The sequence below is a fragment of the Symsagittifera roscoffensis genome, chromosome 7, assembly GCF_963678635.1.
Source record: "Symsagittifera roscoffensis chromosome 7, txSymRosc1.1, whole genome shotgun sequence".
In the NCBI taxonomy this organism is placed as follows: domain Eukaryota; kingdom Metazoa; phylum Xenacoelomorpha; order Acoela; family Convolutidae; genus Symsagittifera; species Symsagittifera roscoffensis.
In genome coordinates this window covers 29,827,548-29,888,495 of record NC_087068.1, presented here as the reverse complement: position 1 = coordinate 29,888,495, position 60,948 = coordinate 29,827,548, and the positions used below count along the sequence as shown (strand labels likewise).

General features: G+C 35.2%; 3 protein-coding genes across 4 annotated transcripts; all 3 read left to right on the top strand.

The window, feature by feature from the left end:
- The first annotated feature begins 900 nt into the window (after positions 1 to 900).
- Positions 901 to 17,701, top strand: LOC134851429 (DNA polymerase alpha subunit B-like). The gene is made up of 2 exons (XM_063867505.1): positions 901 to 1,062; positions 15,959 to 17,701. Exons 1-2 carry the CDS (start codon positions 903 to 905, stop codon positions 17,608 to 17,610), a joined length of 1,812 nt encoding a protein of 603 aa, XP_063723575.1. The 5' UTR covers positions 901 to 902; the 3' UTR covers positions 17,611 to 17,701.
- A 6,601-nt stretch (positions 17,702 to 24,302) lies between these two features.
- Positions 24,303 to 29,461, top strand: LOC134851983 (chymotrypsin-2-like). Its single transcript, XM_063868258.1, has 5 exons — positions 24,303 to 24,626; positions 24,700 to 24,790; positions 26,865 to 27,026; positions 28,782 to 28,847; positions 29,200 to 29,461. The coding sequence occupies exons 1-5, from the start codon at positions 24,332 to 24,334 to the stop codon at positions 29,459 to 29,461; spliced, it is 876 nt and encodes a 291-aa protein (XP_063724328.1). The 5' UTR covers positions 24,303 to 24,331.
- A 3,226-nt stretch (positions 29,462 to 32,687) lies between these two features.
- LOC134851300 (neuronal acetylcholine receptor subunit beta-3-like) lies at positions 32,688 to 46,739 on the top strand. 2 transcript variants are annotated; one of them, XM_063867318.1, is made up of 10 exons: positions 32,688 to 32,956; positions 33,156 to 33,283; positions 37,481 to 37,638; positions 37,881 to 38,078; positions 39,114 to 39,208; positions 41,820 to 42,017; positions 42,306 to 42,449; positions 42,960 to 43,076; positions 44,109 to 44,168; positions 46,453 to 46,739. In XM_063867318.1, exons 1-10 carry the CDS (start codon positions 32,920 to 32,922, stop codon positions 46,713 to 46,715), a joined length of 1,398 nt encoding a protein of 465 aa, XP_063723388.1. In that variant the 5' UTR covers positions 32,688 to 32,919; the 3' UTR covers positions 46,716 to 46,739. The 2 variants fall into 2 exon arrangements, with proteins under 2 accessions (XP_063723388.1, XP_063723389.1); XM_063867319.1 differs by lacking the exon at positions 44,109 to 44,168.
- Positions 46,740 to 60,948: the final 14,209 nt, after the last annotated feature.

Below are 60,948 nucleotides of genomic sequence, written 5' to 3'. Positions count from 1 at the left end.
TAACATTTTAAAACATTTTGTCACAAATTTCTGAGAGTTTTCTTCATTTTTATTTTCACATTTTCGTTTTGTGACTAATTTTTATGGTAACATGAAAGTTGTTTCAAAATTTTGTTGTTTTAGCCAGAATTTTTCGATTCTGGAACTATAGCCTTAGTCGTTTGATATATTTGGTCCTTGAAGTCCCGATAACTAGTTTCGGTGAGAACTCAGTGATGCGTCTTGCGTGGTGTCGCGGCATCAACCTGAAACACAGACAACTGGGGCGAGAAAGGAAGCTCTTTGGGGGTGATTTATGAATACTTTCACTGAGGGTTTAAAATTGCTGAGGCAAAGGCGATATAAAAAAAGAAAGGAGTGGTACAACCTGACGTCGATTTGGAGGTCGATTCACCAGATCACTCCTTCTTGCGTCTAGTTACGTCAGGGAAACTTCACTCGCCTACGGCTGGGACGGCGAGATTTGGTCAGATAACCAGAAGAGGAAAGCACAGCGCGCATATGATATGAAAACACACAAGCGGTAAATTTGAACAAACAACTATTTAATAAGTTTATCACAACAATTAGGCTAAGAAAATTTGTAAAGAAATCATTACCGTAGAACGAGAAATGGAATTAGGCTGAGAGGCTTCGCGCTGCTCAGGAGCGCTATCCTTTGTATATGGGGTGCAAATCACTGCGTAAGAGGCAATTTAAAGACACTATTATAGAGAAGAGACGGTTGAAGTAAATACTTTTCTTGACAACGCATTAATTATTCTTAATTCCTGCAATATTGCTGCAACAACTTAATTCCTGCAATATTGATTATTGATGCATTTATAAAATGCTGGTGTGGGCCCTATCTAGTTTCTGTCATATTTTGATGTTTTGTAGCTCGTGATTTCTTCCAGAAAGACATGGTTTTTGTAACATCTGATCAATTGGTGGAGGAGTTAGACATTTTCGGTCTGGAAGCTTCGGATGAAATATTAAGTGAATTGCGACGAGTTTGTGATAGTTTTTCTTGCAACGCAGAGGCCGTAGTAACTAAATGGGTCGCCTTTTCTCACTCATCGGGTAAGAATAATTTAAAATAACAGAATATGGAAAAGAACAAAATCCTCCCTAGTTGCTATATTATTTGAATCCGCTTATGTCTTCTTAGAGCCAGTCATGAGAAGTTTTTTTTACCTCTGCTTTCTGTATAATACCGGATTAATATATCATAGCAACTTAATAGCACTGTTTGCTTTGACACGTGAGCAGGTGTCTTGCAGACATCTAGTTGATTTTTATTTTCGTAAACACTTACTTTAGAGACTTGCAAATAATTAGAAACAGACAAAGTCAGTTAAAAAGAGAAAATGGCCTGTTGCACACAGTTTTTGCATGCAGAAGCTAATTTTTCCTTTTATAGACTGATGATGATTGTAATCAATCGAAAACGTTCTCTTAACTAACATTGATTGTTTTTCCTGAGCAGAAGCTAATTGTTCAGACAGAAAGCAAGTTCAGACAAGTCTGTATCAAGGTCAGTTATAAATTAAAATTGAAATTTGATTCAAAATTTCAGTCCGTTCCAACTTATCATTCAAATCTGCCAGAAATTCAACTTGGTTTTTGAATATTACGGACTTACAGGCTCCTTCCCATTGGTCCAGAGGTAATCTGTTAGCTTTTGCACCCTAGGGTCTAAGCTTCGAGGCCGGACCGTGCCTTGGTTTTTTCAGTATGTATGAAATTCTTTTTTTTAACCTGGAATCTTAGTTTTTCTGCTCTTTATTCAGCTTAATTACCAGATCATGAGTTTTGATCTTTCTTGTGCTATAAAGGTTTTCGTTGCAGTTGTTAACTTACTCCTGTGTTGCCGAAGCAACTACATTTTCCCAATCTTTATAAATCAAAAGTCACTGATCAAACATTTGTAATCTCTGTGATATAAACACTCTCGAAACAAACCAGAACTAAGAAAGTTGACTCTTGGAGTCATGTTTTGACCTAAAGTGACAAGTCAACTACATGTTTTGGCGCTCCTGGGTGTTAGAAAAAAGGAAAATTAAACAAACTCAGGAATCGATTATGATTTAGAAAACGTTTTTTTAATTTTTGATTGAGTTTAATTGCGCATGCCTTGATTGTAAAACATAATAAAAAAAGAATATAAAACCCTTAGACAGACATTTCAAAAAAAAAACGTTTTCTAAATCATAATCGATTCCTGGGTTTTTTTAACTTTCCTTTTTTCTAACTATTTTGCGCATCGCCTCGGTTTTTTAGAGCCGTTCTTATGACAGGATCTTCGACGATCAGCTTCAATAGCAACAAAAGAAACGATGTCAGCGTGGAACAGATTTCGTGTTTGCCAAATGCAGCTCAATGGATCTCTCGACTTCTTGGAGAAAAAACTCTGCTCAGTAAAATCAACTTGTTCTTTGAGTTCGTTAGTGGCAGCAGCAGAATCAAGACTGCAGGAACTGAATCAATTGTCAGCGGAAATCATGGATACCGGATCGCCCGAACAAACTAGGTTTGTCACGGCAACAGCTACAGACATTGCAGTACGCCTCTTACAACTACAGAGTGACATCAACGATAACGGTTCACTAACTCAATACAACGCGCAACTTATCCACGACTTCGAGAGAAGAAACACGGAATCAGCAGACAACGCGCATGCCGACATGCCCCCATCATCAATTACAGACAATTATCGAGCAGAAACAAGCTATTCACTTCCAGACGATCGGCGAGCAGAAACAAGCCAACAGTTACAATTTTACAACCCAAACTGCGGATACAACATTTTACATCATCGTCCAAGACATTCTCAACCTAATATGAGCTCGGCAATAACCCACAACTATTCCGAAAGCAAAGAACATCCGACAAACAGACAAGATGTTGTCACAGAGACAAGAATTTATGACAGCAGCCCTCATCCCCCGTCGTTTGCAAACAACAACGCTTTTTCTCAGTGCCAGCAATACAAACCAATGATTGTCAATAACTTTGGAGATGAAGGTGCTCAGCTGGGTACGGATACAACAATCGAGATCGATGACGATGTAAGTTCGGAAACTGTAGTCTACAACCAATAGCAACCCAATACAGCAAACAGCAGGGTTGCAAAGCCCATCGTTTGCATTTACTATTCCGCAACCTCATCACCTAATGCAACCGGGACTACACGAGCAGTCTAGCGACAATATCGATCTCAGAACCCATTTCACAACAAGCACCTACAGTTTTCCACGAGAACAAATTTTCCAATCTCATCAGCAGATACGTTCAACTGAACAATCTTCACACCATAAGTTACCGAGCCAGAAACAGCAAACTGGAGAACAAACAAACTCTTACACAGATCAAGGTTTCTACAGGCCTTACAACCCCAACAACCAAACTATAAAAGATTTTCATTCAGAAAAACATAAAGCGGCATCCTCTTGTATAGTGCAAACCTTCATGGCTACCAATGGTTCATATTAATCCGTTTTTTTTTAGTACCGGAGGCATCAACTTTCCCACAACCCAAACTGCATCCTTATATGCAACCAACATACAGCATGCATCAACACACAAGGATCAACGCCGCGTCGATAGCTTCTGGACCAAGTTGTAATAACGCTTTTCTACCAGATAATAGAGAGCAAAGAAGCAACCCTCACCAATCTTCAAACTATTTTCTCCTAACATCTTTGATTCGAACCATTTCGCCACAAACAACATTACCAGAGTTTAAAGGGCAAGTCAGCAATTTTCCTCAACTGACCACCTATTTTGACATAAATCGAGATAACAGAGACAAAATTGACTTCAAAACCACAGTCAAGTTACCACCAATTCAAATTCCATCATTTGATGGTAATCCTCTGGCTTTCCATGACTGGTTGAACATGTTCATTGCCACTGTTGATAGCAACACAACCATCAGTGATACACACAGAATTACCTGCCTACAAAACGCCGTGACTGGTAAGGCGAAAGAGCTAATCAAAGGCTACTCATGCAACCCAGTCTTCTATAAACCAGCATTAGAGGATCTTAAATCACGTTTTGGCGATACATTTATTGTCGTCAACGCGTATATAAAACAATTAGAAAACTGGCCAGCAGCCACCAAAAGCAGACTTTTTTTTGTTTCTTTTGTCTCCTTCCTGAAACAAATGGTGCAAACCTTCAAAAATCTCAATTTTAATGCAGATTTGAATTCTTCTACTTTGACAAAGCTTGTCAAAAGTAAAGTCCCACAAGATTTGTTTCCTAAATGGACGGAATACACCGTGCGAAATGACATACAGGACACAGATGTTCAACACTTGAAAAATTGGCTAGAAGTGCATGCGAAAACCTACGACAAACTTCACAATCAATTTCCATCCTTCAACAATGCAGAACTGTCAACATTTAGCAGCAATTCCTTAGCGCCCTGTTCCTCAAACGTTATATCAAGCAATCCACAGGCTTCCAAAACACAGGACCTGAGAATTTCAACCAATACAGAACAAAGCGCAAGCAATGCCCTTCTTGTAAGAACGAACATAACATCATGCAATGCCCACAGTACAGTTCTTCTACGCCACCTCAACGCTACAATATGGTAAAACAACTAGAACTTTGTGTCAACTGCTTAAGCCCTCATCACCTCCGAACTACTTGTCTCAAACAACCGTTGTCAAGAGTGCAGCGGATTTCATCACACAAGCCTTCACGACCCAAACAAATTTAAAAAATCAACTTTCGTTGTCAACGCCCATCATGAATTGTTTCACAATACTATGCACCCAACCGTACAAGAACCAGTTTGGGGTTCCGACAATTTTTGTAAACCCGCCCCCCAGGAAATCCGAAACTTTAATCACCAGTCTGCAGATTTTAACCAAAAAAGCAAAGAGTACAAACCTAAAAAGAGAAGGTTTCCAAACCAACCAGACCTAAGCCGCTATGGTGCCCAGCACTCTAACAAATCAGAACATCAGCTATCAAAAACAGAGATGTCATCGCAACAAAGCAAAGACGCAGCATGCGCAGAAAATCAGGGAGGGTTCACTGCCTGTGAGTTTTCGAGTTTTTGTTCAGAACAACCTCAATGGTTTGAACAGCTACAACTAAAGCCGGTCTCATTCTGCCATGGTGAAACAAGCACAACTACTTATGCATTAATTGACCACGGGAGCCAATTTAGCTTCATTGTTAATGAAATAGCAGATAAACTACAAATTTCATCTATGGAACACACATCAATGTCTCTTCGTTATATCGACATTGATCATGAAATGCCAGTTGCAAAGGTTGATAATGCTGTTCACGTCTCACCGCATGACAAACCGGATGTTAAGTTCTCAATGAATAATTTGTGCCAAACTCCTTGCTTAAACATACCGGCGGCAGATGTGTTTAATTTGAACGAGATTTGCAGCTCTACCGACACATTTCGGCATATTCATTTTCCACACCTCGATCATGGGAAGATTGGAGCTTTGCTTGGTGTAAAGTCATTCTTGTTTTCATATCCTCCACACCTTATTGAAGGAAACAACTTTATACCTTCAGCTATACAGACAAAACTTGGATGGACATTAGCCGGCGAATACCAATTGAACAACAATAGACAACAGCGACACTCATCCAAAACAAAACATCGGCCCTTTGTCTTCCACGTTTCTCGCAACAAAACAACAGAGCAACCTCTGGACTATCTTGTACACCAATTTTGTAAAATCGAGGAAAACGGAATCACTACACTCAACAAAAAATACAGCAGCGACGATAACACGACAAGACTTGTAAATGGACGATACGAAATTGGTCTTCCCTGGAAACCCAACTCAAGTCTCAGCAACAACTACTGTGTAGCTCTGAAGCAATTGCAATCATTGCAGAAAAGACTCGGAAAAAACACCGATCTACAAAATTTATACGAAAAGACGCTAGTTACGGACCTGGAAAAGTCTTACGCGCAGCCAGCAGTTTTTACCAAAGAAGTACCTTCTAGATTGTGGTATCTGCCTCACCACGAAGTCGTAAACCCTAACAAGCCGGGAAAGGTAAGGCGTGTCTCAAATGCTGCCTCCAAATTCAAAGGCCAATCTCTAAATTCTAATCTCTAAGCTCGCAAATCTTACTGGAGTCCTTCTGCGGTTTCGTAAGTTTGGTATTGGGACCCTAGCTGACATTGAAGGAATGTTTATGCAAATCAGCATAAAAGCAGAAGACCGTTCCTCGCTGCGTTTTCTCTGGGATCACAAAAATGTTATAAGACATTACCAGTTTTCAAGACTCATCTTTGGAGCAACTTGCTCTCCATTTTGTGCTATCTACATTCTACAGAAATGTGCCTAAGACAACATCGTGAGTTTTCCGCTTGCCTTCGAATCCGTCAAAACAAATTTTTACATGGACGGCTACATTCACTCAGCGTGTTCACCCAACGAGGCATTGAGTCCGCTTTCCAGACAAAAGCAGCTCTACAACAAGGCGGATTCAGACTAACCAAATTTGAATCGAACAGCACTAAGGTACTTAACGGTTTACCAGCCTCGGAAAAAAAACACCTAAGCCAACAACTAGAGTTCTAGGACAAAAATTTAATTTGACAAATGACAAACCATACATGGAGCCTCCAAAGGCATTTAGTTGGGATGTCCACGAATACAGACAATGGAAACTTTTCAGCCTAGTGTCCTCAATTTTTGATCCTCTGGGAATATTAGCACCAGTAACCATTTTGTTCAAAGCAATTTTGCAATCAACTTGGAAATTAGGCAATTCTTGGGGCTCATTACTGCCCGCTAACAGTCAGAAAGAACTACAAAAGCTGCTAAACCTCTTTGTGTCAATAATCAGTCTTCCCCGAACACTTTTCAAAAAGCAATTAACAACACGGGATAATGTTCAACTTCATACGTTCACGGATGCGTCCTTGATAGGAATGTCAGCAGTCGTATACGTGAGAGTCGAATATCAACCAGAAAACCAATTGGCAACTCACTATGTAATAGGTAAGAGCAAAATAGCTCCGATCAAGCAGCTGAGTGTTCCAAAATTAGAGCTTGAAGCAGCAATTATTGGATTTCGACTAGTTGCATTTGCTAAAGTACAACTTCAGCTTAACGTCGATCCTGACGTACATATGTGGACAGACAGTCAAGTTGTAATTGATTGGATCAACTCGAAGAAAAAACAAAAAAGTTTTGTGTCAAATCGTCTAGCGGAAATAAACGCTACTCAAGAAAACAATAACTGGCATCACATACCGATTCATCTGAACCCTGCTGATCACGGCACTAGAGGATTAAAAACCTATAGATATCGAATCAAAATGGTTAGCAGCCCCATCACAATCATCTGAATGGCCACAGAAGTCTTCCGTAATAGAAACTAAAAGCATCTCAATATTCGCCTCAGTGTGTGCATCACAAAAACCGTTTTCAGGTCCTCCAGACTTTGACATCAGTCGTTTTTCCTCGTGAAATAAACTTTTGTTGACTATCGCCGCAGTTTTCAGTTTTTTTCACAAAACTCAGCTCATCATCTGCAAAAGACCAAGACGGAAAACATCGAAAAGAACGACAGCATTCAACTAGTAACGACATGGAACTAGCGAGAAATTATATCATCATATCAGCATAGCTAGAATCGTTCAGTGAAACGATCGAACATCTACAACAGAAGCGGCGCCTGGAAGTGAAGAACAAACTGATTAAATTCAATCCATACCTTGACCACAAGCATATGCTTCGTTCGCGCAGCAGGCTCGAATTTGCACCAACAATGGAGCTTGAATCACGTCACCCGCTGATTCTATTAGCAACTCATCCAACAGTTAAACTCTACCTACAGCATGCACACCAAATTTGCATGCATCAAGGACAAGAGTTCGTCAAATCTTTCGTGCAGCAGCGCTACCACATCATTGGGATACGACAAGCTCTTCGTTCAATCGCTCATCATTGTTTCTTGTGTCGTCGATACAAAGCAGACAACCTCCAGCCAATCATGGCACCATTACCACTGAAGCGATATCCCGACGAAAATCATCTTTTCCCGTTCACTAATGCTGGAGTAGACTTTTTTGGCCCCTTCTATATTGAAAACAAAACAGATATTGAGAAACATTACGGAATAATTTTTACTTGTTTTGCAACTAGAGCTGTTCATTTCGAAAACTGTCCAAATCTGAACACTGATTCACTTATGAATGCAATAGGTCGGTTTACAGCCAGACGGGGAACTCCAAAAACGCTCACCAGTGATAACGGAAAAACGTTTGAAGAGCCTCTAAAGAACTAAAAGACGCCATAAAGTTGGTTGACAATAGAGCCTGCTCTTTCAAGCTACAACGGCAAAACATCCAGTGGTTCTTCAACCCGCCATTTGGCCCTCATTTCGGTGGCGCTTGGGAACGCTTGATTCAGATTGCCAAGAGAACAATCCTCGTCATTCTTGGATCGCGAAAACTCACACTTGATGTTTTTCAGACAATTTTAACCAAAACCGAAATGATACTGAATTCGAGACCCTTGACAATTGTAACTGATTACCCAGAAAATGACGAGCCACTGACACCAAATCACTTTCTCATTCAACGACTTTTCAGCAGCCTTTCACCAGGAGTATTCGACGACAGCATGCCATTAACCTAAACTAAATGGACCCACGTTCAACAGAAGATGAACCACCTGTGGAAGCGGTTGAAGAAGGAGTACTTACCTTCACTAATGAAACGCCCCAAGTGGAACGAAATGCAACCACCATTGAAGGTTGGAGACATAGTGTGGGTACTCAAAGACCTCACGCCGCGAGGTATTTGGCCGATTGGACGTGTGGTAGAGGAACATCCAGGAAAAAATGGCACAACACGAGTGGTGACCGTGAGAATGGCTTACGGCACTCTCAACCGCCCCGCTACCGCTCTTGTTAAGGTTTTTTGATTTTTTTTGCAACGTCTTTTGCGCCGTTCGGGGCCCCGGGAGTATGTTGCCGAAGCAACTACATTTTCCCAATCTTTATAAATCAAAAGTCACTGTGATCAAACATTTGTAATCTCTGTGATATAAACACTCTCGAAACAAACCAGAACTAAGAAAGTTGACTCTTGGAGCCATGTTTTGACCTAAAGTGACAAGTCAATTACATCCTGTTTTTACCCGTGTGATAAAAAGGGTATTGCAATCGGGTATTAGAATTCTTGTTCCATAAATAACTTTGTTCACAGGACTCATCTCCTGGACTCATTCATTTCTCTGTTGGAAATACTGCTACAGATGTGTTTTGATCATGTTAGCATTTTAAATCTCCGTCCTATTTACACAAGCGAAGCGTAGTGTAATATTTCCAAGAATTTTTTTTTCAACCTAAATGGCAAATAAAAGTGCTCATTTGGTGGTAATTCAATTTAATTTATACTATTTTTAATTGCGCGTGACATGTATCTTGCCATGTTTCAGCGTTTTTTGCAACAATTAAGTGCATAACGTATCTATGCGTTGTTAAGCTTTATTGTATATTGCAATGCTCAAGTTTTTTTTTGATTTTTCCTTTTGAATTTAAGGTTTGTTCCATCGAGTTAAAAGTTAGCAAAACAATAGTGGGGTGCTGTCAGAGTTGTGCCTTTTATTGTACGCAATATTTTTCAGAATACTCAATTTACAAAAGTTTTTTCAAAACTTGAAAATCCCAACCCTGTTATTGGGTGGTGTCAGACTACTCTCAAGGATTGCGATTCTCGCTTCCACGTATGACTGCTCAAGTCCTTATAATTTCTGAGATGTGACGTTTCTGTGGTTTTACATTTTTCCCCGTTTTTCGAAACTTAATTTAAAAATTTCTCAAAATTTGAAGTTTCTAACCCTGTAGTTGAGTGCTGTGATAGTACTCTCAGGAGTTGCAATTTTTGCGTCTAAATGCGACTGTTCCAAGGCTGTTTTGATTTCCAGGGTGTGACGTTTTTATGTCATTTCAAATTTTTTCAAAGAACATAGATAAAAACCACTTCACAAATTTTTATGGGTTTCACAAATTTTGAATTAAAACAACTTATGAAAAAATTCTTGACATAATTTAAGTTACGAACACTGTTATTGGGTGCTGTCAGAGTGCAATCAAAGGTTGCGAAGTTCTCAAAAACAAAGTTCTTACCGCAGAAATTTCAATAATTCTCAAAAACGACTACTGATTTTCAAAAAAATGGTACCGATGGGAAATCGGCTGCTCTTCTATGTGCTTGTTTTTTTTTCGCTAGTCTTTTCTTTTTATCTCACGTTCTACGACCTTCGGAATTTTCAGTAGGCGGTTTTTGTCCTAATTGTTAAATATTAAAAGCACAAATCTGAGATGAAATTTTCAACCAAAAAACAAATCATGGGGATCTTTCCAATTGGCTATTACTTAAATTCGGTAGAAATCATACCCATTTTTTGACATTTTGGTGATTTTTTTGAAATTTTTCTTCTCAAAAACAACCTTGCGAAATTGGAGCTTAAAAGAACTTAAACCAAAAAAACTGCTATGCGACCCTCCTCTGCGCAAGCGTCTATGCCTTACGTTTTGCAAAAAAAAGTATGGCATTAGAAAATGTCCAATTTTTGAAATTTTGCCTGTTTTTTTTGTTATTTCCTTCCAAAAGCCAACATGCAGATTCTGAGTTGATAGTTTATCAAACTAACATTGTGCTTAGATTTTGCCTGCGTTATATCGTACACCCTACTGGTTTGTAAGAAAGCCATTTGTTTTTGCATGTTAAACGAAAAAGTTGTTGCACCTCTAAGCTGTATCGTATATTACAATGCTTGAAAATTATCTCTTGGCTTATATTTAAAAGGATTGTATGTTGATCTGATAAAATACCGTTTAAACATTGCAAGGGTTGAAATAATGTTAATTCAAGTCTGCTGGAGCACGAATCTCTTAAATCTAGGTTTTTCTAATATTCGCGGCGCTAATTTTCAAGATTTTCCTTTAGTTCAGTTCACCAAGTTCGAAAGTGTCAACCCTATGGTGGGATGCTGTCGAGGTAACCTCAAAGGGATTGCAAGTTGACAGCTCATTCATTTTGGGTTTCCTGATACGGCGTTTTTTATGATTTTTTTTTTAAAATGTTATAAAAATTTGAAATAAACAAAACTAAAGGAACTGAAAATTCTCAATCAAGTGGTGGGTCGCTATCAGCGTAAATTCAGGAACTGCAAATGTCTTCTCTCAATAGTTGTGCTCAAATCCTTGTGGCTTTCGAGGCGTGGCGATCACTATGATTTTTTCATTTTTTTAAACAAAACTTGGAAAAACTAACCGAATTTGAGATTCTTAATCCTGTGATTTGCTGCTGTCGGGAAGTTTCGGGCGAATTGTCAAGTTAAATTTTGGCGTTCAATTTTAACTGCTGAAAACTGGCTGGTTTTGGTGATAAGGCGTTTCTCATGATTTTTCATTGTTTTTTTAAAATTTTATTAAAAAAATTAACAGAACTTGAAAGTGTCAACCCTATCGTGGGGTGCTGTCATTGTACGCAGTGAAAGCAAAATATGGTTCTCGGGATATGGGGATTTTGTTTTTGAGTTTTACATTTTGTTTAAAAAAGTTAATAAAATAAAACTAGCCGAACTTGAACTTCTCAGCCCTGTGTTGGGATGCTGTCTAGATACACAACGGATTTGCAATTCTTTCCTCTAAAAAGTTTGCTAAATCCTATTGGTTTCCGAGATATGACAATTTTATGTTTTTTTTTTCATCTTTCAAAAAAATCTATCTATTTGTTATATTTTGGCGTCTCTAATGATTTGTTTTTTGATTTCTTTTAAGTTTTTCCAGAAAACTTAGATTTGAAAAATTCAAGAATTGGATTTCCCAACCTTGTAGTTGGGTATTGTATTAGTAGCTCCAAATTGCAACATCTCAGGTGTTCCAAATTGCAATATCTTGCATCCAAATGGGCAAAGTTTAGTTTCCGAGATATGAGGTTTGGTAAGTCTATTTAAATTGTTTAAATTATAAATTTCACAAATGTTGAAATTCCCATCTCTATAAAGATGTTCTGTCAGGGTACTCTCAGAAGTTGCAAATTTTTTCTTCAAATATGGCTGCTCAAGTCCTTGTAGTTTTCGAGATATGACGTTTTCTATGATTTTTTCAGAAGTTATTCAGATAACCTAATTTCAGTTTTTTTTTAAAATTTAATTTCCCGACCTTTTAGTTCGAGACTGTCACAGTAGTTTCAGAAGGTTCGCTTGTTGCCTCCACATATAACTGCTCAAGCCTTGGTAGTTTTCGAGATATGACGTTTTTTATGATTTTTCAAATTATTTTTTGTTTACAAATTTGAAATCCCTTACCCTGTAGTTGTGTGCTGCCAGGGTAAGCGCAGGGATTGCGAATCTTGCCTCTAAATATGACTGCTCAGTTCCTTGTAGTTTTTGAGATATGAGGTTTTTTGTGATTTTTTTTCAGAATACCCTAACAATTTTTTTTTTCAAAAATTGAAATTCTCAACCCTGTACTTGTAGGCTATCAATGTACTCTCACGGGTTGCGAACCTCGCATCTAATTATGACTGCTCAAATCCTTGTTGGTTTCGAATATGACGTTTTTTATGATTTTTTTTCAGTTATTGGCTGTCTCAGAATTTTCGAATGTTGCCTCCACATATAACTGCTCAAGTCTTGGTAGTTTTCGAGATACACGGTTTTTTGGCTTTTTCAAAAAATATATTTTTCAGAGAACTTCACGTAAGTTTGAAGCTTCTCAAAATCTAAAATTTCCAACGCTGTAGTTGGGTATTGTAAGAGTACTCTCAGCAGTTTCAAATCTTGCATCCAAATGCGACTGCTTAATTGCTTTTAGTTTCCGAGATGCGATGTTTGGTATGTCTATTTTTTTAAATATTCAAAATTACATATAATTCTCAAACAACTTGATATTGCCTCCAAATATGATTGCTCAAGTCTTAGTATTCATCGAGATTTGAAGTTTTTTATGGCTTTAAAAAAAGAATTTTTTGAAAACTTCAGTTTGAAGCTTCTCAAAATCTGAAATCTTGCAAATCCTTGCGTCCACATGCGACTGCTCAATTGCTTTCCTTTCTGAGTTTTGACGTTTCTTAATTTGTCTTAACTTTGATATGAAAAACTTGTAAAACACTTGCAAAATTTGTAATAATCAACCCTGCAATTGTGGTGCTGTGAGAGAAAGTTCAAAGGATGCAGATCTCTTTTAAATGCTTTTCTTTGAATTGTTTAAAATTCGAAGCACCGGGCTTGCTTTATTTGAAAAACTAACCAGTCTTGAAATTCTTAACACTATCGTGAGGTGATGTCCGAGTACGTTAAGGGGTACTGTCAGGGTAAAAATCTGGCCTCTCTATTTAAGTGCTCAAATCTTGTTGGGATCCGAGATATAGCGTTTCTCATGGTTTTTCTCATATAGCGTGTCTGTTGGTTTCTTACTGGTGTCCAAATATGACTGCTCAAATTCTTATGGCGTTTCTGGTTTGCGTGATTTTTTGAAAAGTTTATGAAGAACTAGCAGAGTTTGAAGTTATGAACCCTTTGTTGAGGATACTGGTATATTACACTGTGGTTGCAAATCTGGTCCCTAAACTTGACTGCTCAATTTCCTCAACTTCCCGAGATATACTGCGACTTTTTATGAGTTTTTCTTTTTGATTTCAAAAAAACTGATATAAAAAAGCTACTTACCGAACTTGAGTTTCTCATTCCTAAGTCTGACGATAATTTCCCATCTTTTCTTTAAGTTTGACTGCTCAAAACTTTTCCGAGACATATATTTTTTTTCAACTGTGATACCAAAAAACTTAACAGAACTTGAAATTCTCATCCCTTTGGTGGGTTGCTGTCATGGTTCACTCAGTGGTTGCAAATCTGGTCTCTTTTAACTGCCAAAGTTTTTCTGGTTTTCAAAATGAGGCGATTTTCATGATTTCATCATTTTTTGTTCAAAAATTTTACCAGAAATTAATTGAGCGCGAATTTTTCCAACTCTGTGGTAGTATGTTGTCAAGGTGTCTTCAGGGGTTGCAAATTTGGAATCCAAATATGATTGCTCAGGCTTCTGGTTTCCGAGAAATTCAGTTTTTTATCTATTTTTTTAAGTTTAAAAAACTTGATGTAAAAAACGAAAGGAACTTGAAATTCTCAACATTATGGTGGATTGCTGTCATGGTAAACTCAGATTTGCAAGTTACCCCTCTAAATAGGGGCGCTTCTTCTAGTCTCCGAGATATGGCATTTTTTTCTTTCATTTCCAAACAATTTCAAATGAAAAAAAAAGCAATTTTGAATTTCTCAATTCTATGATTTGGTGCTGTTCGGGTACAATCGGGGATCTGTCAGGGTTCAAATCTGGCCACTGACTCTTACTGTTCAATTTTTTTTAGTTTCTGAAATATGGCGATTTAAAAAAATGGCAGAATTCGAATTTGTTCCGTTGCTAATTTAAAATTCAAATGTTTTGCTTGGAATGTTTGCCTAGATGGCGCAATTGGTGTCTGCTCAAAAATTGTCGGCTTTGGTTCTGCTTCGTCAGTTTTGTTCCGTTGCTAATTTAAAATTCAATTGTTTTGCTTGGGATGTTTGCCTAGATTGAAATTTTATCGAGACATACGAAAATTTTAGTAGACCTAGTTTTCAATATTTAACGCTTTTTGTACTTCCAATGTTTTTTTTATGTTTGTGTTGTATCACAAGTGATGCGAAGCTCCGCTTCGCCTGTGTAAAACTTGAGTTTCACAACTTTATCTTGGTGTGATGTCCGGATGTGGAACCCAGAAGGTGCAAATTTACCTTTTTCCAAATATGACTTCTTCACTTTTCTGTCTGAGATATGCTGTCATCATTTTTAAAGTCCTTTTGAATGTTTTAAGATTCTCATATTTGATTTATTCCAGTCGTTTTGGCGATATGACCATTTTGGTCAAAAATAGCCTATAAGTTGATTTTCTAAAATATTCGGATCACCCTACAATTTACCCCAAATTTGATTTAGGAGGATAGAAAATATGGATTGTTTAGGAAAAAACTTTGAGCATACATTAGATTTATAGAAAATTATCAGTTTATTTAGGGAGAATTGATTAAAAATACGTTAGTTCAGGCGATTAACAGCATTCAAATGCAATCCCACAGAAAAATTGTGATAACCAATTTTATGTGCGCGTTTGTTCGAAATGCATACATTACAGAATTAATTTTCAAACTGAATACGGGGAAATTTTCGGTTTGTCACTTAGGGGTGAGATTGAACGGTTGATCCAAACATTCATTTAATGAAATAGAAACCCCTGATAGATGAGCTCAGTTTATCGTCATGGTTGCATTGAATTGTGCTGTTTTTGGAAGCTCTTTTTACGTTCAACGATCTATTTGAAGCACCGTGGGTGCGAGTCATGCGCTAGTTATTTTCAAGTCATTTTTTTTCAGTCTAAAGGTTTTTGTCCAGATAACTTCAGATTTGTTGCCGCCGGTTGGCAAGTTTTTTCCGATGCTAATTTTTCCTTCTACTATTTGTGTTCAATTGTTTGTTTAGAAAACTAGTTTTTTCTTTTTGTTAGATCCAGCTTTTTCAACTTTTTTTAAAAAATTTTGTTTTGTTTTCGATTTAGCAGTTTTTTTTGTATTGTGTTTTTGCTCGGCTTCGCATACGCTTGCAAAGTGTACTAGCCTGAATTTGTTTATGTTCATTTTTTCTCTTTTTTAAGCTCTCTTTGGTCTAAGTAGTTGTGGTTTCTTATGTTTTATCGGCTTAGTCGACTTATTTTGCGTCGTTCGGAAGAAATATTGTTTTTTCAACAAAAAATAAAGTCCGTTGTAGTGGAAATTTTCAAAACTTTTTTTATGACAAATTAACTAAAACTAAATCAAGAGTCCTTATCAGCATTAGTGTCAAAATGTTTTTGACTTGATAGCTGGTCGCACAAAATCTCTTCGCATAATCATTTTTGCTTAAAGTTTCCTTGTTCTAGGGAATATCCCACTGACAATGGGACGCCTCTCAGATTTCCAATTGCATCTAGCCAATAGCAAAGCAAAACCAAAAACAGCTTCCAAAGACAAAACCTTTTTTGGAACCAGTCAGCAATTAGCTCGCAGTATTCTTGCAGACTCACAGCCTGATTCAAATGTATTGGACCTATATAGCGACAGTCCAAAAACTATATCACAGTCGGCTGTTAAACCTCCAAGAACTCCTGTTACCAAGACATACAATACAGCTAGGACGCCGAAAGTGACAGCCGTTGATATCTCGTCGCCGAAGCCCTCGCCGATTCTGGTTGAGAAAGTCTCGAGCACTACCTCGCAAAAATACGACGCCAGACAAGATTCGGGGTCCACTGTGAAAGATTTTGGTAAGCTTGATTTAAAAGCGGGCCGTGAAAGCGATGAGTTTGATGAAAATGCGAAACGTCCAAAGTTTTGCGAAAGGATTGAATTAGATATAACCGCTATTAAGTATCCGAGAACAATGTCGACGGATCCATCCACGCAACAAAGTGCTCTGTATAACGAACTTACCAACCTTGGAGATGCCATGCAAGATTTGCACGGATTCGATGTTTCGCAATTATCCTTCACGTCTACTGATGATGTGGTTGGCTTAGGAAGAATAGTTTGCGACGGCGACGGAAAAATGAACCCGAAGTCTATTCTTTTACAAACTCCAACTGGCGACTATTTGACACTAGAAGTTGATAACTGTCCTAATTATGCCCTGTTTCCGGGTCAGATAGTAGCGGTTAGAGGAACAAATCCAGGCGGTGGTCGAGTTTACGTCAAAGAGATTTTTCACGGTGCCAATGCGGCTCCCGTGGTGATAGAACCGCCTGAAGATTCGGGAGCCATGTCGATGTTGATGGCGTCCGGGCCCTTCATACCTAATGATGGAGTGTCCTTACAACCCTTTCAAGATTTAATCAAAACAGTTAGAACCTTGAGACCGAATGTGCTAGTTTTAAGCGGTCCTTTTCTCGACACGAGAAATGAAAAATTGATTCAAATGGAAGAACCTCTAAGTCAGTTATTCGAAGGAATGATGTTAACTTTGAGCAATCTTGCAAATGATCTATCAATGGAAACTGTAATTCTGCCATCACCGCGTGAAATAACACACATCGGCGCTTACCCGATAAGACCTTTTTCGATAACAAAATTTGATGTGAGTAAGAAGCTTCATTTTATGACAGATCCGTGCATGTTTTCTGTAAATGGTTTAGTATTTGGAGTCTCGGCTACCGATTGCGTGTTTCATGTTAGCTTTCAAGAATGTTCTAAACAAACAGGGCAAAAAGATACGATGGACAGAATATCGAGGCTAGTTTCTCACTTTTTACGTCAACAATCATTCTATCCTCTCTACCCGGCTCATAACGATGTATCCTTAGACGTTGATTTGTTACCTCTTGCTCAAATGAGTGTTCAGCCCCATGTTTTGATTATACCTTCGGAACTTTCGCCTTATGTTAAAATGGTGGATGGCTGCTTGGCTGTTAACCCGGGTTCAGTGACTAAAGGTCAAAGCGCAGGCACTTACGGGTTTCTTCAAATTGACTTGGAGAAAGTGAGAAATCAGTCTGTGGTTTCAGAACAGGCAGTATCTTGCAAAGTGATCAAAATGTGAACTAATTGCCAATTAATTATTTTTTGTTTGAACTGACACTATGAGTGAGACGTGTTTTTGTGACTTGTTTGCTTGACTGTTGTTTTCAATATTAAACATTTCAAATTTGTTATTGCTTTAATTCATTTTTCTGACATGAAATTTTTCAATGATGACAATTGAATGAAATGTTTATGCAGCTCGTGGAATCTATTTTCCTTTGCGAGACTTTGACTTCGAAGAACGAACTTTGTCACGTCCGTGTTTGTGTTTTCCCCGAACCTTCCAGAAAATTCCAGAAAAACGTTTTGTCTCTAGCATCGGCTGATCATCGTGGTAAAACCTCCGAGAAATGAAGACACCGATAGGCTCATTCCATCTGGATTGAACGCGATCAAGATATGTGAGCGTACCTCTTGTTATCTGATAGTCTAAAACAGAAATGGCTCTTACATACCGCGTTTAGAATTATCATTGCAATTGTTTCAGTCTGTTAAGTGTGTTGTGATCAACAAGCTTGCAGCGTGTGAAATTTGCCTGTGTTTGCAATTATAGTATAATAGGGCCAATTTTGTGTGGTTTTTGACAGAAAATTGGTTGTATAGGGCAATTTTTGGTTGAAAAAATGTGATAGTACTGCTTAAAATAAAAAAGATGAATTGAACTTGGAAAGCATCAAAGTCAAACCGTAAAAAAACTCAAATTAGAACGTGGACATTTTGCAATTTACTTAAACAAAAAAAATCATCACGAACCATGTAAGTGAAAATCAGGGAAAAGTCTTAAAAGCTATTCAAGCTCAAATTTGATTTTTTTTTTGCGGTTTGACTTATGATTTATTCTCAAGTTCAGTTCATTTTTTTGACAAAAGAAAGTGAAACTCCACTATCGAACAGCAAAAGTGCGAAGTTCACTAAGCACGTGAATGACTCCCAGTTTCAAAAGCGGCTTTTTTCTGAATTACTATTGATCCAGTTTTCTTTAAAGTGATAAGTTTAAGAAAAAATGCAGATCATAAACAATTCTTGAAATTCGATGAACTTTTTGAATATAGGTTTTTCTTTCAAATAGAAATTTGCAAAATATTCAAAGTTTGCAATCAACTTATCTTTTATACTTCTTCAACTATCTGATGGCTGTTAATTTTCCTCAATTTTTGGTTGTGCACGTATTTTTGCTTAGCGGAGGTTATGTTATCCAACTTGAAAGGAAAAAATTAGACGGTGATTTTCCAAACTAAATGAAAGAATGTGTTAAATCAGATTAGGGACGCCGTTTGAGCTATATTTATACTTGCGAAGCAAAGTGTTTTGGTACGAACTTCCTGTTTTTCAACCCAAGTCGCGAATAAAAGTGCTACCCTTTTGAATCGGTAGGCTGCGGTAGCTGATGCATTTTTAAAAGTTAATACAGCGGATTCAATTGTAATTCATCAAATGAAACTAAAAAAATTATTTGTTTCAAACAGCAGTATAATGATAAAAAGCTCGATATCAAAAGTTATCAAACTCAATATATCTCGCAATTTTTTTGAAATGCATAAATTATACAGAATTTGGCGTCATGATTTGCATTTTATTACATGCAAAATTGTGTCTTTTTTGGTGCTACTTTTGCTGCATCGAATTGGCAATTTATTAGCATATATAAGTGCGTTTTTGGTGGCTAGTTTTTGGGTATTTTAAGCCGTGGCTGAGTGATTAGTGCGTGAGACTCAAATTTGCTAGGTCGCAGATTCTAATCCAACGCGTAGCCGAGTTTTTGCTAATTCGAGGCTTATTTCTACTTTTGCTTATTTGACATGATAGAGCTGCTTTTTGGTCGTGTTCTTACAAGTGTTTGCGAAGCACAGCTTCGCCCCTGTTGAAATCTTTGTAATTACGTCAAAAATAACCTGATATTTTAAGTTCAGTTCAAAGTCATTTGTAGAAGGAAGCAAATGACGCTTTCCAATTAAAAAAAATGCCAATGGCATTTAGAAATTTGAATGATATTTTGTTTTGAAGAGTTTTTTCTCAGAATCCGTAGCAGAATACATAAACTAATTTAAAATGTGATGTATATTTCTCCAAAAATTCAATTTCAATAGATTGTTTTTCCTCGGTTTCCTGTAGTTAATTGAAATTGTTTCCCATCTTGATCCTAATTTAGCTCTTGATTGTCCCAAAACTGCTTTCTTGAAGCACTGCTTAGCCTAGTGTTCCATTTCAAGACAGTAAGGAGCTAAATGTGGATCAATAGGGAAGAATGGGCGCTCCTCTCCTAATGCGCCTTCAGAAAAATTTTAAGGTCAGTCAGCCATAAATGGATATCTCAAAATAGTACGAAGAGAGGACCCTTCGGGTCGGCTGAGGGTCGAATCCCTGAGGGAGGAGGTTTCCATCCTCCCTAAATCCGCTGCTGCATACAATTGGGTAGGTTTATCTTTTTAATGTCTCGTCGGCGCTTTTTCCTCCCTCCACTGCAATTTTTCATATTTGAAGTTACTGTTCATTTTGTCCGATTGTCATGAAAATTGACATGCAGACTAATTAGGCCATGACAAACATATTTGGTCTTCATATTAACCTTGTAAAACCGCTCGTTACACCATAAACCTCATGTTTGAGTGAGGTGGGTGTAAAAGGAAAAAGAGCCATCTCGTCTTGAAAAAATAATAGTTCGGAAGTTTTTTACCTAAGATGTTTCTGTGCCACTTACATTGTTACCGGTTACTCTGTATTAAGTAATTTCGAGCCGCAAAATATAATTTCTTTGAAAATGTTTATTTTTGGTCTATTGACTTTTGTGATTTATTCAGTATTAATAGTGAAATATATAATATAATTAAATTATACTGTTTTTAAGTTTCGTAAATTAGGCCTAAAGTTAAACATTTAATTTGAACAGCAATTATCAAGTCAATACCTTGGTTAAACCTTTGTTGTGACGATCTGGCTAGGACACCGCAACACATGCATCCCATCAAAATAATAAGCAACAAGCTCGAAGTTGACGTTCGACACGAAACTATTTGATAACTTTTGGCGCCCATTATAAACAATATTTAGTGTCTTATGAAATATGATGAATGAAGAATAAATTGGTTACTTCATAGTTACAGCAATTTTTTTAGCTATTGCTTCTCTAAAACTGGAGGCGTAATAATATACGAAATGATTAAAAAGAACGCCAAATCTATCGAGGTGATACTTCTCTTTTTTACTTCTCAAATATTTATCTTTCTCTAAGTTATACTTATTTGATCACCTGTTCTCGTTGTAATTGAGCTTATGTAGCACTTAGCCGGGATGAAAATTTTGCTTTCAAGCTAAAATTATCACATTTGAGTTACGCTTGTCCATTTAATTGCTTTTCAATTTTTCTTCCCACCTTTTTTGGGCAAAATTTTACCGAGATCAATTAAGCGAATCGTTGTCTAGCATAAAGTCACTAGTGAGTATTGTGATCATTCGCATTGCTTAAAAATCTAAAAGACGCAAAAAAAAGTTATCAAGAAAAAGTATTAACAGGAAGCAAGTTGTCCATTGTTGATTTAACTTGCAGGCTGGCGTGCTGCATTATTAACGATTGGTTGAATGTCCGAGAAAACTGTATTGGTCAAAATATAGCCTGTTAGCAATCGACTGCTTGTCTTTCATTTAGCAATCATGTTTTTGTTCATACTTCAAAATGTACTGCTTTAGTTGACACAGTAGCGGATTTAGGGCAAAAGCTGCCCCGAAATAGCACTTGTCTTTTTTTTTCATTTTCATTAATTTCCTTAGAGCGCACTAATTTTTGTAAGAATTCGGAAAATCTTTTCACGATTGAGTATGTGAAAAAAATCCTCGTACGATATAAGATTATACGATAGACCAGATTTGCACAATAAATTCTACAATTATTCTAACAAATTGGTAATTTTTTTTGCGATTTTTTTTAAAATTGATAATTTTTTAAGTTTGGAGTATTACAGGGTTGACTGATATTAGAGGCAATTCAAGTCCAGCTAAACGCTTTTCTGGATGATATCTGGAAATTTCGTAAAAATAAAATCAAACAAAAAACAGTCAAATTTAGACCGATGCTGTAATTAAGTTGGTGTATTGATCCCAAGTTATTACCCTTGCGATAAGCAAGGGTATTGAAACTGGGAACTATAAGGTTTTCACGTCGTGTCTGTATTAAATTATAATCAGATGTTTCTTTTCTTTTCAATTTTCGCATTTATTCCACATTGCCAAAGAATAAAATTTTTCCAAGTTCAATTATTTTCCTTGATTTTTCAAAATTGAGCTAGAGTCGATTTGAAACCGGCAAAATAATGAATACATACAAGGTGTTGATTTTTCTTTTCGCTCCGCCCAACCCTCTAAGGTTGAACCCTTTGTTGTACCCTAGATATACCCGTTATCATATTTACCCAAATTTCAACTTTTTTTCGGAAAATTGGAAAAATTTTCGTGCCGCCGGAGATTCGATCCTTTGATCTCTAGAGTTTGAGACGAACGCTTTAACCACTATACCATGAGGCCTTTGTTTTTCATCCGAATTATTGTTCCAACTTTGGCTCTTTGATCTTTAATTGCCCCTGTTTGAGTTTTCAAAGCGTAGATCAATTCTGTCGGCGCGAAAAGATCAAGGTCAAGAAATTCAACTGGTTTTGGACTGTTTTGTATCGGACTGTTTTTTAGAACCTTTTTTGATGTTTCGGACTCTTTTGTATGGGACTGTTTTGTATATGCACCTTTCACGTAACTAAATCTGTTCACAGAATGAACAATTGGTTACCAGTATATTTTATATCCACTGAATAGCATGGCTAATTTACCTAAATTAGGTACGGAGGTCGATCGGCTTTAATTACACCGTTTTTTGTTCCTTTTGTTTTTTTTCTAATAATTTAAAAAGTTAATAAATTTTTTCAGAAAATTATTTTTCTGCTTTTTTGTTTGCTTATTGCCCTTCACTTTTATTTTCGCTACTTGACTTTTTCCCGTAAAAAATTCTGTTCCCAGGATCTTCACTTCTTCTAAAGGATCTTCTTCTTTCCGTTACGTCTCGTTCGAGACCTGGATGCCTCCTCCGGAACTAGTCAGGTCCTCAAGGCCCAACTAGTATGTCCTCCATTGGACTTATCAGTGGACAGCCTCTGGAGAGCCCGATAGAATTCCTTGGCCAACATGATCTGTGCCTTGGGCCCGGATTGGTCACTAACGCCTGCACTTTTCCCCAGCAGTCGGCTATTCTGCTTGGGTTGAAGGTGGAGGTCTGCCCGACGGTGTTGCTTACGCTAAAAACACCGCCGGGCCCGAGTCCCCCCCTGGTCTTCAAGTTGAAAATGATGAAGACTAAACTTGCTCAAAGTTTCAGCAGATTTGTTATGGTATTTTGGTGTATTTGTTTTGCGAAAATTGGGTCCAAAATTTTAACGCAAAACCGATCAATTATCGCGTTTTTATTCAATCACAAATTAACCGAAAATTGCTGGTTCAATAAGTGAAAAAGCTTCATCAAAGTGAGTTTCTTACGTAGCGCAACAAAGTTTAGAAAGGGTATAATCTCAAAAAAATTAAGCTGAGTAAAATTTTCGCATTTATTTTTCGCTGAGTAAAATTTTCGCATGAGTAAAAATCTCAAATGTTGTTAAAAAACTGTTTTCAAATAAAACATTTGTGTGTTATATAGTAACAACGACTTGTTTTGGATATCAAACAAAAACAATTTACCTTATTTTTTGGATAATTTACTCTTCCTACACTTTGCTGGGCCACCTAAGAGGCTCACTTCGAAATAATTTAGTTAGTGATCAACTTGGCAGTTCTGGCGTAATTTCTGATTGACTAAAAAAACCTAAAATGATCCATTTTTGGATTAAACTTTCTTTTGGGCCCAAGTTTCGTAAATTAAATTGCACCATATTAGTTTAGCTGAAATTCTCAGCATGTTTTTTCTTCATCATGATGAACCTAAGTCTAACTAATTTGAAAAAAGCGCGTTTTAAACTTCAAGTTTTATGCGTTGTGTCCGGATAATTTAAAACATCATTGTACATGAGACAGAAAACATGTTATTATGTGATGTAATATTCGGATTAATGTTTTTTCTTTTGGGCCCAAATTTCGTAAAACAAATTGCACCATATTAGTTCAGCTGAAATTCTCAACATGTTTTTTCTTCATCATGATGAACCTAAGTCTAACTAATTTGAAAAAAGCGCGTTTTAAACTTCAAGTTTTATGCGTTGCGTCCGGATAATTTAAAACATCGTTGTACATGAGACAGAATACATGTTATTATGTCATGTAATATTCGGATGAATGTTTTTTCTTTTGGGCCCAAATTTCGTAAAACAAATTGCACCATATTAGTTTAGCTGAAATTCTCAGCATGTTTTTTCTTCATCATGATGAACCTAAGTCTAACTAATTTGAAAAAAAGCGCGTTTCAAACTTCAAGTTTTATGCGTTGCGTCAGGATAATTTAAAACAGCGTTGTACATGAGACAGAAAACATGCTATTATGTCATGTAATATTCGGATTCAACAAGAATTAATCATTTAAAAAAATTGATAGTCAATTCAATTTGGTAGAAAATTCCTCCAAATCTTCCAAATGTAAATTAAATAAATATTTCATAGCGATGGAAAAATCCAAATTAAGCTGGGGAAATGTCAGAGATACTTTCAGAAATTACGAACTAGTGTGATCTTATTTACTCATCAAGTCATCACATTTAGGTGTCACAGCTTAAACAAATATGCAAAATCAGCGAAATGGACTAAAAGCGTCCATTGTGACGTTTTGTTTATCGGTCCTGTTTCTTACTACAGTTTATGCTAAGAATATTTTCCAACTTTCTTCTAGCCTTAAAGAACCTAAATCGTTTGCCAAGAGCTTAGATTCTCTTATTGTTAATGGCGATAATGCAACCGGCAGTAGAAATTTTTATGTTTCAATGCGAATTGGAGGTGTTTATTACATTCGATGTGGGGGAAGTATAATATCTTCTTATTGGTTGATTACAGCAGCCCATTGCATCAATCGCTTTCCTCGTACGATAATTTTTGTAATTATTGTATTTTTCAGAAAACATTAACTTGAAAAATGAGGCTTATTTTCTTTCAGCGAATGACACATTTGTTGTTCTTGGCGATTTCACAGATAAGAAATCAAAGAAAAAGAAAGTTGGCGTGGAAAAGTTGATACCACATAAGAGGTATTTATCTCGTAATTTTTCCGAATTATTTTAACTCTTGCGATAAGCAAGGGTATTTCAATCGGGCATTAAACTTTTTGTTCTTAAAACCTTAAGATCTTTGTTCACATAATGGACGAATTGGTAATCATTTTGGATCAACCGTACAATCTCCATCCGCCCCCCCCCCCCTTTCCCCCCCTAAGTGACCTACGACCTACCGTAGAATGCCCTCCCCAACCATGCTTTAAATCTGAAAATTGATTCTGTATAAAATATGCATTTCATGAAATCAAACAAAATAAATTGGCTCTTCTATTTTTGTAGGCGTGATTTCATTTGTATGCTGTTAATTGTTTAAACTAATGTTTCGATTCAATTTTTTTCGGTAAAAAGGTTAACTTTGAATAATTCCCCCGGGTTGACCAAAAATGCTAGTCATACAATTTCCATATATGGAAAAATGCTAGTCATACACTTTCCATGCATTTCCATACGTACAGAAAATTGCATGAAAGGTCTATGATTAGTATTTTTTCATATATGGAAGTTGTATGATTAGCATTTTTTTGACAAAAAAGTTTTCTTTTTTATTTAGTACGATACGCCAAAATTTATGCCAAAACAAGAGAAAAGTTCTTCGAAAATTCGATGACACCATTTTAGCAAAATGTATGAAATTTGTATGATTAGTATTCTTTCATAGACTTAGTTTATGGAATTGTATGATTAGCATTTTTGGTCTATGGAGGTCAACCCGGGCCAGGCTATTGTCAAAGTTGGCTCATAAAAAATTGATATTTTCTCCCCCCTAATCCGATTTAGGGGGGAAATTGTACGGTTGATCCATCATTTCAATAACACCATATTTAGTGTATTGTGTAATATTTGCATACTCGGTATGGGCTTTGGGGGCCTGTTGAATTTTTTTTCAAGAGTATTTTTGTGTCGAGTTTTTTTTGCTAAAATTTCGACGCTGGAAGAAGTCGGCTTTAATTCCGTCGGCTTCTTTTACAATTTTTTTTATCGATTAACTTTCTTCTTTATCATATGGGAGTGTTTGAATTATTATATCAAATTTTAGAAGGGTTTAAATCAACCTCCCAAACTCCTAAAACGTGATAATGACAAACATTTTTTTTGAAAATATCAGTTTCACTCCGACTCCAAAATTGCCAGACTAGTTTTTGTTTTAATGTATCATATTGAATTGCTGTCTGCAATTTTTCCTGATACTTTTGTAGTATTCCTTTAGCTCTACAGTTTCTTTGAGTTAAAAGAGTAACAAATTACCTTTTCTGTTGTCAATTTTTGTAACAAAAAGCTTTCTATTAATTTAAAATATTATTTTCTATTTATTCTACGATGATAATATTGATACATTGCCGGAATCATTCTTTCTAAAATGTATCACTGGCAAGCATTTCAATTACGCTTGTTTTTTGTCTGATCGGAGTTTTTTGGAAATAAAATTAGCGTTTTTTGGCATCAGAATTTTTTGAAATCATTCGATTGTTTTTAGCCAGTGTCTCTTTCTTGTTTTTTCCCTCATTGTTTGGTTCAACTTTTTGAGCAACCTTTTTATACAAGAAGAATAAGTATCAAGAATTTGAGCTTCTTTTTTGATTTTGAAATTTACCATTTTCAATAATTTGGTGATTTAAGAATTTTTTCAGATGTTTTTTTTTTCAAGTGTGTTGTTCTTTTAATATTATTTGTGTTGGTTCTTGGCTGTTTACTAATGGTTTCATCGCGTGCCTTCTGTATAACATGCAGGTTTAAAACATCAATTGGAGCCAAACTGATATTGTAGTTTGTTTATTTTTCAAAAATGTTTTGCGAAAAGTTTCCAATTTGATTTCTTTAAACTTTTTTCCTGGACATACATTTTTTTCCTACGCAAGTGGTGCGAAGCTTTGCTGCGCCTCTCTGTATGTTTGTTGCCTTCAGTGTTTTTGCTTTTGCAATTTGAATTATAATTTATAGTTTCAATCTGCGCTGCACTTTTTATAAATAATTGCATACTGTCTCTTACCGTCAATTGTATTTTAGTTTTGAAAGTTAAATTTCACCGATTTCATTTCAAAAGTTATAGGTATCCAGCCTACCGTCCTCTCTTTGACATCGGTCTGGTCAAACTAGAAAAACCAGTGCCTCGATGGTCTTTCCAAATTCCCCTGTGTTCCTCAAAACCTCCGAGGGGAAGAATTTTAGGCACATGTGGATTGGGATCTACAGTTTATGAGACAACCGAAAGGTTAGAATTATTTCCGGAAATAGCAAGAGTAGCTGGTTGATATTCAAGTCGCGCAGAATGCTCCGACCACAGTTTTCCTTATTACGCTAGCGAGAAGCTAGCATTTTAGCATGAACCTTTTTTTAAACCTAACTTGCAAATAAAAAGATCATTAAAACTAAAAGTGTTCACTTGTCTTACTTTTTGCTAAAATCACGATCTGTATAATTGGAAATTTCATAGCATTTGTTCTTGGCTTTGTTTGTGGCTAATGTTAGGGATAGATTAAGTGCCCGTGGCTGTGGTTAGTTGGTGAGATTTAATTTTTGAGGTTGCAGTAGGTCGTAGGTTCAAGTCCGATACGTCGGCGCATTTTTACTAATTCAAGAAATAATTGTATTGCACTTTTCAGATCTCTAGAGCTGCTTTTTGTCGTGTTCTCACTAGTGTTTGCGATGCGCAGCTTCGCTTCTCTGTAAAATCATGAACAAGCAAAATATGTACGAATTGCGAGTTTTTTTGTATCAAGGTGTCGAGGAAATAATCGAAACTAGAAAGTTTAAACTAGTTTTTTTTTCTGATAAACAGGCTACTTTAAGGTAGGTTTGTTACTGCTTTTCAATGACACCTAATTGTTTCTAAATGTAAAAAGAATTGATTCTCTTGAAATAAGCACAATCTTATTTTCAAAGAAACGATGAAAACTTTTTTTTCTTCATTTTTAGACATTGTTTGTCTGCTAAAAAGACACTGCGGGAACAGGTGTGCCAAAAAAAATCGATTCGCATTGAGACAGTCCGTTTTTTGAGTGAATTGCGCGTTCCTGCCGTGTATGCCTATGCAATAGCATGTCTAAAAAATTCAAAATGATTGACTGATAATCAGGTTTTGTTCTTTTTAAATCAAAGGTGGGAAAATCCAATGTATCTCAGGTAGTGACGTGTGTTTTTTCCCGCTAATTATACGCCAATTTTTACCCGCCAGTTTTGTAAAACTGGTCTTTTGTATGAAGGTTCTAAACCAAAACTGAAAATTGATCATTGTTTCCATCTGTTGAAAATGGATCAAATACCTTCGCTTTCAATAAATTTTTTACCACTTTTGATTTTGTCGCTCTTTGTTTGCTCTTTTTTGACCCTCTTGGTACTTGCCGCTCTTTTTTCCGCCAAAAATATACTTAATTGCATTTCATATTACTTCAGAGTTACATCCTGTGCTACTTGCGCAGTAACCGGCTATCCTTGTTTTTTATTGAATTGGTGTAGAATTTTTTCTGATTCTTTCGTGTGTTTTGTCGACAACATTGATGATCAAATTTCCATGTTTTGAGAAACTGTCCAACCCAAGTTTCTAATGGTGATTTGGAAAATAATTAATTCAGTTTGAAGTACAGAAACAAAACGTTACAGAGTTTTAAGGCTTCTGATTCACATGAGCTTAATGCGCTTTTCTAAATGAAGATTATTATGCGTTAACATGCGGTATTATGCGCCGCATAAAAAGACCGAAAGCCATGCTCGAGCCGAACAAAAACTCAGCGCCGACGAGAGGCTCAAGCGTTGTTAACTTGCCAATCCCGTGTTTGAAATCTACAGGCATTAAAGAAAATTAAAGAAGTTTTGCTCTAGTTGCGCATGCTAATCATAATGCCCCTGTAAGTAAACCCTAAAAGAAAACCCTGCTTGTAAAAATTAAGCCTCTTTACTGAGCCCAAACAATATTGTACCAATATTGCACATCTTCGGCTACGTTTTCATCACCCATTCTTGTTTGAAGACCGGAGGTGCTTCAGGAGGCATTTTTGTGGGAGAAGCAGCAGAGAATGTGGCTCACAGGACTGAGGTATTCAAAAATTAATATTTTTGAAATTTTCGTTTTACAATAGTTGACAAATTAGTTCTTCAACAAATTACAAATCATAGGAAGCTTACTTATTTTTATTGACCAAATTGTAAAAAAAATGAATGTTTCACACTATTCGCTCGAACATTAATCTTCCCAATGATTAAAAATTCATTTCTCTTATAGTTTTCGAATTATTTTTTTAACGAATGAGACTCTCCTATTTCAAATCATAAGAAGTGAATTTATTGTCATCGACAGAACAAATCTTAGAAAAATACTTGTGTCTCAAAGTTCATTATCTTCGAAATGATTTAAAAATCTTTTTAGTCATATTTTTTATCATAAATAGGTGTCCAGATCAGACCATTTGTGCAGAGGACATCATAATGGACACCAAATTAGGATCAGGCGACAGCGGGTCCCCTCTCTACGTGATGAGTGATGACTTCGCCTGTGCTTTGGGCGAGGGGGTGCAATGTTTGTTGGGAGTGACAACTCACAGACGCAAAATGCTCTTCGAAGATGACTCATTTCAGTTTGAAATGTACTTTGCAAGCATTCCTTATTTTCACAAATGGATCACAAAAAACATTCTGCAGAACTCATACTAGTTATTTGTGTTGTATGCAATAGATCGTTAAACTATTGTGGTATAAAAAAATTTTGATGCTGAAAAAGATTTAAAAAGTTTTATGGTTGTTTTTCTGAAACAAGGCAAAGCAAAAGAAGATAAATAAGTGCGGGGTGAACGGCTAATGCCCAACTTGCCGAAAACTCGGTCTTATAAAATGCATAAGATAATTAGGTAGCTCTCTCATTAGTAAGTTCTTTTTTTGTTCCACTGTCGGCTTCAACAGTAGCAGAAGTTGTAACCCCTTTTTGGTAACCTAGCATAGTGGTAAGGCATCTACTTCGAGATCGTCAGATCGTGTACTCGATCCCCTGCCATGGCAATGATAGTGTGAGAGTACGAGCTCAAAATTGATCTCTATCTGCAGATCTACCACAAGCTGATCGATTTCGGCTGCAATAGTGGTACCACGTGACAGTTCTAGATGGCATTCCATACCTTTCATGGATCCTCTGCGAATCACAGAAACCAAAATTATTGTTCCAACTTTTGTAACGAAAGTAACGGAATATTTGTGCTCGGGTGGGTTTTTTCTTCGGACAAATTTCGATTTTTTTAACCGGCCAATTTTAAGGGATTTTTATATAAATATCATTCAAAAGATATCGTTGTTCTGAGGTTAAATTTGAAAAGATACTTCACCTGTGAGTATTTTTGGTAAAGTTAAGGGGTTTAAAGATTGCCATTTTGGCCAATTTGCGAAATTTAATGCGCGATATATTTCGAGCTATTAACGCGTAAGCGGAGGTTTTATTCGTCTTAGAAATCGTTCCAAATTGGTTAAAAGAAGCTCATTTGAATTTATATATTTCTTAAAAGGAGCGAAAGCTATGCTTTTGTACTTTATATGGCGTGTGGGGAAATGATTTCACAAAAAAAAACCTCAAATTAAAACAAAAATATTTAATTTTACATTACGAGGCCAAACTGTACATTCTGTGCATTGTAAACGGATTCCGCGACAGACCAGAATCAGATTTGTGGCGGAGACCGCAACATTTCTACTTTTTTGCTCTTCTTTGCTGCTTTGGATTCCACAAACAAATACTTAAAACATTGTACCGCTCACAATCGCTCCAAAATTAGGCAAGTTTGCGGAGTCTGCAATTGTTTTTGCGGAATCCAGAAAAATTTGTGGAATCTACAAATGAAAAATAAGATATACGTATTGTTACAATGAGCTGATGCGGAATCCGCAAATTGTAAGTGGAATCCGCATTTTGTTTGCGGATTCCACTTATATTTTCGGATTCAACTTCGTTTTGCGGATTTTACTTACATTTTGCGAAATCCGCAACATATTTGCTTGTTGCGGAATCCACAACTAAACAATTGTGACGACAAAATTTACGTTACAGCAAATTTAACGCGGAATCCACAAAACTTTTGTAAAAGGAATCCACTTACTTTTTGGAGCATGTTTAAAAATTTGTCCTTGGAATCCAGGAACATACAGACACAAAATTGTGCGCCTATCCAGTGCACAGTTTGACCTCGTAATGTATTACATTTAATTTTTGTATGTTATTACTGCTCCATAGACCTTAAAAGGCAGTCAGAACATTCAGGGCTTCGCCCTGATACGAGCAGTCTTGATATGATTATTATTATTTATTATTATTGCTTTTTAGTGTGATGGTGGTATATTACTTTTCAGCTCACTGCTCCTAAGCTTTGTTTAATTTGATGTACCAACAGATCGCCGATAATGATACTCTAAGAGCATTACTTAATATAACGATTGAGTCAGTGTTGAACTACATCAACCGTTAAGTATGTGGCTAATTTTTTATTGTTTCAAGTAATTTTACGTTTTTTCAATCACTACTCTTTCTTCCTTTGCTAGAAGTATTTTAGTTCGATTTCTATGAATGGTAACCAACTAAATAATGTTTTCGTTTGGCTCGCTTTTATTTTGTATGCCTTCAAGAAAAATGATCATTTGCTAGGCTATGATAATGATATGGAAAGATTCCGAATCGATCATGAAATGAGATCGAGCAGAAAAACAACCAAAAAATCTTTGTGAATCTCGAAAAAAAACTGCAATAAATTTCGGCTTTCAAAAAAATGTAGAAAGTGCCTACAAAACGTACTATTTGTATAATGCGTCACGAGGAATCTAATTTGGTGCTCACAAAAACGACGCATTGCGCACAAACTCAAAACTGCAGCGTTTTCGAAACCCTAACAAAACTGTGTAAGTTGGTTGTCATATGGCAAAACGGTACTCGATAGAATTTGGAACTATGTTCAGACTCTGAGTACTGCGAAGCGCAAATATGCCTGATAGTACTGATTTTTATCTTAGATATGTAAGTTTAAGGGTCATTAAAGAATATGCAAACGGCTTTCCAACATCATTTCCAATTTCTACAGCTAGCTTTTGCGGTCAACACGCTGGGTAAATCTAGACCCTCCAGATCAAAATAAAGGAGGTTTTTACAACCAGTTAAATACGATACAGGTTAAATACGATCCAGGCTCATACAACAGTAAATCAAAGCTATTTTACTGAAACAAGTATGATACACTATATCCATAGCGATATGGGAATGGCATTGGTATTATGCTAGAAGGTTACAAAAATCAAAATGGATTTTTATTGGAACTTTGGCGTCCTAATTGAGCGAAAAAAAAGACATTGAAAGTAATTTGAACCAATTAAATAGATTGTATTGTTTTTCTGCGAGATTTGATCACCTCAACAGTCCTCGTAGGTGATCATTTAGGGCAGTGGCGTGCGCAGAAGTTTTTCTAGGGGGGTGTGGGTGGGGCGGTTTTCAAAAAAAATTGAAAATTTCCGACCTTTTTTTGGGCCGACCAATTTGATTTTCAGAGCGCTCTCCCAAAACACTACAACGACCCTATTTTTTCGAAAAGTTTTGTGCGCCGCAGGCAAATTTTTCAGGAAATCATGCCAAAAAAGGCGTTTTTAGGCACTTTAACCCCTCAGAATTAGTCATATTGGCGCCAAAGGCAACTTTAGAAGAATTTTGATGTTGTTCAGCGAAAAATGGATGTCATGAAGATACCGAAGGGGGCACTTTGTGGGGGGAAAAATGTGGTAACCTGCTTTGAGGGGGAAGGGCGGTCGCAGTCAAATCACTGAGAAAAAATGTGTCCTCCCCTAAATACGCTACATCCATATATATACATTTAGAAAATCAATTCAAAGCCATTGGTATTCGTGATATTATCTTAAATGTTGCTTGTCTTTCAAAGCTAGTTTCTAAAGTTTGAACTAAGTTTAGCTTCGAAAATCTTCTGAATGTTTTACTTTTTGGAGCAGCGTTTGGATGGCCACTAAAAGAAATATGAACGTCATACAAACGTCAATAAAACCGAAGGCTGCTAGTACTTTCTTTTTGATTTAAATACATAATTTGAATAATGGTATAGCTGAAAACACTGTACAACATAACGCTAACTTTTAAAATGTTGTTAATTATTCTTCTCACCATTGTTTGCTCAGGTAAGAACACTTTTTATCACCAGTTTACCTTGAAGTTCCTCTAACACTGAGGTTTCGTCTCTTGTAAGCCGGAAATTCCTGAGCCGGAAAGCCAGATATTCATTATCGTTCTCTTTAATCTTTCGGAGTTTATAGCCAATTTTTGTTTAATTTTTTGGAGAATAAACAGACTATTTATAGCAATTAAACTTGATTTCAGTATGCAGCCAGAATATGGATGCAAATATCACTAAGTTTGTCGAAAAGTATCTTCCACTGACTCATCGACCAGGCATTGTCTCGGACATTGTGTATGTGTTTGCTGACATCTACAACATCATAGACGTGGTAGGAAAATATGCGCTGTTTCTCAAGTTTTATTAGTGATCAGTTTGAGATCCATCACTTAATCAGTAATTTTCAATATATGCCAAACTGTAGGTAAAAATTTTTTCGGAAAAGTAGTTTTGAAGAAACTTGATTAACTTCTCGCACTCAAGTATCATGATTAATAATCGATTACTTTGCATTTTCATAGTCTGCTTCTCTGAAATTCGAAAACAATCGATTATAATAAATTACAAATAGATTATACGATGTGCTGATTTAAACTAACCGGACAAAACACGTTAAACTTGAAATTTAAAACGCATTTTTCTCAAATTGGGTTGAGTTTAGGTGAAAACTTATGAAGACAAAACTCGCTTAAAATTTTAGCAGAATTAAAATGGTGTAATTTATTTTGCAAAAAAAGGGCCCAAAATTTTACCCCAAAAAAGGGTCATTTTGGTTTTTCTTAGTTAATCAAAAATTACGCCGAAAATACCCAGTCGATCACAGACATAATTATAGTAAAATGAGCCCCTTACGTAGCCCAACAAACTTTATGAAGGGTATTTTCTCCAAAATATTGTATAAATTAATTTATTTTTGTTTGATAGACAAAAAAGGTCATTTTTACATTATATAAAATACCAACTTTTTATTTAAAAACAATTTTTAATCAATTTGCATTTTTTTTTGGAGAAAATACCCTTCTTAAAATTTTTTGGGCTACGTAAGGGGCTCAATTTGATATAATTATGTCTGTGATCGACTGGGATTTTTTGGCGTAATTTTTGATTAACTAAGAAAAGCCAAAATGACCAACTTTTGGGGTAAAATTTTGGGCCCGAAATTCGCAAAACAAATTACACCATATTAAATCTGCTAAAATTTTAAGCAAGTTTTGTCTTCATAAGTTTTCACATAAACTCAACCCAATTTGAGAAAAATGCATTTAAAATTTCAAGTTTAACGCGTTTTGTCCGGTTAATTTAAATCAGCACTGTATTCTTAATTTTGTTCGAAACAATTAAATCTTATTTTAATCAATTGTAATCGGGTATTTTCGAGTTAATTTCAAAAAAAATGCATCGAAAGAAACAACCCATTATAATCAATTATAATAGATTAATTTTCAATTTTGAAAAATCTTCCGTGTGCTGATTCTATGTTTATAATAAATTTGAACTTAAGTTATTTCGTAGTTTGCTTAATTTGCCTTTTTTTAAATTCCAATCGCGTTTTATAATAAGTTGCGCACGGATTTCTTTTATTCCTTTATTTAGTTGTTTTTTGCAAACCCTGCCATTTTAATATATCCCCCCACGTTTAATCCCTACCCAAAAGTTATCTATGTGGGTGGGTGTGTGGGGTTTTTGTGGTTCTGGGGGCGGGCTGTTTGATGAAGATGTTTGTGAGGGCTGGGGGTCAACGAGGATGGGGTAGTTGTAAAATGGGGGACGTGGTGAGGGAGGGGGGGGGCTACCCCTTGGCTAGAAACATAAATGTATTCGTTCGCGCTTGAGTTTTGCAGAACGCTGCAAAAAAAATAGAAAATTAAAAAGTTACAAAAAAAATAATCGATATTACTGAAAACAAAATTGGATTTTAATCAATTATGATGAATTATTTTAGATTTTGATGTTTGAAAATAATCGATCATAATGGATTTAAAATCTATAACGCTATCTAATTTTGCCATGATAATCGATCAAATATAGACAACATTTCAGTCAACAATAACCCATTAAAATTGATTTTTAACCATGAACAATTGGTGCAGGTTAGAACTAATCATTTTGATTACCAAATTTAAATTCGAAGTTCTAAAAAACTCAATTTCAAACAGACCGAAATAAGTATTAGAAGCAATCTGGCAAGCTTGAACCATTTTTTGCTTGAAATTTCAGTCAAATTGGACAAAATTATAGTTGGAAAAACAATTTTCGAGTTTTTTTAATAACGGCATTGGCTCGTTTTAGACCCCTAGACAACAAAATGTGGCATGTTTTGAAAACTTGTTACTTCATTGAAGTAAACAGTTTTGGTTGTGGGTTTTTTTTGGTTTTGTGGTTAGCGCGGGATTCGCACCAAATCTCTTAGGCTGAGACATTATTTTTACCAGTACTCGATAGGTTCAAAAATTTGTTTCCACGCAAAAATCATGCAACAATCTTGATAGTTGTCCGTGTTTTGATCAAAGGGAAAAAAATAGTCTGTAGTTATTCTCCAAATTCAATGTTTTATTCAGCAGGTGGTTGATAACATTTTGCATGATACCCATTGGCGCAAAATAGTTTTTAAGGAAAAGAACCCGTTGAAATAAGCAATTTTTATAGTCAAACTCCTTCATATTTTTTTAAGAAAAAAATGCAATTTTTACCCGCGGCGCCGAAGTTATTCTTAGCAGAAAATCAAATTTTGCCCAATGCAAAAGCCATATCGTTAAAATTTGCGCTTCCTATAGCGAAATCGTCGAGCTGCACTTTTGCTTTGTTCGCGGGAAGTGAAAATTGCTTTGGTTTCAGAAAAAAATAAATCGAACCATGCTTCATATTTGTTTGATTTCAAAGATTGATTGTACGTTTTTATCCCTCAGTTTAATTTGAGAAAAAAATATATACAGTGTGTTTTCAAATTAATTTTTTTTACTAAATCCTCTTTCATTTCACGAATATTTGGGTCATTGAAAGGATTTATTTTTCTTTAGGCCGAAAATGTTTGCTAAATTCTGATGATGTAGTTCATTGAGTTGGATTGTTTTTGTTGCGCATGTTAGCGCGATTTAATGAGATTTCACCACTTTTTGAGCTGAACAAATTACTGTAGCGCTGAATGAAAACAACAGTATAAAATGAACTAAAACATAATTTTCTAATTAGTTTTTCTCAAATTGGGTTATACTTGGTCAAAATGATGAGGATAAAGAACACTTGGTGTTTTACCAGCTTTTTGATGATGCAAATCTTAATGCAAAAACCAAAACTACAACCCTCAAAACTGGTCATGGTCAGTTTATTTGGTTCAAAAATAAGGAGATAAACCAGGTCAATTATAGTAATTCTTACATACATCAGTTTACCCTGTTTGCTGCCATAATTTCGAACCAAATGAATTGACCCGTTTTAAGGGTGTAAGTTGTATTTTATTTTTTTTTGCAACAAATTCGCACCATAAAAAAACTGGTAACAAAATTGGTCATTTTTCGGCCAAATAAATCGCAATTTGAGAAAATCGAGTTCAATTTGAGAAAAATCTGTTTTAGTCCAGTTTATCCGGTAGGTTTCATGCAGCACTACAGTAACTTGATCAGCACGAAAAGCTGCAAAAGTTCATTGAATCGCGCTAACATGCGTGAACAAAAATCAATTCAACTCAATGAACTACATTACCAAAACTCGGCGAGTTTGTTCTGCCTGCCGGAAAAAAAATCACTTCAATAACTCAAATATTCGTGAATTAAGAGAAGATTCATTTTAAAAAACGAGTTTTGAAAACACCCTAAAGTCTTCGAAACTTTTGAATACAGCGTTTTTGTACAGACCACGTCACAACACAAAAGGACTGGAAGAAACTATCGCATAGGGTTCGTTTTTTGACAATCTCAATGAAAACTATTGATAGAGCTGGGTGTATGGGGTCGGGGTTAACGTTTGTATCATATCACAGCCCTTCAGGTTGAGAAATTCATTTCAAAAAATATCAATAAAGGCTGCTTCAGTGTCGAGCAACTTTTGTCTGAGCTTTTCAGTTTTCAGACCAAATTACTACTTTTTGATGAGAAACTGAGTGACTAAATTTTCTATCACAGTTTTGAATTTAACTTAGCTTTTATTAATTCTTGTTTTTGCAGTGTTTTCAATTTTATTGCCTTTTGCCAAAAACAAATCCAAAAACAGAAACTTTTTTTAGCTACTTCATATTGTATTGAGTTTGTTCCATATTTTTTGATAATCTCATTGTTGTCGAAAAATTTTGTGCTTGCTTATCAATTGTCTATACTTATTAATTATCCTGATAAAAATTGAAAGTCTAAGAATTACTTCAATCCTATACTGATTTTTCCAATTTTTCAGCCATTAATAATCATTTTTGATGCAAAACCCAAACGACAAAAAACGTGCAAAATAACAAAAGTAGGGTTAAAATATTTTAAAAGGTTTTTGATTTTTGAAAAATGATAACAGTGGATGCAATATTCATTGCAACTAATCTTTTTAGAACGAAAGGGAGGAGACAATAACAACTAAACTGTGGCTCTATGTGGGATATGTTTTGGGTGTCGACCGTCGAGATTGGGACGATTACTTCCCAGAGTTGTACGAGTTCTATCCTGGATCAGACAGCGTTTGGCTTCCTGATATTGTTGTTCTTAACGGGTAAGACTGTCAATCTTTCCGATGATTGTTGGTTCTTGGGGCACAAATTTTTTGAAAAAACCGGCAGTTAATCCAGATATGACTAATATTAAGTAATAATAAGAAACAAACTGAAAAGTTTTTCTAAAATGTTTTTCTAAAATGTTCCCAATCTCGTCAGGTTTTGGGTTTATTGTCAGATAAAATTCTGAGAAAAATTCACATGGTTTCAAAAAACGGACAGTTTATTCTTATTGCTGTAGCTTGAAGAAGGTAAGCAGCTCATTCAAGGATCCAGTGGTGATGCGGCTCTACGACTGCAATGGAACTGCACCATACGATGCCTGTCCGGTCAATCCCGACGGAATACTAGTCGTGTTCCCGTTGGCCCTAACTCAGAAGACGACCTGCACTTTTGATGTCACTGATTTCCCATTTGACACACAGTACTGTAACATCGAGTAAGATGTCAAATAATAAAAATAAATAATCACCCATTGTTTCCAAACGATGTCTAGATACATTAGTTGTTATATAGACTTTCAAAAACAAATCTGAATTGTATGGGAGAGCGCCATTAGGGCAGCACGGCCCGTTTTTGGGTTCTCATTTTTAAATGTAGATACATAGAATCAATGTCCCATTTTTCAGCCCAAAAAGGACCGAGTTTAATCTAGTTGAATTGAAACATTAAAACTTTGCCTCGAAATGAATCTTCCTCAGCCTTGGATTGAAATTTCTTGGCTTTGACTTTTAGTTAATGATTTTGTTTGCCTGAATAATTCCAACAGAGGTCCTAGGAAAAATCCCCAATAAACTAGGGAGTGGGATGGTTGCTGGTGGCGTTTTAAGATGTCATTTGATTGGCAAAATGAATTTCGATGGAAAAGTCGGGGGCGTATTTAGACGCTTCTCCCTTCAGGGATTTTACCCTCTCACCAACCAAAGGATCCCCCATTTGTTATTATTTTATAACATCCATTTTAGTCGTACTAAAATTAAAGTTTTTCTAAAGGCGCCTTTGGCGCCAATTTATACTGACTTTGAGAGGGGAGCGCGCGCCAAAAAGTCCATTTTTTTTGTCAAATTATTACAAAAAGTGCCCAAAAACGGGTTTTTGGGCACCGTTGTTTCTATAATTTGCCTGCATTGCAAAAATTTTTGGCACAAAATGGTCTTTATAGTGTTTTGGGAATGCACGGAAAATCAATTTGGTCGACCGTAAATAAAAAGTCGACAAAATTTTCGAAATTTTTTTGAAAATCCGCCTCTTCCCCCCATGTTGAAATTCTGCGTGATCTTCTTTGAAGAAAAAATGTTTTATTCGAAAGTAATGTCAGATAACTTTTAATGGCGATAGCACATTTTACAGAGTGTTTTCTAAAATAAATTTCTAGAGTTATGCCTTATCTCAAAGTTGAAAAATCTGAAAAAATTGCAAAAAAAAATATTTTCTCAGTGATATTCAGAAAAAAGTTAAAATAGTCTCATTTCAGAATCGGCCCATGGTTCACAGATATGACTACCTTCCCACGGGCGCTTTTTCCAACTGGTCTAGGCCCCTTCATCATACAGCATCCAGTTCCCACCGGTATGTGTTTTCAAATTAATGTCAAGTTTTCCATTTGGTTGACAAATTGATTAAACAAAGCTTTGAACTAATCGTTTAAAGACGATAAAAAGCAATAATTTCAAAATTAAACAAGACTGCTCGTATCAGGGCGAAGCCCTGAAAGTTCCGACTTCCTTTTAAGGTTTATGGAGCAATAATAAAATGAAAAACTTCAAAGTAAGAAAAAAAATATAAAAATGTTTTTTGAAAAAATTTGAGATTTTATGTAAAAACATCATCCCACAGGTCATATTAAGTACAAAGTGATAGCTTTTGCGCCTATTAACAAATCAATTATGGCATATAAGCTTCCTTGAACCAATTTAGAACGATTTCTAAGACGGATTAAATCTCGCTTACGCGTTAATAGCGCGAAATTTATCGCGCGGTAATTGTCCCAAATTGGCCAAAATGGCAATCTTTAAACCCCCATAACTTTACGAAAAAAGTACAACTTTCGAATGATATAAAAAATTGCGTCAAAAATTGCGTCAAAAATTGCGTTAAAAAGTCGAAATTTGTCTGAAGAAAAAAAAAACCCACCCCGAGCACAAATACTCCGTTACTTTCGTATCGAAAGTCGGAACAATAAACTGATAGTTTTGTCGCAATTAAGACTATTGAAAAGTCACTTAGAACACTTGGAGTTTATCGCGCCGACGAGAACACTTTTGTGATTTTTGATGGTTATATCGGTAAAAGCAGCAGCGGTTTTAGGGGGGGGGGAGTTCGGACTCCCCTCCCCTCACGGAATCGACCACCTGTCGACCCAAAAGTTCCCCCCTTTGTACTATTTTGAGACATCCATTTTTGGCTGACTGTCCCTAAAATTTTTCTAAACGAGCCTTTGGCGCCAAAAATACAAATTTTGAGGGGATAATGCGCACCAAAAAAAAACAAATTTTGAGGGGATAGCGCGCGCCAAAAAAACGTGATTTTTTGGTCAAAGTTTGCCAAAAAATTTCCTGCAGCGCAAAAAATTTCGACTAAATTGCGTTTTAATGGGCATTTGGGAGAGCTTAGAAAATCTATTTGGTCGATCTAAAAAAAGGTCGCAAAATTTTCGAATTTTTTTTTGAGAATCCGCCCGCCTCAAGAAAATCCTAGATCCGACCCTGGGTAAACGTAAAAAACATGAACGCTCTGACTCGCCCAGGTTTTTTTAGTATGAAATTTTCAGTTTTACGACGATGTAATAATTAATTTTGGTTTTCAACCGTTTCTTTTGGCCTAGTCAATTATGTTATTTCGGAGGGTTTGTAGCAGCAAAATAATCTATAATGCTACTAGTCTAGTGGAAGAAGTAAAGAACTTTAATACTGATTTCAAAATTCTCAAAAAATGATATTTCTCACAAAATATCAAAGTTTCCCGCAATTACTTAAGGTGGTTGCATAGAAAAGGCACAATACTTCTATGCACTCAGTTAACTGGTTTAGTGCCAAGCTTGCAACTTTTTTGACCCTTTTCCTCTATAAGATTTAACTGAAAAAATGCCTGATAATTCCTTGACAAAATGCATGACCCATATTTTATAATCAGTTTTACAAGTTTTTGGTTTAACTGGTGCCTACTGAAGTCACATATTGCGTCTGCTTTAATTCAGTATTTTTTGGAAAAAAACCATTCTGGCAAATTATCTCTGATCTTTGTTGAGTAAAAAATATCAGCAATGATTCAGGATTAAAAAACAGGGAAACTGAAGTAGTTTTGTGCCGCTCTGATGCAGTACTGGAGTTATACTGAAATCTTACTTCAACAGTACTGTTTTGCACTGAGAGACCAATCCGGGATTGTTAATGTTTCAACTTTTGAGACAACTTACGGAACTTTTGTGTTCGAGTAGTTTTTCTCCAGACACATCTTAATTTTTTGAGCAAATAATTTTTCCCCAATTTTTTCTATAAAGTTTATGCATAGACCCAAAAATACACACTGGAAACTTAACAGCATGTGAGGCTAAGAATTTCAAAAATTAAAATTAGAATAAGAAATCAAGGCAGTTTTTCATTTCTTGCATGTTTAAAAAAAAAAATCAAAACTCTGTAATTCGACAACATTTCGAAGCAGTCGGAACATTCAGGGCTTTGCATTGAAATAATCAAAGGAACTTTGTATTCGGGTTTGTTTTTTTTTTTCGTTTCCCAAGTAAAACTATATCCCACAACTAATGATCGGAATGAGTCAAGTGATACACCATAATAAAGTTTTTTCAGTCGTGATTCGATTAAAGTTAAAAATTTCATTATGCTTAAGCCTTGAAAACTTGATTTATTCCAATTGAATGATTTTTGGAGTGTTTTAAACGCTATTTTGGAAATATAAAACTTCAAAAATTTAAAAACAATTTTGCAAAAGCAAATTTAAAAATATTGTTGCTCTTTAAGTTTTTTTCCAACTATACCTATTTTACTATGAATGTCTAATATGCTAAATTTATAGTTTTTTGCTTAGATATTTCTATCACCCTTCGCAGAAAAAAAAACACTAATTTAAAAAATATATATATTTTTAAGACTATGGTCGGAACATTCTGTGCTACCTGCGCACTAACCGGCTCTCCTTGTTTTAACTGCGATTATTTAATTAGTCAGTAGTATGAGTCTGGAATCATACATTCCCAATTCGCAATGGGACCTTGTCAGTGCCCGAATGACTAATACCACACGTAAAGCGAGGTTGGGGTCCACACTTAAAGAATTCGAAGTCATTGTGTACACGCTAGAAATGAGGAGAAAACCACAGTTCTTCGTCTACACATTAGTTCTTCCGTGTCTCATTCTAACACGTAAGTGAATTATCATAGTTTTGACTACAGGTTTTCTCAATTTTTATTTAGAAATATCAGTTGACACTGGCTTAAAAATACCAACTGACACTCAATGACTTTAATTTGAGGAAAATACACCCAACGAAACTGTGAAGTATAACGAATAGCTATTTCCTTCTTTTTTCAAACGTTGAAAAAATTAGAGTATGAAAGTACTGTCCACCTAATATAAACAATATAAGTTTATAGTTTACTTTTCAGATGTCAAATAAGGTGTTAAAAGAAGCTATCGAATGTTTGATTTAGTGCTGACTGTGCTGTCGGTGCTTCTTCCTGTCGAGAGTGGGGAGAAAATGGGGTTGGGAGTGACCATTCTGCTGGCACAGGTGGTCAATCTAATGATCCTCTCAGGGCTCATACCAACCAGCTCCCAGAACTTCCCCGAGCTCGGCGAGTGTTTTGCTAAATTTTTTGGCCATCATGATGGAGATATGGCCATTTTTATGGCCATATCATGCTTAAACCATTCTAGGGCCATCATTTGAATCTTCACAATCTAAACATGCCAAAATTTTTCACAGCCGTTTTCTTTTCATCTATCGGATGAAAAAAATGCTTATATTCTTTAGATTTTTGGTCCTCTTTTCTACCAAGCTCCTGAGTAAGTTGTATCAAAATTGTAATAAAAATTTTAACGAATAATTTTAAGTAAGCGGAGTAAAAGTTTTAACTTTTGACCCAGTTTTCTCCAGTTAGTTTCATGTTATCAAAAAAGCGCCAAATTGTTCTAGGAATTCAAAGATCTTAAAGGGCATCTATTTTTCTTTGCCATTCGAAAGATGAGATTATTTAAAAAAAATCAGTGTTTTTTATGTTTACTTGCGTTCATTACTTTTTTCCAATCTTCGATTGGCTATGTTTGCCTTGTGGTGATCAGTGTGTTATTACATTCGATTTTAGGCTACTACTTCCTGATCACGATTTCATTGATTGCTCTTTCTCTGCTCTACAACGCTGTCATCATGTCGATCTATTTCTACGACTACGCCAATGTATTAGGATACCTCAAATCTGCCAGTAAGTTTAGGATTATGCTACAGCTAGAATTTATTCAAATTACAGTTCAGATAGGATCTTAAGATTAATATGGATAGCCGGTTGCTGTGCAATTATTACAGAATGTTCCGACAGAATGTTCATGAAAAAAAAACTACTTACTCTTTCTCTCTCTCTCTCTCTCTCTTATATATTCCAAATTGTTGTGCGTGGCGTGATGAGAGAACCATAAGCATAAGCAGTTTATGAAAAGTTTATTGAAAGAGACATAATTGACAACTGGCGTCAAAAAATGAAAAAAACTTCTGAAAAATTTCTCCTTATTGCCAAAAAGCGCTAAGCGAAGCTGAAAAAACTAGTTATAGTTTTTCGAAGTGAAACTAAGTTTTTTCACTACACAAATATGAATTTTTAATTCAAACTCGAGCGAGTCTTACTTGCTCGAAATTAGACTATTTAAAACTCAAAAACTTCAAACCAGTTGTTCTCAATAATGGAACTAATTTTTGAAGTTTTTCGATGTCGTTCAAATCATGACTAAAAGGGCTTTAAATACGAAACATCACTCAACCCACTCCGGTGATTATGCTTGGAAAAAAGTTAAAGCACATCCGAAGACAAAAGTTCTTCCTGATTATCAATGGTCAAAAAAATCCACCACAATCGATTTTTTCCGAATTTTCTTAAGGGCGGGTAAGTTAGTAAAATTTGTGGGTTTTTTCGGTTATACCCCCCTATATGATGAAAAAACGAAAACTTTTGATTCAAAATTGACACAGTATTACTAGAAAAAGAACGATATCATTATTCTAAACTTATTCTCAGAGCGTTCTTGCTACAATTTACGAAACTTCAGCATTACTCGTTTAAGTTATGTAATAAATCCTGCAAATTTTTGCGCAATTTGAAACAAAGTTGAAAATATAAATTCCATTAAAACTTAAAGTTGAAGAAGCTAAGAAATTAATTTGAAATTGAAGAAGAAAATGAATAACAAGACTGCAAAGCCTTGAATGAGACGACTGCCGATTAATTGGACTCGAATGTTTTTAGTAACTCAAGAACACACACTGAGGTTTCAAGGATCATTATCAATCATAATGGATTTTCAAGGTCAGTCTCGATAAAACCTAAAACAATCAATTATAATGGATTAACAAAAGATTATAAACTAACAAAAAAAATACAGAGTAAAACAGCATAACGAATCATTTTTTGTTTTACTTGAGGCCTCGGACTTTTCAACTTGAGGCTCCTACTTGACGTTTTACTTGAGGCTCCTACCTCCATTCAGCCCTCCACAGCTTGTGTGAAAATAGTATATGGAGCGATGATTGAGTGAGGGAGGGAGTGGGGGTTGATGAGAGATCGGGGTGGTGGGGATGTGTTTGTTGGGAGAGGGGGGAGGGGGGAGGGGTAAGCTCGTGGAGGGCAGTTAAATTTAAACAACGCGTAAAAACGTTTTCTTTGGCCTGTTTTTTTTCAGTTTACATGGGGGACGTTTAGATTTGGGGGAGAGGGAGGAGAGAAAGGGGAGGGTGAAGGTTGAAGGGGGTAGGCTGTTAGGGGGATATAAAATGGGATAAAGGTGGGATATGGGTTAAACATTTCACACGGAAGGGTATGGAAAGCGTGCTGGATATTGTTTTGTAAAATTTAAGTAGATTTGAGCAATCGATTATTATTCATGGAATCTCATCGCTGGGAGTGGCAAAACAAGGATTTTTAGACTGATCGTATTAAAAGTCAAGAGTGCCGAACTAAAACAGTGCCGAAATTGGAAATGTGTTCAACAGTGCCCAAAACTGATGTTTTTTGGAAAAATTAAGTTCTTTTTGTGAGTTGTTAGCAATTTTGACTAAATATTGTTTTGTTTGATCGAAAAGTTTAATGACGCCGCGCTCGGGGAACTTTAGTTTGTATTCCAAGGCGCGTCAATTAAATAGCCCTTTTCGTCTCTCCAACTTCCGTCCATTTGAATATAATTAATTGTTTGTCACTTCGGACAAGTAAAAACGATATTCAAAAAAATTTTGGGCACTGTTGAACAAGATTATGTTTTTCGGCAGTGTTGTACTTGCGCACTGTTGTACTACCCCAATTTAAACAACCTTCCATTCTAACTTAACGATTTAATTAAAGTTAAATCCAGTTTGATCCTGTTCAAACCAGTTTGCCAAAAAAAGTCCAAAAATTTGACGCATGACTAAAGAAAATGGATGTAGAATGAGTAATTTTTGTGAAAGTTGTCGAATGCTATCCAATAATGATACGACCAATAATTCCACTATTGATTTGAGGACATTAATTATTTGTTTTTTTTGTTCAGACTTTAGTAGAAAATGACGAAATTGATTTGCGCTTGGGCTGGTTTTTTTATACAGACTATACTAAAAAAAAACTAGCAATTTTTGACGGAACTTTTTTTCTCATTCGAAAAGTATTGTTGTTATAATCACAAGTTATTTTAAAAATATTTTTTCCTCCTGAGATCAATTTTCGTAAGGTTGTAGGGTTTGAAAAATTGCCAAATTGGTCAACTTTTTGGCGCTGTTTTTTTCGTGCTTTAAAACCGTAATCGAAGAAATAACCCAACCTTTAAATAGTCCCAAATTGAACTGAGGCATGCTTTTTGCTAAAAGTATATTTTTTTAACTTTACAGAGCATATGAGGGGAAAATTTTGAAAAACGTTTTTCAAAACGTTTTTTTGAAAGTAACAAAAAATTAAATCCAAACATGTTTTAAAGATTTGGGATGTTTAAGGAGCGATTTAATGCATGCTATTAACGCGTAAGCGAAAAATTAATCCGTCCTAGAAATCGTTTTGAGCTGGGGGACGCGCTTTTACCAGTCCGACCTTTTTTATATAAAAACTAGTACCTAGACCTTTTACCAGATTTAATAAACACATTTGCTTGACAGATGTAATGACGCCGCTTAGTCTGGTCATAAATAATTAAAGCGCTCTTCTCATCAAAACTGTGTTTGTTTTAACCACTTCATTTGTCAAAGCCTCGTTTCAAATTAGCATTTAAATTGGTCTATTCTTATGTGGTCTGGTAAAAGGCCGTCTGTTACAAATCCTAGCGCCCAAATTGGGTTCAAGCAAGTTATTTGGTATAGTCAAAATTTTGCCATCAGCGAACTATATCACTTTGTACTATACATAACGTGAGGGGATATGGTTTTCAAAAAAAAAAATAGAACTTTTTAATTTTTTTTTGGAAAAGATCATCATTTTTTAAGAGCAAATACTTCTCCTTTGACCTTAAAAGGCAGTCAGAACATTCAAGGCTCCATCCTGATGCGAGTTGTCTTTGTTCTAACTGAACTTTGCATATTTGAACTCATCACATTCGAGCTTTGCAGTCATTGAAGCCTCTTTTTTATTTTAGCATCTAAAGTTGAACCAAGGAATCAAGCAGACAGTGAACACATCTCGTCCAAAAACCCAGGATTGGAGATAGATTCGAAACTTTCACTGGAAACTTCCTTGATCAAACTTGTCAAGGTCATCCAGGAAACTAAAAATGGGGTTTCGAACGAGTCCAATGAGAGAAGACAGAAGTTGTGCGCTGTCGCCGACCATCTTTTCGCAATCATTCTTTTTGTTATTATCTTGATTGTCCACGTTGTATTTTTTATCCCCCACGCATAAAAATCTGTGTATTCTTTAAGTTTCACTGTGCACTCTAAGTTCCGAATTGTAGATTTAAGATTTAAAAGTAATGGAAAAAGAAAAATTTTTCATTTAATTTGTTTCGAGACTTGCCTATGAGAAAGCGAAATTGTGTCATCTACACTATCAAAGTTTCATAGCATAAAGATGTACATGAAAAATAGTATAGATGTACTTGAAAACTTTACTGCACATGAAAGAATGTTGTTTAAAGGATTGGCTGGCTATCTTTTACTGTTTTTGAATGTGTTTGCACATTTTAATCTTTTACAATTTAATCCGGTTCGATCCATGATGCGAATTTTATATTAACAGAACTCTTTGCTCGATAGTCTCAGAGTGGGTCAAAAACCTTTCACCCGCAGTCATACTGACTCTGGGTCACAAATTTTAGTTGCATTGCTACCTATTTTGGTATAAAGTCGAACACAAGCTCGAAACATAAAATCTAACACAAATTTACAGCACAGTCGAACTTAAAGTCGAAACATAAAGTCAAGTCAGTCGAAACAAACTTGAAAACGAACAAAATTTCACAAATTTGATCTTATTGTCGGATTGTTTAGCTTGTAAAACTGTTAAACAGTTGCAATTAGCAAAATAATCCAGTACATATGTACTATCAAAATGCAGTTAGTTAGAACAGCATATTTTCTGATCATTTATAGGACCGCCACAAGAAGGCCTGCACATGGTCCTAAAGTAAAATCTTAGCAAAATTTTTGGGGGTAATGATGAAAAGCTAGGAACAGTCAAATGAAATAAAAATCTTTCAAGTGAAATTAAATTTAGGCAATTAAAAAGAACAACTAAATGATTAACATATTTATAACTCTCATGAAAGCTAAACTTAGAAACGAAAAATTTGTCGAATTGTTTTTGCGTGTGAAACATATGAAAAAAAAAATATTTAAAAATCCGGGATATGAAAAATTTGGAACTGATTTGCGGCTCCCGATCCGAATGCCCAAGATTAAAAGGCATGACAGATTTAGGCTGTTGCCAGATTTAGGATATTTTATTTTCATATACAAACTTAATTTTATGTGGGATAAAATGGCATGTATATATAATGCAAGGGGTCTAGAATTTTTTCAAAGGGAATTTCTGAACAAAAAATCAAACTCGGTCGACCCATTTTAAAGTCGATTAAGCTGATTTTCATAGAAAAGATAAAGAAGACCCTGTTTTTCAATTTTTTGTTCATCATTGGATTTTTAAAAACAACAAGAAAAAATACTGCTTTTGGGAGTTTTTAGAAATATTTTCATCCAAAAACTGAACTTAAATCCGTGATGAGATGTACAGCTTGTATGTTGATCTCTTCTTTTATAGATAAATTGTCTTAACTTAACCAGTGTATGCAATTGAATACTTTTTCCGGCGCGTGCTCCCTGATGAAAGATCGTATACATCCCAAAAATTTGCAAAACCCAATAACAAATTGCAGATTTCCGTAAGCTTTGAGGGATCCGCTATTGCCTCAAATGTCGCCTGCTTTGAACTACGCAACAAAATTTTAAGGTGTGTTGATTGAACCTGCACAAAATCAAAAATCCTGAGCAATCAAGTTCATAGCTCTCTAGACATATAAACACTCGCCTAAGTTTTGAGACTTGCCTATAGGAAAATTTAACTGTATCATTTAGACAATGAAAGTTTTAAATGTCTGATTTCACCCAAATGCTGTTCAGAGAGTTTTTAAATGTTTTGGAACCTTCTAAAAATTGAAGCTTTGGGTATTTGTCGACATTTTTAACGAAAATTTTGGGAGTCGGGGGAATTAAAGGGGTCAAGTCCACCCCTTTTTTCATACAAAAAATGATAGAAAATTTTTTTGCTACATAAATAACTTTTTTTAACGAAAAGACTTATGCTTTTTATATTTCACATTAAATCCCGAATGTTTTACAACGATGTTTAAGAAGTGTGTGAAAATTGTCACTTACATATGTGAGTATTCATTGAATTTTTAATCAGAATTCAGATTAGAAATAAAGAAGTTTTAGAAAATCCCTGCTTTAGTCTTGCGTATTTCATTAAAAGTTTCTGGCCAGAATCGTAGATTAGAAATTAAGTATATTATTTATCGTCCAAAAAACGAATTTCTTAGGTGTGGGGAGTTTTTGTACCGATTATTATGACGGTCTACAGCCCGGGTAAGTCTCCTTTGAGCAAGTTACGTTAAGATAGTTAAGCTTCACTGCTAAATCCTTATGAGTTGACCAACTGATTTTTTGACCTTTTGTTTGAACTTAGAGCGAATTGTGATTGAGTAGTCTATGTCCTAATAGCGGGTAAGAGTTTCTTGTTTTTAGGCACTTTTTGTTGAATACAATTTAAAAGAAATATTCAAAAGTCTGCCGATTAAAATTGTGAAATAAAACCAAAGCAGGCGCCTGAAAGTTTTTTGAAGATATTATTTCATCCGTAGTCATGGAAATTTTTTTGTCGCTCATCAATCAAAAACTGTCTAGAATACTTCTAATTCAGGAAACCAATTATCCGCTAAACACGCTACACAACCAACTTCATTGCTCCAGGTTTATATTTATCATGGCTTAGGTGCTAAAATAAAGTTGCTTTGAAAATTTTTCCCCCCAGTTTTGTCAATTTTTTTTAAATGTTTTTTATTTTATTTTTTTCATTTTTTCTTCTTTTTTTTCAGATTTTCTTACTGCCCTTCACTTTTGCAAAGTGGTGACAGCTCTTTTTAGGCAACTTAGCGGACATTTCGTTGTCAGAGACAACCACCTATTTTAAATTCAAATCAAGGATTCAATCTTGACAACTGCTAATACGCTGCACTATTAGTTTGCTGGACATTTATTTGGTTTCTTGAGGATGGTTTACTTTTAAATTTACTTTTCTTTTGTACAGCCTCAGGCGAAAAGATTCCTTATAGCTTATGGGGTTGCACTTTTTAAGACCTACAGTGGATAAAAAAATTTGGTAGCCTGGCAAATTTCGTCCACTGATGGGATCGCGATGCATTGCGAAATCTCTGTTTTTTAAGCCGCTTTGTTTTGCTTTATAATCATTCGCTACTTGACTGCTCAATTTTGCGTACTAATAATCCTCTACTTAAATTGGACTTTTGTCAGTCAATATTTTAGAGACAAAGCACCATTTAAATAAATTTACCCAGCACATCTCTGTTATTGCGACTCTTACCAATTATTCCCGCGGACAAAACGTTTTTTTTTTTCAGGGGAAACCCCCCAACCAGCTTTTTATTGACGTGTTAACTAAGCATATAAAGTAGAATCAAAGTTTTTAGATCAAAGAAAGAACGCAGAATTTTTGTGGAAATGTTGCTATTAGTTAATATTTACTTTTTCGTTGAAGATCTTGAATTTAGTTTCTTCACGTCCAATATTTATTAAATTTGTCACTTAAGTTTTTTTTTCAGTCTGAAAATATTCATATTCGTCTTTATGATTTGAGAGTTGAGGTTTTGGCATCTCGCAATTAAGACGTTAGCATGCTGAGATTGAGTGGGTAAAATTTATTCTAGGAATGTGGCGAATGGTCAAAACAACCCAGTGCCTGCTTCCTACAATTTCCCCACTCTTAATTGAATTGCAAGCCTCCTTTGAAACAAATTTGAAAAGTATACTCAAGTAGTCGTTTGCTCTAACCACGCATGGAGAGTCCAGTTTCACTTAAGTAACGATATTTGACTCCTTATGTATATTTTTACTGATGCCTCTGATTAAAAAATGTTTTTCATCAAATGTTGAATTGTTTTTTAAAAATCTTTTAAAAAATTAACGATTTTCAGACAAATCTATAAATGACAATGTAATGTTGAACATTAAAGATAAATTTTATTAATGGTTAGGCTGTTTTTTTTTTGTTCAATCTTGTTCATCTATAGTTCGCTTAGATTACATATTGCTCCTTAAGAAGTCCATAAAAGCTCAAATATTGTTTGCCATATCTTAATTGACATGCATCGTTTTTTGGGTTTGAAAATTATATAATTGCTTTTTTCGGTGCGAGAGAGGAAGATTTTTTCATCCGGTTGGTATTGGACAATAAACATGGCTTTCAGTCGCTTAGATTAAATACAATAAATTTCCCTCACTTCTTGAATAAAGCTGCTAAATTTATTTGTGTTTTTGTTCGCGGCGCTTTTCAATTACTTGATTGGAAAAGACACCGTTTGAATCAACTTAAGTAGTATTCCCCCTTCTCAACACTTATTTCAACACTTACCAATTAGAATTTTCAAGTCACGCCTGAAAAGATCAATTCAATTAAAGAAAACTTCATTTCATCAATTTTCTTTTTATCTGGCTACCTTTCAATTTTTTTCCCGGATTTCGCAACTTTTCATATATATACATTTCGGTTCTTTGCGTTTTACACCCTTTTCTTGGTCTGCTTTATTTGTTTAGGTTCCAAAATTATAGGCAAAAAAGGGATCCAATAAAAAATTAATTTGTGATCAGTTTATAACGGAACTTATTAATTAAAAGTTGGTGGTGGAGACAAAGTAAAGCAAACGAAACCAAAAAAAATCCCGTTATTTTTCTCTTCTATTGCAAGGTTAAATGATGGTACATCGAATTAGGTCGGATAAAAGTTTATAAATACTGATATTTGGGTAATTTCATCTACAAATAATACCTGCAACAATCTTTAAAAAAGCTGTTATATTTCTCGATACGGGTCTTCAAAGAAGTTTTACCTTTTGAGAAGCGAAACAAGTCGACTTTGATTTACTACGTTATCACTTTATCAATCATTCTAGTTTCTATCGACGCTTATAGCTTTTTGTGTGGTTTCTCAACAAACTGATTTAAAAAAAATAGTTTGAAGAACATTCGTTTCACTAAAACGTTGAAATAAAATAAACTTGTAAATGATGATATTTGAAGTTCTATTGAAAACACTTCAAACGTTTCCAAGATAGTCTCAATTAAATTGTTGTTATTTACTGCATTTTTTTCGCTTGAGTCAACTTTATATTCAAAATTGTCATGGATGTAAATGTTCGTTACGTTTTCTTACTTCTTATAGTGTTAACCTTATTCATTTCCGGTAAGATTTTTTAACCATCACTAGATAGAGTTTGAATTATAATAACAAAAAACGGTGCATATATTGTATTGGCAAAGTCTCGAATGTTCCGACTGTCCCTGAGGGTTTTTAGAAAAATATGTTGAAAAGTTCTTTAATATATAAAAAATTTTGACGAAAACTTTTTTAAATATTCCCACAGCACCGAAGTTAACGTACAGTCACATTTCGACTTTTCAACTGAGCGTTTTTGACAAGCCTTTCGAGCAATTATCAATTAAAATAGCTTGTGTTATATATGAAACTTTCAAATTGTAAAAATATGTGGTTTTAAAAATTGCTATTTTGGCTGATGTGCATACAATTTTTTACAACTCTTCTATGAGAAAATGCTGGTCATGCAATTCTCATATAGCATGCACGTTTTAAATGTATGAAATGTATGGGCCATATATGAAAACTGTATGACTAGCATTTTCGGTCAACCTGGGTTAATGCTCGACATGTTGCTTTCTTATAACACACGTAAGCGGCGGATCAAACCGTTCCAAAATGAATTGAGGGCAATCAGAAGGTTTCATTATTATAATACAAAATGCTGAGCAATAACTTCATCCCTTTGAAATTAAGTTGGCGTGAATGGGATAAAATGAAGAAAAAAATTTGTTTTTGTTTTTCGATAACATTATACATTTTTCAACCAAAGACTTTTATTTTTCCTCAAATTGCACTCGGAACATTCAGAATTTCGACCTAATATACGTGTACTCTTGTTTGGGTTAGTTAGCATCTCGACCCAAATCGGAATTTTTGATCGCTAGGATGTTTCATCGCATTTGCTACACGCTAATGAAAAATTGGAAAGTTGTGCAATTCAAATGTACCAAAATTGCCAAAAACAAATCCCAAAATCAAACTTCTACAATGTCATAATGAAATCAATTTTTTTTTTCAATGTGACTTCTGATCATTGATATCTTTCAGATGGCAGAAAGATTTCTGTAAAATTACGCATAAGTGAAAACATGAAGTTGGTCGGAATCAAAAAGTCCACTCATGCATATATATTCCGTCACTCGCTTTAAAACTCGGCACAATAACTTTTTAACTTGCTGCTAAGCAAGCAGGAAGCTGCAATTAAAAAGCAGCGCCCATCATAATTACAGGGCTCACGTAAAGTGCCAATCATAAAAGTTGCATTAAAATGTCCAACTTATAATCAAATTTGCTGTGCTCGTAGCCAAACACAAAAGACAATGCCCCCTGACAGTAGCATACATACGGGGGGAGGCCCCCGTACCTTCAAGGATTCGACCCCCTGCCAACCCTAAGGGTCCCCATTTCTTTGAGAAATCTATTTTGGCTGACGGACTCTAAAATAATTCTTAAGGCGCCGATGGCACCAAAATATACTAATTTTGAGAGGGGAGCGCGCCGAAAAATAAAAACATTTTTTTCATTAAGGTTTTCAAAAAGCGCCATAAAACGCCTATTTGGCCTGATTTTTCAAAATTCTACTTGTGGGGGAGAACATTTGGCAAAAAAAAATCTTTTTAGTGAGTTTCGCCTTCAGAAGAATTTCATTTTGGAGAATATCGTTTTACGTTTCAAAAAGGTGCTAAGAACTTGTTTAAGCAATTTGAAATTTATTTTGAAATGAAATAATTATACCGCCAAAACTTGTTATACAATTTCCAAATCATGGAATTTGCATAATTGGCTTTTTTTTCAGTAAAACTTTGAAATCTAAAATAGAAAGTCATAATTTTGGTTAAAAAAATAAGATGTTTTTACGATAGTTTCAAAATTTTCTTGAGTTTTTCATGAATGATTTTTATAATGGAATTGTTTCTTAGATTAATATGATTTGAATTTACTTCTACGGAGAATAACCCGGTACTGTTTTAGCTCAAAGTTGCTATTGAACTCAGATTGTCATCAGAATGTTAGTTTTTTGAAAATTGTGGAGGTAAAAATCACTAGTTATTAAAACAAGGAGGTAGAACAACAAAAAACACTGCTAAGCACTTTTTCTAAATTTCGGTTACTTCGCTTAATCCGAAATGCATTTTTTTGGAAGTTATAATCATAAAAAACTACTTCATATCAGATTTTTGTTCCAACCACTGAAAGTACGTTTGTCTTTGTGTGTATTGTAGGTTATAACTTAATTTTTGCAATGCAATTTAGTTATCAGATGATGATTCCAAGAAGTCAGATGATGCTAGGCAGATAAAACCCTATTATGTTTCGATCAGTTTGAAAAATTAGGAGAAAACATTCTCAAGTCCAGAAAAAAAATCAAAACTTTTCATTTCTAGTCCAAGTTACATGAAATAACTACTTAGTAGAACAGAAAATTTATTAGGCAATGGAAATAAATTTTTAATATTGGAAAAAAACATATTGAAAAATAAGTTAACACTTTCCTAAAAAAAGTTCAAAAAAGCAACCTGACTAAAAGTTAGAAGTTTTCGTTTGACAAATTTTACTTCAAGTTTTAGATGCAGTGCTTATTTAAATGATTTGGACAAAACAAACAGAATTTGAAATTTCAGACGCGTTTTTCTCAACTCGGCTTAGCATTAAAAAACGAGAGAAAGAAAATCCTTAGAGTTTTACGAGAGTTGAGATGGCGCAATTTTTTCCGGAAATTTTTAACCAAACTTTTACCCCCCAAAAATTGGGCGTTTTTTAATTAATCAAGAATTACGCTGAAACTACCAAGTTAATTGATGAGAACATTATATCAAAAGAAGCCCCTTACACAGTCCAACAAAGTTCTGGAAAGTATAACTTCCAAAACTTTAGATAAAATGTTTTAAATTGGTTTTAACCAAAGATTTTGGTTTTTATCTGAGCTTTTTTAAATATAACTTTCTCATCAATTAACTGGGTAGTTTCAGTGTAATTCTTGATTAATTAAAAAAATGCTTGGCATTAAACAGACCGCAAACCAATGCTTAAAGAGTCAATAGTTCGTTTTCTCTTTTTTCTTTATGTTTTTTTTGTGCCGTTAGATTGCTATGCCGATTTAAAAAAATTTCATTTCTCTTAAGTTCACATTTTTTGTTCAAAGCTGACACTTTTTTGACTTTAAGGTTGTCACAAAGAGTTCACTGATCCATAGTAAACATATAACCATGCTATGAACCTCACGTATAGTGCGTGGATTTAAGTGCACAAAGTGTGAAAGGCCATCATACAGGCATTGATTTTCAAATTAAACTGTCATATGACACATGACACAATAGGTATTTCAGAGCAGCCTACTATAGCTGGTGCGCTAAGTAAGAACCGGCTGCACATATTCAATTTCTGAAGATGTACTGAATATTAAACAAAGTAGATGTCAGTTGTGAGCCAAGAATGTCTATTTTACCTCTTTGATCTAACGTCTGTAGATACATAAAAACATGAAGACTAAAAACAATTACTATGGTAGAGCTCAAACTTTTTTAGAAATACAATTTAATGAATTCAAAACATTAATTGCCTCCACTTTTTCAGCATTGATTTTTTAGAATCATCGCCGACTCAATGAAGATGAATTTGATCTCTTTAACTATATCCCCCATTTGCAAAGTTCTGATATGCTTAGCCGTTGATTATTTCTTTATAGGGGATGTTCGTTTTTTTACTAGGTACTCGAGAAGAGATATAGTTAAAGATATCCAATTAATTAAGCAGTAAAAGTTTCGATATAATTCAAGCAGTAGCGGATTTATGAGCGGGTTCCTCAGAGGTTCGACCCCCCTGCCGACCCAAAGGGTCCCCCTTTTGAACTATTTTAAGATATCCATTATTTTTGGCTGACGCACAGTAATTTTTTTTAAAGGCGCCGATTTTTACTAAATTCCAGGTGGAAGCGCGCGTCGAAAAAAAACTCGATTTTTTGGTCAGAATTTTCCAAAAAGTGCCTAAACACGCTTTTTTTTTATTGTTCAATCAAAATTTTGCCTGCAGCGCAGAAATTTGCCCATAATAAGGTCTTTTTAGTGCTTGGGGAGAGCTAGGAAAATCAATTTAGTCAACATTAAAAAAGCCCAGGACATTTTTTGAACAATTTTTGAAAATCGCACCCCTCTTCTTGAGAAATTCCTAGATCCGCCCCTTGATTCAACTTAACGACACCAATAAACACAAAATCGCCGCCAAATCTTACAGATTTATTACATCGGATCAAAATAACATATCTCCCCGGATAAAGTTAAAACAATTTGTACATGCCGAATTATCAAAAACCAAAAATAATTGAAATAGCTTTAGTTTCAATTGCTGAAAAATTGTAATTAACAATTGGCCAAAACAAATGGCAAGCTTTGGTGAAAACGCTTTGAAGCTTAGTTGTTAATGGTTTAAGCAACAAGTTCCCGCACAGAAACAAAATAAAAATACAGATATGCCCAGGGTTAATCCATTTGTTGTGAGATTGCATATCTGTCCTGAACTGTATCAGACATGTTCAGACCTGGAAGATACAAAAATTTTAATGTTACAGAAAAAAAAATAAAAATACAGATATGCCCAGGGTGATCATTTGTTGTGATATTGCATATCTGTCCTGAACTGCATCCGACATGATCAGATCTGAAAAAAAAAGTTTTTTGAAGTTTTCGAATGAATTCACAACTTTTGTTACGTGTCTTGTTTTTTTGTTGTTTTAAAAAATAACACTAAAACTCCTTTAAAATCACGTCCTTGTTTTCAGTTTTCAATTTGTTGATTTGTTACAAATGTTTTATAGCCCAATACCTGATATACAATGATAATTTTCTATGATTGCATTCTTTTTGATTTTTAAGTGTCTTTTTGATTTTTAAGTGAGTGGAAATCTATCCAACAAAAACTTGGAAACCAGATCTGAGCATCTCGAAATCTTGTCTTTATCAGATCTTGTCCAGACATGGTGCATGTTTCGTTTGGACATGGTCATGTCTGAATCAGGACTGAAGCAGGTATGGATTTTGTCACAAAGCAGACCTTTTCAAGGTCTGATTCAGACCTGGAACAGATATGGGTCAGATCTGAAACAGATCTGAGCAGGTCTGCACCAGGTCTGACCCATGTGTGCCCCAGGTCTGAATCAGTCCTTGAGCAGATCTGCTTTTGTGATAGAATCCATACCTGCCTCAGTCCTGATTCAGACATGTACCATGTCCAAAGAAAACATGCACCATGTCTGGACAAGATCTGAAATAGGCAAGATTTGAAGATGCTCAGATCTGGTTTCCAAGTTTTTGTTAGGTACGGGTTCTTAAGAAACACTCACTACTCGCTTGCTTTTCTCCTTCAAAATTAGACTGAGAGAAAAAATTTTCAAAAATATTTTAATTCATGCCAGTCAAGTGTTAAAATTAGTCGCGATTGCCCAAGATTGAACATTGCAACCAACCGTTTGGATTGCATTTAAACCCCCCTTCAAGTCTGAGCACAAGTACCGCAGAAGTTTCCGACCGCAGTTTTTCAAAAATTGACTTTCTCTTTTTCTTTCAAATTCATTTCAGTTGACTACATTTGTTGTTGCATTGTTCATAACGAAATACAAAAAAAAACTTTGCTTTTGACTTTTTGAAATTTATGAGCACTAATTAAAACTTCAACAGTCGATATATAGCTGTTAAAAAATCTAAAAATTTAATTGTTCTCATTAGGTTCATTCAGTTTTTTAATACTTCTTCGGTAACAATTTATACGCAAACGACAGTAATGTTAAAGTCATTTTGACTCCTAGCCTCAACTCTTTTCCATCTCAAAAACTAATATCTTACGGAGCTTTCAATTATAATATCTGTAATATCTTCGGAAGCTTGAAGTTTAATTGCTTTTTTGCTCCCAACCAGGGGCTAGGGTTTTTAAAAAACTGTATGGGTTGACTAAATTCATTTTCGGCGTTCTGCCAAAAGCACTGAAATTCAACCAGTGCTAAAAACTTCACCCAGCAATTTAGCGCATCGGTTAATTTCTGAGAATCGCACACTGGCGCCTTCAGAAGTTTTTCAGAGCTTGTCAGCCAGAAAAAAAAGACAAGATTTTTTTTTATTCAATATAGTCAGTAAAATTGCAATCTAAATAGTTCTTGTTCTTCTTAAATAAAATATGAACTCAGTTAGTTTTTCATTAAAATACCAATGGAGTGCTGCATTAATAATGAACTGTTTCGGCTGGAGTTCTGCCAATTCAAAACTGTCTGGTAGAAGTCTGATAGTTCTCTCCATTAGTCGCCAAAAAAATCTATTTCTTTTAATTTTTTTGAATGGTTGTCTCGCTTTTCAAGTGTCTTTCTTTTGCTCTGAAAATGAAGATGAAAAACTTTTTAATCGGATAGCATCTACTAAGTAGTGTACACCATATCATTTCCTTCAGTCTTCTATCTTTTTATTCGATGCGTGATTTAAGTAACTCAATTCAGATTTCAAACAGTGTGCCATTTTATGCCATTCGCGGGCGGGGTCGACTGTCATGGAGTTAATGACCCATGTGATAGCAATATGTTCCCCTTTTAGAAATCTGCCCCTCATATTCTTTGAATAGTTATAAACGTTTCCAAAATTTTCTACCAACTTAACTTTTGTAAAACTATACTTCATAATTTTATTAGTTATTATTGCGAAAACTCATGAAAAGTAACCGACAAATAAAACCATGTAGTTTCACAACATATTCATTTCTTAATTTTACAATAGACACCACAGCTGAGGTACTTAAGTGAATGCAAACAGAAAAGAAAATTATTTCCCTCACAGTTTTTTTCACAGTTAATTTTTTTCACTTGTAAGATCTAGTGAAGATATGCTTCATAGTAAAATATACTAAAAAAAAGTATCTTTTGAGCCGAAAACCTTTTTTGTCTCAGATTTCAGAGGAAAAAAATTGCAATAGTTGTTTTTTATTCCAATCATGAAGTAACGTGTTATTTGAATAATGCATTGCGTAATTCCTGAGGCATAGTGGAGGATAATCTCTATTAGTAGAACAGATTTAACCGGGCTAGCCCGAAGGGTCAGGGGGACCCAAAAAGAACCAATCGATTCCTGCATAGATCATTTTCACCACAGTCAACAGCCAGAAGGGAAGTTGGAAAAAGCGAACAAAAGTATTGACTTGCGATCATGTTAGCTTTCACGTTAATAGATTATGCGTGTGTTTGTTTTGGCGCCAGGCAGCAGTGAAGTAGGGGCGTTTCTCCTAAGCCTTTAAGGACTTTTGGACTTATACCAGAATGATATGATTTTTAAAGTAAATCTCGATGTCTGGAGTTACAAAAATTTATTTCAGAAAAGCAAATTGAAATGTAGATGAAAAATTCTCTAGCCATTTTTTTGCTAACTTTTAACTGATAAATTTTAACTGAAACAGTTGCATCATTTTTGATAAATCCTTTTTTTGCAGAAACTTAAGACAAGTGAAAAAACGAGACAGATTGAATATCGGAGCTTTGATCTGAACTGCTTGAACTTTCTGTTCGATGTCTTTTTTGTGCTACGAAGTCGAATGAAGTCTGCGTAGAATGGTCTTTCATCAATTATCAACAGGATATACAGAATTTAAACGGGGCAGGTTCATGAGGGAGGTATGAGCGCATCCGTTTCAAAAACGGCGGTTTCTTATCATTAATTTAAAATTCTTTTGTCCTCGACTGCAGTAAAAGGCACACGTTGACTATCTTTCTAATAGTGCATTATTGATGAGATAGCGCCAGTGATAAAACCGCCTTTTTCGATTCTGTTTCTAAAACAGAAGACATAGGAAAAACAGTTGACCGTAAATTGGGTGCGTATTAATAATCATACAAGCATCAAGCCCCCACCCATTGCTCAATAAAACTTTCGACCAGTTGTGGAAACAGAATTAATAATTAAATAATCACCACAGTACCAGAAAAGGCTTCTATCAATTTGAACATAGAAAGTATTTGAAAAAATCGATATTTAAAATTTAAGGAGTCGACTTCACTTAGGCTGATCTTTCTTTATTACTTGAGTGATAGAAATTTATTTTATATAGAAAGAAAACATCAGCTATACTTTTATAGATAATTTAAAATATTTATTCAGAAGCCGTTTTTTCACATTGATAATTGATTTTCTTGTCACAGAGCATATCTGAGATTTATAGCAAAAAAACTGCTGATTTTCAAATTTGCTGATTACAAAGATGGTTGCCCTGATAGTTCGAATATATACTTTCCTTCACTTTGTTTTTAAAAAAATCATTGTTGGAAAAAAAAATTTAATAAAAATTTTAAAAATAGTTTTTAAATTAGAACAAGGATAGCCAGTTACTGTGCAATTAGCATAGAATGCTCCGTATATACTTTTAAAAAGTACATACGTTTTTTCGTCTTTTTTTTCAAATTAGTGTGATTTTTGCTGTGATGAAAGGATCTGTCGAAAGATAAACATATGTAAAACGCATACGTCAATCACAGTAAAACAGAAAAATTGGGCATTAATTTAGTCAAAAGTGAGAAAAGAAACATTAAAAAGTCATTAATAAATTCAGAAAAATTTCAAAGTTTTTTTCATATTTTTGCAGACATCTTTTTGAATTTTTGAAAGCAAAAAAAAACGTAAAGACATCCGAATAGAAAGGCCGTTTTTCCCGTTTTTCAAATGGCCGGTTGGAACAATAATAATAAAAAATTATAGCAAAAAAAAATAAAATTTTTCCGTTTTTTTTTCAGCGACACTGTCCAATGGTGTCTCCCAGACAGTACTAAACTTGCATAAGTGTAAAGTAGTGAACTTCTGTGTTGTTTCTGCCTGAAAAACCTGCATTTTGATTGTTAGAAAATTTAATAATTTTATGGAACAATCATGATGTGAAGTACATGTCGCTTCTGGCGCGGTCTAAAGGCTTCTTGTCCCTTTTTGTTTATACTAGTAAGCAAAAAGAGCGATGAACAATCAAAAACACCTGTAGTGTCATTAATCAACGCCAAATGGTGTCACGTTTCAGAGTGAACAGATTTGCGACTGAAATGTATTTTGTTCAGGTGTTGTTAAAAGCACAACAGCGTGCAATGAAATCATTGGTAAAACGTGTTTTCAGGCGGGTTTTTCAAACACCAGTATCAATCTAGCGGCGTCTATGTTTTGTTTAAGAACAAAGAAAGCTACCAGGTGAAAACTGAAATCGACAAAATCCGTGAAATGCAGCCTTGGTGCTTATAAAAAGATTC

Excerpts from the sequence above, each read along its gene's own strand:
- LOC134851429 (XM_063867505.1), top strand. The coding sequence starts at position 903 with ATGGTTTTTGTAACATCTGATCAATTGGTGGAGGAGTTAGACATTTTC. Across the intron at positions 1,063-15,958 it reads CGCCTTTTCTCACTCATCGG|GGAATATCCCACTGACAATG; the intron begins GTAAGAATAATT and ends TCCTTGTTCTAG.
- LOC134851983 (XM_063868258.1), top strand. The coding sequence starts at position 24,332 with ATGCAAAATCAGCGAAATGGACTAAAAGCGTCCATTGTGACGTTTTGT. Across the intron at positions 24,627-24,699 it reads TTGCATCAATCGCTTTCCTC|CGAATGACACATTTGTTGTT; the intron begins GTACGATAATTT and ends ATTTTCTTTCAG. Across the intron at positions 28,848-29,199 it reads ATGTGGCTCACAGGACTGAG|GTGTCCAGATCAGACCATTT; the intron begins GTATTCAAAAAT and ends TATCATAAATAG.
- LOC134851300 (XM_063867318.1), top strand. The coding sequence starts at position 32,920 with ATGTTGTTAATTATTCTTCTCACCATTGTTTGCTCAG. Across the intron at positions 32,957-33,155 it reads TCTCACCATTGTTTGCTCAG|TATGCAGCCAGAATATGGAT; the intron begins GTAAGAACACTT and ends ACTTGATTTCAG. Across the intron at positions 37,639-37,880 it reads GATATTGTTGTTCTTAACGG|CTTGAAGAAGGTAAGCAGCT; the intron begins GTAAGACTGTCA and ends TTATTGCTGTAG.